At 45.6% G+C, this 68,963-nt stretch overlaps 1 protein-coding gene across 1 annotated transcript; it reads left to right on the top strand.

Annotated features, from left to right (window-relative positions):
* Positions 1-8,866: 8,866 nt before the first annotated feature.
* TGM3 (transglutaminase 3) lies at positions 8,867-54,547 on the top strand. The gene is made up of 13 exons (XM_060187482.1): positions 8,867-8,942; positions 22,749-22,916; positions 23,211-23,450; positions 23,950-24,068; positions 25,721-25,849; positions 29,675-29,852; positions 29,955-30,090; positions 41,349-41,452; positions 43,191-43,436; positions 46,607-46,915; positions 49,123-49,280; positions 53,537-53,670; positions 54,021-54,547. The coding sequence occupies exons 1-13, from the start codon at positions 8,936-8,938 to the stop codon at positions 54,166-54,168; spliced, it is 2,076 nt and encodes a 691-aa protein (XP_060043465.1). The 5' UTR covers positions 8,867-8,935; the 3' UTR covers positions 54,169-54,547.
* Positions 54,548-68,963: the final 14,416 nt, after the last annotated feature.

Below are 68,963 nucleotides of genomic sequence, written 5' to 3'. Positions count from 1 at the left end.
TTTGGAGCCCCATGCATGAGTGTCTCTTTGCATAGACTTTATAAAGCTAATTGCCTCACCTAGCCCTTCCCAAACCTTTATATTTCTTCATATATCACATTTATATTCAAATGGATTTATGTCAGATTGTAAAAATAATACAAACTTGTACATATAAGTTTTCAGAACGAAACCACATTGCACCTATGTGATTTTGAATAGACTTTTTAATATATATATCCCACCGCTATAGAAGCTGTTATATGAGGTAGAGAAGAAGAAACATGGCATCTGAAATCCAAAGTTTTAGATTTAAGTCTGGTTTTTGCTTAGACACACGAGCTATCTGATCATTTTCTTTTCCCTATCATAATTATCATGTTAAAAAAAAAAACTGCTTTCATCACATCAAATCGATGGAGTTTACAATCAACAATATTTATACACCTTTCCCATATTTGGGAGCTACTCTTTTTCCTGATCCAGCTTTCTGGTCCTTTTTCCAGCCATGACATCATCTCCCCAGACAATAATTAGGATCCACCTGCATATCAGATTTCAGGCTCAGGGAAAAAAAAAACACTACTATAGTCACAGGCCCTTTGGAATTTAACTAAAATATGCCTATTAGCTATCTACAAAATGGAGGGCCCCCAACTCTTCATCGGCACTATTCCAGCCTTTAGGTCCATGATTGGTCAATAATTTGTTTGGCTTTGTATGTTAACTCTCTTTTCAACCACCAGGTTCCAGATGCTAGCAGAATGCCAACCAGACTTCCCTGGACAGACAACCCCACCAATGTGTCCTGGAGCTCCGCTTCCCCAGAGCCCTTCTCCACTAGGGAAAGAGAAAGACAGGTTGGGAGTATGGATCGACCTGCCAAAGCCCATGTTCAGTGGGGAAGCAATTACAGAAGCCAGACCTTCAACCTTCTGCATCCCACAATGACCATGGGTTCATACTCCCAGAGGGTTAAGGAATGGGAAAGCTATCAGGAGGGGATGGGATACAGAGTTCTGGTGGTGGGAATTGTGTGGAGTTGTACTGCTCTTATCCTATGGTTTAGTCAATGTTTCTTTTTTATAAATAAAAAAATAATAATAACTACAACAATAAAAAAGGCAACAAAAGGGAATAAATAAATATTTACAAAAACAGAAACTAAAATAAATCTGCTTTCTAAAAGCCAGGAAAGAGTCAGAGGAAAGAGTGAATATGAAAACACATTTTGTGATAATTGTACAAATGTTTAACAACATGAATAATATTTGCTGCTACTGATAACACTGAAAACTATTTTCTTAATCTTGCATTTCTAAACCCTTAGGCCTTTCTGAGATGGATTTCTCAACTGAAAGGAAATGACTGAAGTAGCATGACAGAAAGAGCAAAGTGAGCATCTCAGGGAAGCCATCACTCTAGTTCTAGGTGGTTTGGGCCTCAGTGTTCTCAAGAAGTTGAACAAGATGCCCTCTGTGTGCTCTCCCAAATCTGGTACACAAGCCAGTTGTGACCTCAGGCAGACCCTTCTCCCAAGGTCTTAGTTTCCTCCTCTGTACAAAGAATGGATTGGGCTGGATGGCCTTTCTGGCCCATTTCACTTCTAAGAATTCACACAAATTGGGTGACCTGCCCTCTGTCTGCCCCCTGGTCTCTAGTATGTTCTTAGCCTTATACTCTTAGGCAACCCACCCCTTAGCCTCCTAGGTGTGACACGCCTCAGAGCTCACAGATGGTGGGTTGTGTGTGTTTCTGCTGCACACTCAAACGGTCGACTGACAGCTTGGCAGAGAGTGCCAAGCCTTTCACCAAAAGGCTTCAGACCTTTCAAAACCAGGGCTGCCCACTGACTTGGCTTCCTCATACCCAGGGATTAAGCACTCCCTTGGCCTAGGGTGCTGTGTGCTCTAGATAACTCACCTGCTGTCTTTCCCCAGGACTAATGTCTGCTCTCCACCCCTGACTCCCTTCCAGCCTGAGTGCCTCTCTCTGTGATGTCTCTTTGAGGGAATGCCTCAAGTGCTTCCTCCTCAATAAGTAACTTTGCTCAATCCCCATAATGGGTGTCAATCTTCTGAACTTGATCCAAGAATAGTCTACATCTCTTTTCAGTTCTTATCAGTGCCTCATTATTTCAAGAGTTCTCTTACTCCCTGTCTCTGTTCTTTTTTATTATTATTTATAAAATGGAAGTATTGACATAGGATAAGAGGGATACAATTCCACATAATTCCCACCACAAGAACTCTGTATCCAATTCCCTCCCTTAATAGCTTCCCTATTCTTTATCCCTCTGGAAGTATGGACCCAGGATCATTATGGAGTGCGGAAGGTGGGAGGTCTGGCTTCTCTAATTGCTTCCTCGCTGAACATGGGTGTTGGCAAGTCTGTCCATACTCCCAGCCTGTCTCTCTCTTTCCCTAGTGGGGTAGGGATCTGGGGAGGTGGGGCACCAGGACACCCTGTCTCTCTTCTTGAGGACTGAGCCTCTCTTAGTGCTACCTACCCACCTCAGACAAGCAGACATTAGCTGAATAAAAGTTGCTATCTAGTTTTCCTTTGAGAATTTGCTTCTGGCTTGTTTGTTTGTTTGTTTGGATAGAGGTGGGAAATTTGGACCTAAACACATTAAAGCTGAGGCTTCAGTATTAATTCAGGAAAGACCCTACTCTCCTGTTCAAGACTGAATTGTTAATATATTCACAGTGACCACAATCTCCTGAGGGAAAGATCCAGAAGGCCAAGCTAGAGGATCTTTAAAAGACAGGGCAACGGGAGTCAGGCTGTAGTGCAGCGGGTTAAGCGCAGGTGGCGCAAAGCACAAGGACCGGCATAAGGATCCCAGTTCGAATCCCGGCTCCTCACCTGCAGGGGAGTTGCTTCACAGGTGGTGAAGCAGGTCTGCAGGTGTCTTTCTTTCTCTCCTCCTCTCTGTCTTCCCCTCCTCTCTTCATTTCTCTCTGTCCTATCCAACAACAACAATAATAACTACAACAATAAAACAACAAGGGCAACAAAAGGGAATAAATAAATAAAATAAATATTAAAAAAAAAAAGACAGGGCAACATAGATGAAGTTTCTGCTGTCAGGAAGACCCAAGTTCAGATCCTGATGATGCTACTTGTTAGCTGTGCTACATTGTCAATGTCTTCAGCTCCTGTCAGCCCCTGGTTTCTCATCTATGAGATGAATCTTAATGTATCCTTTATAAGTCTGTTATGAGGTTTAAAACATGACCAATATAAAAGTACTGAGCCTGGCATCAGGAAATGATGGCCAGCCACAGAGACCAGACACGCTCTTCCTAAAGAACCAAATTATCGGGGTCTCCTTAGGTATCTGATGAATGATGGATGGCCTGTTTGGAAGGCTCAGAGCTGGGTGGGGATAGGGCATCTTGTTATTTATGAAGGACTTTTGTGCACTTTTCCTCGTGATTCCACAGAATATGCTAGTGGGCATCCATTCCTTCTGGGGGAAAAACTAGGACTCAGAGAATTGAAACAATGGTTCACCCAAGGTGGTTCTTTCAGTTAGAATGAACCTTTAAGACAAAAACCTAATTTAGCTTGTCTCACTGTAGATACTCTGTCCACTATCTCCAGAATCATCAGGAGAAGGGGAAAGCTTGCTTTGGGCCTTGGTGATGATGAGACTTAGGTAGTGGGAGTAAGGAAAGCATTCCTCCCACGGTGCATTTGTTACACACATGTAGTTGCAGGGATAATGACACCAGGTTCCAGGAAACATAGGCAGTTTTGGTAAACAGAAGAGTTAATGCTGGAATAGTTCTCTAAAATGGAATTAAGATTGGACACACACTGAAGGGCCTTAAACACCAAACTAAGGAAATGGGGCTGCAACAGACCATGGGGAGCTACTGAATGTTTCAGAGGAGGGGAGTGACATGATCCCACCAAGATGGTGAGAGGTCTCCAAGTCATGATGCATTAAGAATGGTTTAAGAAACTGATGTCTAACCTGGAGAAGAGAAGGCTTGTCAGAAGGGAGGAGAGTCTGCCAGATGCAGGGGAGAAGGTGCCCATTACTGGGTGAAGGAAGAAACAAGCTGCTTTCGTGTGGGTTCCATGAGGGGGTTGGGAAGAGGCAGGGAGGACCATTGATTAGAGGCTCTAGGGGGACAAATTTTTAGTGCATATGAGGAAGAACTTTCTGGGACTCTCCTTGTACTTTAGCCCAGTTTGGGGAGACCCCAATGTGTGCCTTAGACACAGAGATACGCTGCAGATGGAGTGCTAATGAATGGGCATAGACGGAGTTCCTATATCCATAAAAGCCTGTGAAGGGGGGGACACACGCAGTCAACAGCATCTCCCCAGCACTGAACATGCAGCAGTACACGGGAGGGCTGCTTCCAGAGGTGTAAATTCCCTATTACGGCATTTCCTAGAGAAAACTATTGGGAAAGGGAATATTAGACTGTGAGAAAACTCTGCACTAGATGATGTCTCCAACAACTGGTTGAAAAATCTTCCTCAATCTTAAAGACCTTAATTAGAGGTGAAAAAAAAAAAAGGACAAATGATCACTTAGCATCTCCTTTAAAAAAAAAAAAAAAAGGGCCCACATTTGCGTGTTCCCTCTTACTAACTGAGCTCCAGAGTGTAGCCAAGCAGGAATTTCATCCCACCTGTAGCCAGGTGGCTCCACCTATGAATGAAAAATCATTTAGCTGACATTGTAACACTGCGTGCAAATTATGGCCCGCCTGCAGGCTGGAGCCTCTGTGGTGCAATCCAGCGGCTCACACTAGGTCAGCTCAGGGCATGCCTGTCAGGTTGTCTGTAAAACAGAGACAGGGTCCTCAGCAGGTGCAGGCCAGCTGGCTGGAGCAGCCAGAGGGGAGGAGAGTTGCCTGCCCCTGATGTTTGAACAGCACTGGTCATCTACACAGTAGCATCATTTCCTCCAATTCCAGGGCTTTGCAACTTACCACTCCCATAGGAGGTGTGTAGGGAGGCTGAATAGCAAGTGGAGGTTCACAGTAGTGAAAGGATCACCCCAACATTTCATAACTGGCAAGCCACAGAGCCTGGCTTTCAGAGGCGTCTTCTGAATTCAGCTCACATCCCCCTGGGAACAAGACCAACAAGCTACCAACCCTTCCCAGGGAGGACTAAGGGGTCAGTGGTCAGGCTCCATATTATGGGTCCTGTTACAAAATCTGCTGTTCTGGGGAATGAGCGGGGTGTTCAAAGAGAATAACCTTAATATTATGGGGCCAGGTGGTGGCACACCTGGCTGAGTGCACACATTACAGTGCATAAGGACCCTAGTTGGAGCCCCAGCCCCCACCTGCAGGGGAAAACTTCACAAGTGGTGAAGCTCTCTCCCCTCTTCATTTTTTACTATCTCTATCCAATAAATAAATAAATATAAAAATTTAAAAAAGAACCCTAATATTAATAGGAACACAGGACTAAGCACTTTCCTGTCACCTAATCCTCACAGCAATTCTACTTGCAGGGTACAGATGAGGACAAAGGGGACACTAGCAGAACCAGAAGCACTCTTTGTTCCTTCCCTTCCCTTCCCTCCCCTCCCCTTCCTCCCCCTCCTCCCCCTCCCCTCCCCTTCCTCCCCCTCTTCCCCCTCCTCACCTCCCCTTCTTCCCCCTCCTCCCCTCCCCTTCCTCCCCCTCCTCCCCTCCCCTTCCTCCCCCTCCTCCCCTCCTCTTCTTCCCCCTCCTCCCCCTCCCCTCCCTCTCCCCCTCCTCTCCCGCCCCCTTCTCCACCTCCTCCTCCTTCTCTTCTTCTTCTTCTTCTTCTTCTTCTTCTTCTTCTTCTTCTTCTTCTTCTTCTTCTTCTTCTTCTTCTTCTTCTCTCTCTCTCTCTCTCTCTCTCTCTCTCTCTCTCTCTCTCAATAGCAATCTCCACTTCCTCTCCCAGGGCAGCCCCGGCTCTCTAGCACCTCTGTGTATAAACTTGTCAGGTCTCTGACAGAAGTGATCAGGGTTCAGTTCTTCTTGGCTGTCAGGCCAACAGCAGCAAGAATAAACAAAGGCTCTCCCCTCTTTTATGTCACACTGGAGAGTCGAGGGAGTGCTTTCACACTGACTGGTCCACTCACTCACTCACTCACAATTCTCCTGTTGCTGGCTTTACCCACTGGGTAGAAGGAGGCCCTGCCCAAAGCCCCCACTTGGACCTCCTGTTTGAGAACGAGAACTCATTGCTCCTTTCTTTTGCTCCCCATCCCTCCTCTCCCCACCACCTTTTATGATAGAGACAGAGGGGCAGAGAAAGAAAAAAGAGACCACAGAACTCAGTCTTCCTTCAGTGCAGTGGAGGCCAAGTACAACCTGGGTTGTGCACCTGGCAAAGCAACACACTATCCAAGTGTGTTGGATCTCACTGGCCCCAAAATTACCCTTTCTGGGAGCCACTCATGTCTAGGAAAGACTGAGCCCCACTTCACTTGCATAATTGACCTTGATGTCAAATGAGCAATCTGTAGGGTCCCTCACATGTGGGTGTGAATCTCACAGCTGAATGGACTCAGATGCACCCATTTCTCCTCCATGAGACGACAGTAGTCCTAGCCTCTGAGCCATGGGACTGGTAAAGACTAGAGCAGGCAATGCCCACCTGCCAGCAGAGAGCACTGAATTGAAGCAGCTGTTATTCCCATCTTTTTTAAATTTTTTAATTTAATTTTTATTTATTATTGGATAGAGACAGAAATTGAGAGGGAAGAGGCAGATAAAGAGATATGTGCAGCCCTGCTTTACCACTCATAAAGCTTCCCCCCTGCAGGTGGGGACCAGGGGTTTAAACCCAGGTCCTTGCTCACTGTAACGTGAGCACTTAGCCCGGTGCACCACCGCCTGGCCCCTGTTATTTCCATCTTTACAGTGACTGATTCACGTATTCAAAAACACATGTGCTCCTGCATGTGTTAGCCCCATTCTAGGTTCTAAGAAGATGTGAATAATGTGCAGCCTGCATCTGCAGAGTGTTCAGTCTAGGATCAAGGACAGACAGAAGAAGCTCCTGTTCCAGTGCAGAGAGACTACGTACAGACGGTAATGGAGGGCTTGAAATATTTCAGATGTCATGAAGCCTCTAGAACAAGGAAAAGATGCTGAGTCCTCTAGCCCAGCCTGCCATGGTCAGCCTCACCTGTATTTGGAGACCTGATCTTGTCATCATGGAGCTAGGTCTTCACTCCCACTGGATACATAGGTGGGCAGGTGGAGGGAGGAGGGGGTACTGAGGAATGTTTGTTCTGTCATGGTTCTTTGAAGCATTACTATGTTATTTTTATAGTCTACAAGTTGATTTCCATTTTATCTATTTTTTTCTATGTGTGTGAAATATACATGCGAATGAAATATTTCCCCATATGACTTATTTTACTATGTGTAATACTCTCTGGATCCACTCTACTCACAGAAAATGGAGGACTTCTTCTATTTTTAGATCCGAGGGTGTGTGTAGACATCCTACTCATCTGTGGATGAGCTCTTCGGTTGTTTCCAGTTTTTGGCCATTGTAAGTAAGAGTCGTGTGTGGTGGGGGAGAGATAACATGCCACTGAACCTTCCCCCAATGCCATGTCAGTGAAGATTTAAACTTGAATCAGGCTCATGGCAAAGCAGGTGTGTCCGAGGTGAGTTATCTTGCCAGTCTCTCTTGTTTCTTAAAGCTCACCTATGAGTGAAGTCATTGAACATTTTTAAAACTCCCTTATCTGTCACAGAGAACTTGATACTCGTAAATATTCACAATAGAATCTTTTGAGGGAAAAAGGTACCTGGGCTGGTGAAATAGCTCACCTGGATAGTAAGCTGCTTCATCATGTGTGCACCCCAGATTTGAGCCTAACCCCCATGGCACTGAAAGAAGTTTTGGTGCTATTCTCTCTCTCTCTGTCTCTCTTCCTTCTCTGTTTCTATTTATCTAGAAAACAAAGGGGGAAAAAAAAGAACAACCCTTCTAAAAATAGCAAGTAAGCAAAAATTGAAAGGAAAAAAAAGCCCATAGGATGCTGACACCCTCCATCCCCTAACCTCTATTTTAACTGATGTGGAAGCTGGGCCTAGAGAAGGTCTGTGACTTACCATCCAGTGAACAAGTGGCAGAACTGGGATGACAACTGTATCATGACTACAAGTTCAATGGATGCCCCCAACACCTCTTTAAAAAAAAAAAAAAACCATCAGGAATCAAATTAACAATTCCAGATGACATCTGAACTTATCCCACATGGTACACATACCTACACTTTTCACTTTTGTCATCTCTTTTGAGTAGTACCACCAGTCGGTGAGCTGGGAATGGTGGGCATCACCCCTGGTCACAGAGGAGGTTCCCAGGGCTCTTTGGTTTGATGACAGTTCAGGGCCCTGCAGCATCAGCACTGATTTCTATCCCCAAATAGCCAACTTCCCTCTCTACCACACTGTGCCCCTTGTCCGTACAGAAAGTGTGTGTGTGTGTGTGTGTGTGTGTGTGTGTGTGTGTGTGTGTGTGTCCCCCATGGGAAAGGACTAAGCAATTTCCTGAGTCTGGGTCCTGCCGAGAAATTTGTCTGACCCCCCCTGCCCCCAGCAGCTTTCTCAGCACTACCTCAGAACAAGATATCTCAAGAAAAGCATGACAGCATTTTGTAAACCCTACAACCCAAGAAGTTGCCCATTTGGGGGAAAAAAAATAACCATGAACATGAACTATCTGTGTTTCCCCCCCTTATCTCCCCTGTCCTCCTCAAGCTGGTCTTGCACAAACAGGGTGACCTTCCATTGGGTGGCAAGTGTGTCGTAAGTGAAACGTTTGCAGGCACGACAGGAATGACCTGGTGCCTCGCCCACCTCATTAGAATTCTAATTGGGGTGTGTAGGAGAGGCTTCTATAAATGGGAAGGCGATCCCCAGCAGCCTGTCTCCCCACGCAGTCCGAGACAGCCGAGAAGAGGCCGAGGAGGTGAACCATGGCCGGTGAGTGTGTGGCACCTTCTCTACCAATTCCTTGATGGAGGCCTGAGCTCCTCCTGGGCCAGCCCGAGAGGCCAGAGTGTAGGCTTAGGGCATCTGCCTTGGGGACTCCCAAGGCTGGATCTTAGTATTTCAGGGTTCTGGTCAGAGGCACTCCTTTCTCTCGTGCCGTCCTGGGTTAGGACACATTTGGAATGCAATCTGAGTAATGGGCAGGCGCTCAGTGCTGCTGGAGGCCACATACCTTCAGAAAGATGGATGAGCCCAGCCGTGTTCAGCCAGCTGGTACCTGCCACCCATGTTTCTCAGTGCAGTTCTGCCCAGCTGTCAGTAACACAGGCAAAGGAAAGCACATCTTAGAGCCACAAGGAAGTGAGAAAGTGACAGTATGTAAGTTGATTTGAAAGCAACCACCAGCAGCCCTGGAATGCTCCTAAGTAAACTGCACCTCCAGAAGCACCAGAAGGCTCTTTGAAGTGACTTGAGGAGCCGAATCCTCCCTCCCTGTCCCTGTCACAAGAGCAGGTGTGCCACTGACAGTCCCGCAGCCTCCCGGGAGGGGGTGAGAGAGAACAGTGAGAGGCCCAGGTTCTCTAGCTCTGTGGTCACTGATGAGGACTGGGGCTCTGGTTAGACAGGCCCCCTGCTCAGCAGCATGCTAATTACTACTTGTCATAGTTCTCACTGCCTGCTGGGTTGACGGCAAAGACGCCAAACCCAAACAAGGCATGAGTCAAACCTGTGAAATACTATGAATGGCGGTTAGCACTGCGGGAAGGTTTGCCAAAGAAATCTCTGAGTGAGATGCAAAAGCCAGTGCTGGGTACTTCAGAAATCAAGACCTAGACAGGATGTCTCAGATATAAGGGCTTCCCTAACCCATGTCTTCCTGCAGATAGGAAGTTTTGCTGTATTGCTAAGAAGAGGGGCTTTGGCTCCTATAGAATACAGCAAGAGAAGATGCCAGCTGGCACCTATTCCCCTCCTCCCCTCCAGGAGACAGCAGCTTAGGAAGGGCTAGGGACTTAGAGGATGTGTTGTACAGAGTGGGTAGCAGAAGCCAGATTAGGTCCCTGAAGCATCTTATCCACTGTGTCTTGATTCCAAAGCAAAGCTGACACATGGACTTCTGTGGTCACTATGATGCAGGAAAGCAGCACTAAGCTGGATTTCTCATTTGCACTCCATAGTCAATGCTTTATACGTTCTCTGACGCACCATCCATCAGTCTCAGACTTCTGATAACAGGAGGAAGGGCTTGAAATAGATGGACTTGCAGACTCTCTTTCCAGGTGAGGAAAGCAGGACAAAGATCACTGCCCCCTGTTCCCCCCCCCCCCGTGTGTGTGTTCAGCTCTTGGAGGTATGTACTCACACCTCTCTGTGGGGTACACAGGCCCTTCAGTTGCCTGGTGGTGAAGAGCCTTGTGTCAGTCGGATCGTGCAATGTGTCTGTGCCTGCCATTCTTGCAGGCACTGAGCATTTAGCTCTGGAGCTCAAAATCTCAATCTGCCAGGGCCGTTCTGAGCCAAGACAGGATGTAAGCAATGGCCAGCTAGGAGAAAATCAGTTTTAGAAAGGGGTTGGGGACAGGTGAGCAGCTTTATCCTTTACATTTGCCATAAAAGCAGCACCTTGCTCAGTTCCCTGCCATGGTCGGGCTGCGCTCAGTGTTTGTTGGATGAGTGGATCCACTCATTTAGATATGGAGGAAAAGGAGCTGTGCTAGGTGCTAGGGGGCCTCAGAGCTGTGGTCTCTGCCTTCTGTGGGCTCACAGTCTGATAGCACTTGATGACTCCCATTCATGGCCAGTGGGCCATTATCAGACCACACTACAAATGCCAACCAAAGAGTCACAGCTTTGCCACAGGGGAAATCGTGGGAAGCAGATGACATTTGGTACTGAGCCTGGCCAGGAAGACTTGTGTGGGTTAAGGCATGTCCTGGGCAGAAGGAACAGGTGCCTAAGTGTGGGCAGGGCAGCAGGCATGGCCCAGGGACTGTTGGGGTCACATGTGCTGTTTTGAGGGGACTCTGTGTCCAGCCCCTAATTGGTCTATGTTGCTGGCATCAGCAGGAGTTCAGTCATTGCAGTGCCTGGTGGAGATGGCTGCTGGCATGTGGGGAGGGAGATGTGCCACAGGAAGGCTGGCTATGCTGTGCATGAGTTGGCATGGCAGAAACCCAGGGAAAACAAGCATTCAGAATATGAACACAGCAGAGGGGGTATAGCTCAGTGGTAGAGCATTTGACTGCAGAATGTGAACACAGACACAGCCCCCCGCCCCCAGGAAGGGAGGCTGTGCTCCAGAGGCAGGGGCCTCGAGGCACAAACCTGAGCTGCAGGCCTCCACCACTGGATGTCGAGCCTTCTTGCCAATGGCTTTGCTGGGCAGAGCACAGGCCTCAGCTTCTGGGACTTCCCTCTCAGACCTCACTCTGTGCTGATCCTGCCAGTCTAGACATCTTTCCTGTGTCGGTGGCAGCTCTCTCTCCTCTGAAAGTGGTTGGTGATTCCTCCCAGGCTTCTTATTCTTCCTCTGCAAATCTTCCAGAAGCATCCAGGGCTCTCGTGGCACTGGGAAAGGCTTCATGTTTTAGTCACTTGGGCTCTGAAAATGCAGGCCTAGCTGCTCTCAGTTCAGAACTGGGCTTGGAATGGGGAGGAACTGCCTCTACCCCACACCCCCTGGGCTCTCTGTTCCTTCTCTCTCAGGTGGGCTTATTGTGACTTCTGCCTCATCAGCACTCAGACCATGTAGCTTATTACATTGGGAACTTGTTTCAAGAGCCTGTTTGCTCCTCACCTTCAGGGCCTGGAGAAAATGCCTGCAAGATGAAGTTTATTTTCCAACTAAGCATGATTTGTCAGTCTGTGTTGTCCCCATCCTCCCACCACACACACACACACACACACACACACACACACACACTGCACACACACTGCACACACACTGCACACACACGGTCCCAAGTCCTCAGATTTGGAGACAACGAAGAGGCCCTTTTCAATTCTGTCTCCACCCTGCTGGGCCTTGCCCACAGATGGAGCAAGGCTGCTCCTCCCCAGGGCCTACGTGCCAGTCCAGGGCACACTCTGTCCAAGAGACACTTTCCATCTTACTCAGGGATGGTAGGGACCAGTGTCAGGGCCCCTGAAATGGGCTGAAAGTGGGCCAGGAATCTTCATTCCTCCCCCACTCTCCTACCTCCCTTAGCCTTCTTTCCTCCTCTGGAAGTCAAGTTCTTAAATCCCTTCCCAGCACTGCCACAGAGCTCAGGTAAGCAGATGAATGTGAAAGAGTTCTGATAAATGAGAAATGATGGATAGGCCTAAACCAGTGGTCCTCAGTTCTGGCTGCTTATACGAAGAGCTCAATACTTTTCAATACCTCTGTCACTCTTCCTTTATCCATGAGGGTACTTTTCTTTTCTCTAAAATTTTTTATTAGTGATTGAATAGTGATTAACAAGATTGTAAGATAACAGGAGTACAATTCCAGTTCCTTCCACCAGAGTTCCATATCCCATCCCCTCCATTGGAAGCTTCCCTATTCTTTATCCCTCTGGGAGTAAGGACCAAAATTTGTTTTTTAAAGTTTTTATATTACACTTTTTATTTTAACAAACATTTACAATTTCCATGGGAAAGAGATGAACAATTTATTTTTAAAATTATTTAATTTTATTTATTATTGGATAGAGACAGGGAGAAATTGAGATGGGTGGAGGAGGTAGAGAGAAAGAGACAGAGAGACACCTGCAGCCCTGCTTCACCACTTGTGAAGCTTTCCCCCTACAGGTGGGGACCAGAACTTGAACCTGGGTCCTTGTGCTCTCTAATATGTGCGCTTAATCAGGTGTGCCACCACCTGGCCCCAGCTTTTATTCTCTTTATTTATTTATTGGATAGAGACAACCAGAAATCAAGAGTAAGGGGTGGTAGAGAGGAAGAGAGACAGAAAAATACCTGCAGCACTGCTTCACCACCTGCAAAGGTGTCCCCCTGCAGGTGGGGACCAGGGGCTTGAGCCCATGTCCTTACACATTGTAACATGTGTGCTCAACCAGTTATGCCACCACCTGACCCTCCCAAATTCTTTACAGGGTGCAGAAGGTAGGTCTGGCTTCCATAATTGCTTCTCTGCTGGACATGGGCGTTGGCAGGTCAATCCATATGGGAGTACTTTTCAAGACATCCTCTGCCCCAGCTGGTTCCTAAACTGAGCCCTGTCTACATACAAACCTATAATAAAGCTTCACTTAGAAATTAGACACAGAGACAAACTATTGTGGTCCTCAGTGCTGGCTGCATATATCAAGAGCTCAAAAGTCTATTTTTATGGTAAAAATATAGACCCATCGTAACAGTGTATGGTAATAAAAATCAGGTGACTGATGGTTTCTCTCTGGCAGTGCTTGGCAGTGTGCATATTTGTGGACCACCATTGACTGCTAGTAACTGAAGGCATAAACAGAGAAACCTGGATTGAGGGGGAGCCACTGTACTACCAAGCTAGCACTGCCCTCCCCTGAGGTTGATTTGACTGGACTAGGACGGGACTAAGGCCAGACTCAACATGCTCTGAACTGGTGAAACAACTCACTTGCATAGTGAGCTGCATTGCCATGTGCACAATCCAAATTTGAATTTGGCCCCTGCTTCTCGGAAGGAAGCTTTAGTGCTGTGGTCTCCTTCTCTCCTCTCTCTGTCTCTCTGTCTCTCACTCTCTCTCTCTCTCTGCCTCTCTCTCTCTGTCTCAATCTAAAAAAGAAAAAGAGAAAGGAAGGGAGGAGGGAGGGAGGAAGGGGGAGGAAAGAAGGATTTAAGAAAGGAAGGAAAGGGCATCTCCAGGCCACTCATGTACGCAAGGATGTGGTCTCAGAGATACTAACCTCTCTTTGGGAATGAAGCGAAGTGGACCACAGAACCCTTCTTCCTTCCTTCTTTCCTTCCTTCCTTCCTTCCTTCCTTCCTTCCTTCCTTCCTTCCTTCCTTCCTTCCTCACACCCTGAGCATATTTGAGGCAAGAAGCAGGCTGTGGGTGGCACTGTCTCTCAGCAGCCTCCGGGAAACAGTTCAAGTCACTGCTACCACCACCGCCACCATCATTATTGGCTTCAGGATGGTGTTGTGGAGTCACCTGCGGTCAAGTCAAACTGACTTCCCCTCTGGCTCGTGTCCCAGCTCTCAGTGTGTGAGATTTATTGAGTAACATCACCTGACCAGACTTCCCAGACCCTTGAGTGCGGAGAGGGAACTGCAGCGTCACAGGTTTGTTTGTGATAATCTCAGGCCGTCACACAGTAAAATGCTTAGCACAGAGCCTGGCACATCTGAGAGGCCCAGTAGAAGCTCTGAAAAAAAAAAAAAAAAACCCTCCCTCCTCTATCCTGTGTTGTTTTTGGCTTTTTATGTGTGGGATCCCAGGGCATTTGTCCTCCCATCCCCCATACTCTGGGGGACCAGGTGCATGTGGGGAAAACATCAAAGTCTTTCAGCTTTCTGGGGCTCCCGTTCAAGAGTCTCACCAACAGGGACTGGGTGGTGGTGCACCTGGTTGAGTGCACATGTTACAATATGCAAAGACCCAGGTTCAAGCCCCCAGCCCCCACCTGTAGGGAGAAAGCTTCATGAGTGGTGAAGCAGTGTTGCAGGTGTCTCTCCTCCTCTCTATCACCCCCTTCCCTCTCGATTTCTGGCTGTCTCTAGCCAATAAATAAATAAATAAAAATAAATAATAATAATAATAATAGTAATAGTCTCACCAACACCTCACTCATGCCAAAGGACAACCCCACCCCTGTCCTGTCTTCCCCACCTCTTGCGTGCCTAGGGATTGTGCTGCTGTGCTGTGCTGTGCTGTGCTGTGCTGTGCTGTGCTGTGCTGTGCTGTGCTGTGCTGTGCTGTGCTGTGCTGTGCTGTGCTGTACAAAGATTAAACATGTCCAAGTGTGGGAAAACATGAGGGAAAAGGCACTGGCTAGAGAGGAGAGCAGGCACCAGCAGGAATGCCCTGTGTTCTTGGAGCCAGCAGTGTTGCCGACCAGAACTCTAGGTGGCCCCTGTGCTCAGAGGGGAAGAAAGGGCCCTGGGAATGACAGCCGCTTGGTGGCCAGGATCTAAGACCTGGCTCTGGGCCGACCTGGACTTCTAATTTCTTCGTGGCCTCAGCATATGGCCTCCCTTTGCTTACCTGTCATATGGGGCTACTGGATTCTGTTACGGGTTTTCAAGCTGCTAGTTATCATCTATGAGCAGGTTACCACATTGGTTTAGTGAATAGTGGCCAGTAAATTTTTTTAAATATTTATTTATTTATTCCCCTTTGTTGCCCTTGTTGTTTTCTTGTTGTTGTAGTTATTATTATTGATGTTGTCATTATTGTTGGATAGGACAGAGGAGAGAGAGGAGGGTAAGACAGAGAGGGAGATAGAAAGATAGACACCTGCAGACCTGTTTCACCACTTGTGAAGCGGCTCCCCTGCAGGTAGGGAGCTGGGGGCTCGAACCGGGATCCTTACACCAACCCTTGCACTTTACACCCTATGTGCATAACCCTCTATGCTACCACCTGACTCCCACCCATAAAATTTTTTTTCCAGTCAAGAAAAAGGAAAAATTGTATCAGTACTTTGGAGACTTGGAGATAGCTCGCCAGGAAGATTACTCACATTACCATTGATGAGGCCTTGGGTTCAAGCCCCTGGCACTACATGGGAGCTCCTCAACTCCTAAGGAAGCTCCATGAATGGTGGAACACACTCGCACACACACACACACACACACACACACACACACACACACACTCGCACACAGACAGACTTTGTGCACAGTAAATGCTAATATTGTTTTGTGAAACTTTGAGCTAGAGATCCAAATATATAAACACTATGTTTCTTTTGTTTTTAACTTATTTTTAGGAGGATTCATGTTTTACAGTCGACAGTAGATACAATAGTTTGTACATGCATAACATTTCTCAGTTATCCACATAACAATTCATCCCCTACTAGGTCCACACCCATCCTGTTTCAAGACCTGTACTCTTCCCCCCCGCCACCACCCCAGAGTCTTTTACTTTGGTGTAATATACCAACTCCACTCCAAGTAAACACTATGCTTCTTTATGGGGGAGATACTTAGCTAGATAATTTTTAGTATTTCATTCACTGTGGAAATCTTTAAGGGTTGAGGGAGGTAGTACAGGGGTCATATATAGGATTTACATGCAAAAGGTCCCAGGCTTAATCCCTGGCATCTCCAGTAGCCAGAACTGAGCATTGCTCTGCTCCAGTCCCGCCCCCCCCAAATCTGTAAAATAAAAGATTTATTTGTCTAGAGAAGGTACATGGGAACAAATTTTGCGGAGGTGGAGGATGAGGCCCACTCAGGTTGGGCCACCAGCCTAGACTCTGTGGTCTGGTCCTGCCGGGAGTAGGAGGGAAAGCCCGGGTTACATTCCTGCATCAAGACATGCCTGTCTGCCCGAGGTGATTCAGTTACAGCACGAGGTAGATAAGGGCTGAGATAACTGGCTCCTATCACTTTCACAGTTTGGAATCTATTCTAATTATTTGTGTGGACCCTCCAGTTCAGGGGAGCCTGGGAAATGCAGTGCCTGTTCACATAAGGGAGTTATATTACCAGGAAACAAAGAGTGAGTGAGTACTAGGACAGCCTCTAACAGTCTCGGCTACATGAGGACTACTGCTGGTACTGGTATTCTCAGGGGGAAGCATCAGAGAAATTTTCTGACACTGGAGTTAAGTAATAACTCGGGGATGTGGCATAGACTATGAGAAGGAGCACTGGAAAGAGAGTCAAGAGATGCCTTCTTCCCAGCCACCCTCAGGCAGATCATCTCTCAGGCCCTCTATGTCTTCATTTAGAGGATAAGGATAAGGGTGGAGCAGTCTCCAAGGTTTCTTTCTTGCCTGATTTAAAAAAAATTTTTATGAATGATTTAATATTCATTTACAAAATTATAAGGTAATGGGGGTATAATTCCATATCTTTCCCACCACCAGAGTTCTGTGTCCCCATTCCCTCCATTGGAAACTGTAGTAGTTCTCCCAAAATCACAGATATGGGTTGACTTATTTCTATATCTATCTATCTATCTACCTATCTATCTATCTATCTATCTATCTTTTTCCCCAGTTTTTCCCTGTGGCTCTCCCTTCTCTTCTTTTCAAAGTCATACACTATTTCTGAGTGTCCTTCTTTCACTCCACCCTCTTCAGGTCCTGATGGAATTGGACTTCAGAATGTTCTGGTCATCTTGCCCTAATATTCACTACTTTGGGAGTATGGACCAAAATTCTTTATGGGGTGCAGAAGGTAGAAGGTCTGGCTTCTGTAATTGCTTCTTCTCTGGCATTGGAAGCTCAATCCTTATCTCCAGCCTATTTCTGTAAGATTTTTATAGTGGGGTAGGGCTCTGGAGTGGTGAGGTTCCAGGACATATTGGTGAGGCCATCTGCCCAGAAGTTCAGGATGAAATCTTAGTAGCATCCACAGCTTGGTAGCTAAAAGGCGATAAGATAAAAAGCAGCACAAAGTGTTTAATGAATAGGAACCATAAAGTAGGAATAGAGAAGATGGGAATAGGATTTTAGGGAGAAAAGAACTAGGAAGTCTATTTTAGGTATGTTCCTAAGTGCCCGTGATAATGGTAATTTTTGCTGGATTGTGATAGCTAACAGGGAGGTGGACTAAGATATTGTCTAAGAAGATGATGTCAGAATTGATAATAGGACTAAAAAGCTTGATTAGGGCAAAGAGTAGCTCCCAAACTTGAAGAAAATACTTAAATACAATTAACTGTTTACCTCATCAATCTGACCCAGGGCATATGTATATATATATAAATTTTTATTTAACTCAGGAGCCTGTATAACATTTGAGTCCATGTGTTCACAACTAGTTCATGGTCACAACTATTAACATTCTAGGCTGTACCCATTTCAAAACCAGTGATCCTTGAGTGGCAGAGTAGGATGACTCAGCCTCCCTTTGGAGAGTGGGGCAGTCCTTTCCATTGCTAGTTCATAGTGAGGGTACAGTCCTGAAGAATCCCACAAGAGAGCTTATACTGATGTTCCTGATGGAAGTGATTAGTGATGGTGGAGAGAGGGGTCTATTAAAGGTCTAGGCCCATTGAATGTATGGGGAGGGGAATCCATGGATCCCCTGACTAGGGTCCCAAGTGATGGGGTGAACTGGCAGTGACCAAAAAGGCCATCAAGTAAGCCAGTCTATTGCCCTTTACCAGCTTTTTTAGTCTTTTCTTTACCTGACAAGCATGGGCTTTCACCCAGTTGTCAAAGCATTGAGTGTTATTTTTGTATCTAAGCAGATATTGTTTATGGGGTCTGGCCTCAAGTTAGGGAGGAAATACACCTAGGATTTTAGTGGGGTCTAAGCTAGCCTTGAGTTTTACAGCATTTATTTGTTTGATGATTCTAATAAAGGTTGTCATAGAGACAATAATTGTCCTTTAGTTGATAAATATTTTTTGTCAGTATATCTCTTGGCCAATTGTATACAGTGTTTTTTTTTTTCTAGGACTGGCAGCATAACATGGCATGGTGGCACTTGTTGCATTGACTCTGCTGTTTTTTAAGGATGCAGGTTGATGAGTTGGTTGTAGGGATGCATCTTTCTTTGTCCAAAGAAGAGCTGCAGGGAGCAGAATATGAGCTAATGCAGAAACAGCACACAAATATCCTTGCAGTTGTTAATTTGAGAAGAGTCTGAGTGGGGTCCCTCCCTAGCTCCTGTCTCCTCCCTTCCAGAAGGCTGGGATTTGTGCTAGGACAAGGGATGTTTTGTAAGGAAACAGAGCTCTAGAGAATACACAGCCAGAGACACAGGATCCTTAGTTGGGGGCCTGGCAGAGCCAATCCTGGGCTTCACCAAGGGTGGCAGACAGGGGAAGGAGAAGTTGCCTCAGATGCTTTTGCAGCAGGTACCCAGACTGCTTTCCCTTGGAGGAGGGAAGGCCTGCTAGGACTGCCTGCTCCTCTTGTATCCGCCCAGAGGAACTGTCCTTTGGGACACATTTTTTCCCATTCAAGTTTGCACTCTCTCCTCTGTCAGAGTACAAACACCAACAGAGACTACAGTGACTGGTATAGGCCCTTTACCATGTGGAGATATTCTAGACAGCAGGTCCTATCAGGGCTTCCCTTCTGGGCACACTGGGACCCACAACAATAGGGAAGTCCCAGTAAGACCCTGGCTGAGATTTCTGGCTCTGCCAGTCACTAGGCATATGACCACACACAAAGTATTTCTCTCTCTCAGCCTCAGTTTCCTGTTCCTATAGGGATTTCACCAGTGGTATAGGCACAGTGCTCTGTGTTCTATTTATGTGTGTCTTTCCCTTTTGGGAGAGAGGGGGGTTTGCACATGCACAAAATCACTGCTCTGGGCCACTATTTTCACTCAGAAAGAGACAAAGACAATCAGCAAAGGAGACACTCCAGCACCGAAGCTTCCTCCATTGCCACGGCATTGCCCAGGAGGAGCTGTGGCTCAAACCTGAGTGGTGTACATGGTGATGCAGGCAGCCCGCCTGGCGATATGCCTCTCTGGCCTCTGCACCCTGATGACAGCAGACCCATACAGAACACTTCTAACAAGTGTGAATCCTGCTTTTCCTCACCCTCCAGCTCAGAGAAGCCTTGTACATCCCACAGGCTCCTGAGTGGGGAACAAGGCTCCTTCATGCCAGCAGGGGTCATGCTTGGTGTCAGGAGAGACAGTGGGGACCATCATCCAGACCTCAGCTAGTGGGTTTACAAAAGGCCTTTCATCCCTTCTACAGTCTAGGAGTTCAGTCTTTCACCATTTTCTCTACATACCAGTTGCTGGTGTGAAATAGAGATGACTTCCCTCCCCCTGCCCTTCCTCCCTTTCATTCAGTAAGTACTTGTTGGTTCCATGTTTGTTTGATTTTTCCCTGAGCTTATGCAAAAATATTAATTTGAATAATTATCAATTGAGTGATAGAGTGAATGAATGAATATGTAATTGAATGGGTCTCTAGTATGACAAACTGGTAGCAAGACCACTTCTGAGCCCCCACCTCACACCCCTCCAAACACAGAGAGAGAGAGAGAGAGAGAGAGAGAGAGAGTTTGACTCATCTTCCCCAGAGAGTTCACATTCACTTGAGCCTCTGACATCTCCTAAGTTGTTTGAGGGCATGGGAGCATATCTCTCCCACCTCTCATTCTCATGCTGTGCCAAGCCAGATCACACACCTGCTTGCTCTCCTGTATCTTGGGTCTGTCCTCCCATTAACTGAAATGCAGGACACCTGCCCTATTTGCACCTGAAAAAATTCTCTGCTTTCATGACCCAGCATTTCCAAATGAGGCTTTTTCTGATTCCTATAATTGAAAACCATGTCTGCCTGCAGCTCCAGATGCCTTGTACTGGGGAGAGATTGGATTCATCCCATTCTGTCCTTCATTCTCACTTGTGCTTGTCTTACCCATTGCTGAATCTCTTTGATTATAAACTAGTTTTCAATAGCCTAGGAGCTGGTACAGTGGTAGAACTCTGGACTTGTAAGGTTGTGGTCTTGAATTCAAACCCTGCCTCCATATATGCCAGAGTGCTGCTTTAATATATGTATGTGTATATATATATACATATATATACATATATATATATATCTTTCCTTATATGTTTTTTCATAAAATAAATATTTAAAAGAGCATAGCCAAGGGTCTGGGCATTGGGACATCCAGTAGAGCACACATGTTGCCTTGCACAAGGACCCAGATTCAAGCCCTCAGTCCCCACTTGGAGGAGGGAAGCTTCACAAGTGGTAAAGCATGTCTGCAAGTGTCTCTCTTCCTATCTTCCCCATCCTCTCAATTTCTCTTTTCTTTTTTTTAAAAAATATTTTATCTATTAATTTATTAATGAAAAAGATAGGAGGAGAGAGAACCAAACATCACTCTGGTACATGTGCTGCCATAGATCGAACTCAGCACCTCATGCTTGAGAGTCTAGTGCCTTAGCCACTGGGCCACCTCCCGGACCACTCAACTCTTTTCTCTATAAAAGCAAAAAAGAAAGGAAAAAAGAGAAGGGAAAAAGGGAAAATGCCCACCATAAATGGTGGATTCATTTTATCTCTAAACCATAGTGATAAAGCTAGTGGCAATAAAAAAAAAAAATCAATTAGTTTAAAAAAATGTTTAAAAGAGCATGGTGAAGTATATGGCTCAGTGATAGAACTCCAGACTTATATATCATTATCTCTGTCATTAAGATGAATCTTTAAAAATCCAACTTTTCTACACATTGAAACCCAAAACATTATACCTAATATAGTGTCCTACAAGTAATAGGTAACTCTTGTATGGTTATTGAGTGTCATATTCATTTATGAACTCAATTTTGAGCTGTAGCCATGATGTCCATTGCACAACATTCATTTCTTACTTATTCATGTAATTCCTTCATTGGTTTATCTAGTTATCCTAATACAGTCCTGTCATGTGCTTAGCATCAGAACATAAACACCAAGAAGTCACATTTTGGTGGAGATGGGCCGAGCACTGGTGTGCCTGGTTAAGTGCTCACGTTACATTTTGGTGGAGAGAGTGACATATATAACAGAGCTATGTGTGACACACACACACACACACACACACACACACTGTAGTCATGGGTTCTTCATCTGCAGAGCAATGGGTGATGGGATGCTTCACAAGCAGAACTCCAAGGCGTAAAGTCCCTCAAAGGGCTTACAAGGGCTCACCCCCAAATCTATCATGGCATCGCTCCCAAACCCTCCTCAGCTGAGTGCCACCTTGAGTGAGATGCTGTGCTAGTGGGAGCATTTAGGTATTTGTCCTCAAGGTTATTCCCAAAGGCCTCTCGGGCTTGTGCCCCCACCAATGAGGTTAGAAAGGCCTCCCACCAGGCCAACAGCTGCCCAGCCTCTAAACCCTAGACAACTACTAAGACACATGCACCCTCTCCACAGCTGAGGCACTGCACACAGTAAGCATGTGACACTGGGTGTTGACATGGTGAGAGACATGTGATGTCTGGGGTAAGCTCAAAGGGACAGGTTAGCAGACCAAACATCAGGGCAAGTGTCAGAGACATAGCCTCCTGTGATTCTGTTTGTGCCCCCATCACTAAATTGTGCTCATAAGCATGAAAGGACATAGCGCTTCACCGTCTTCCTGGCTCTTTGGATGAGTGACACAGCAGCACTGATCATGTGGCCTGTTCTTTACAGGCTGAGTAGCACTTGGCCAAGTGGAAAGACAGGATTAGCATCCTAACCTGGATGTAGGGAGCTTGTTATGCTGGGCTAAGGTCTTTGAGTTTTTGTTTTGTTTTGATTTATTCATTTTCCCCTTTTTTTGCCCTTATTTTTTATTGTTGTTGTAGCTATTATTGATGTTGTCATTGTTAGATAGGACAGAGAGAAATGGAGAGAAGAGGGGAAGACAGAGATGGGGGAGAGAAGGAGAGACACCTGCAGTCCTGCTTCACTGCCTGTGAAGCGACTCCCCTGCAGGTGGGGAGCCGAGGGCTCGAACTGGGATCCTTATGCCGGTCCTTGTGCTTCGCTCCACATGCGCTTGCCCGCTGTGCTACCGCCCGACTCCCCGGTCTTTGAGTTTTTAATGTGATCCCTAGATATGTGGCTTTATCCTGACCAGCCCTTTGGCAACCTACTCCATCTAATACCTTCATCATCCACTTTGCCTCCCAGGACCCCAGGACTTTTAGAAATATTATTATTATTTTTCTGTCTCACAGCTTTACAACCCCAGAATATCAACTGGCAGATGGCCTCTAATCGGCAGGCACATCACACAGACAAGTTCTCCAGCAAGGACCTCATCCTGAGGAGGGGCCAGCCCTTCACCTACTCAATAACCATGAACCAGGACCCTGGAGACAACCTGGTGTTCATAGTCTCCACAGGTACTTGCTTACCACCACCACTCACACACACATACACGCAAGCCCTTGATGCTACACATGGGTGGGTTGGGGGGTCTATTCCAGAGTCCCTGGGATCTGGGCTTGAATTCAACTCTGTCATTAACTTGTACAAGTTTCTGCCTATCTCTGAGCCTGAGAGTCAGTATCTCCAAATCAAGAGGGACCAGCCTGCATGGTCTCTCCCATGGCTTCCAGTGTTAGACTGGAGCAAGAGCCTGATCTCTCCCCAATATCCTTTTCCTGGTCCCCATTGTGCTCCATCTTCATCTGCAGGACCAGAACCCTCGGAGTCAGCCAGGACAATGGCTGTGTTTTCACTCTCCAATGGGTCGAGTAGTAGCGGCTGGAGTGCACAGCTTGTGTCCAACCAGAACAGCACCCTGACCATCTCCATCACATCCCCTGTCAACGCACCTATAGGATGGTACACGCTGAGCCTCCAGCCCTCCCGGGGCAGTGGCTCCACTGTAAAACTTGGGATGTTCATACTGCTCTTTAATCCTTGGTTGCAAGGTAGGCACCACACTCCCAGCACCATCTAAGCAGGTTCCAAGGAAGAGAGAGAGCATGAGTGACTTTCACAGGCACAGGTTTGATCAGGAAAAGGTCATGGACTGTGGAAAGATGTAGACACTAGAGGACAGAGTCATGAGTTTTGAGTTCCAGTTCTGCTACCTAGCTCACTGTGGATGTGTGGTCAGTCCCTCCACTTCTCTGAGCCTGAAACTCCTCACCATTACACGGACAGCCTCCTATTTCCACTGGGACTGTTCAGGGTTATTGTGAGTTTTCCCAAACTGCTTAGCATGGTGTCATTTAAAGAGACAATGATCAAAGGACAGTTCTGCAGCATGGAGATTACTTCCCACCTGAAGGGATAAGTCTCAGGGCTCCCACAATATGAGTTGGAAGCATTACAACCCAAGCCAGCGCTCAGGAGTAGAAAGAGGATGGGTCGCCATAATCCTGTGTGGGATTCTAATCCCTGATATCTGGTTTTTGTGTCAAATAGCTGATGGTGTTTTTATGAGTAACCAAGCAGAGAGAGAAGAGTATGTTCAACAGGATGCTGGTGCCATCTATGTGGGAAGTGCAAACCGAATTAGTATGGTTGGCTGGAATTTTGGACAGGTAAATAAAGGGCAATGTCTGTATTACCCAAGAGACTCGCAGCTGCGCCCAAAGATAGGTGAAAGTTCCCAAATTTGTCCATTTGCTTGCTTTTCTGTTCATTCATTGCACTGGGCCACCACTAGACTGCTCTTCTGTTCACGCAGATGATAATTACTGACCACCTACTATGTTTCAGGCTGGAGACTGCACACTAAAGATTCAGGCGATGGATAAAACAGAATTCCTGTCTGGAGGGGCTAACATTCTAGCGGGCAAAGCAGATGTCTAGATAAATTGATACAAGGAAGTGTTATTAGTGCTATCATACAGAATAAGGCCCAGTACACACACCTGGAACAATATTCTCAGTTATTGATTCCACATAAGAACGTGGTAAAAACTTCCTCGGTGTGTGTACCCGGCCTTCCAGAACATTGCCTCTTGATCCTTTATTATCAAATGTGACCCCCATTTGAACCCCCAGATTTCTCAGGATCACTCAGTCAGAAAACCTTTCTGGGGGGGACCTTCCACATTTTCCCTTTTTCCCAGTAGACAAAGTAATTAGAATGGAGGTTGAAGGTAGCCAAGAGAGGGTGTGAAGATGTATGCTCTGCCCATCTCAACACCCTACCTCTAAGGAGTCAGAGCAAGTCTACTGAGTCTTTCACTTGTTGCATTTTTTGGTCACATTTACTTGGAAGAAAGGCAAAAGAAATAAAAAATACAAGAGCATAGGATGTACCTAGGGGTGGAAGTGAGGCAGCTGCTGGCATGGTCTGGGCAAGTCTGGCATAAGAAAGAACTTGTTTAAAAGAGTTATTTAGTGCTTGCTTTGGCAGCACAGGCATTTAAACCAGAATAATGCAGATAATTAGCATGGCCCCTGAGGATGACTTGCAAACACCTGAGGTATTCCACACACAAAAAAAAATGTGTGTGTGTGTGTGTGTGTGTGTGTGTGTGTGTGTGTGTGTGTGTTTCTTATGAGAGAGGAGCATAGAATGTGAGAAATAAGGTAGACCACTGCTCAGCCCTGGCTGTCATGCAAGGAGGGGACTTCTAATCAGAAACCTGGAAATCTCAAGGGAGCCAGAGAGATACCTTTGGGAGGGAGCAGGGCATTAAAGTAAGCATTAAAGGCAGAAGGAATGGCGTGTGGAAAGATGAGGAGGCAAGAGAGAGCTTGATCTCCATTTGAGAAATAATTATTAAAGACTAGTTTTATTTTATAAAAAGAAAAAAAGAAAGAAAGAAAGAAAAGAAAGGACGGAAAAGGAAGGAAGAAAAAGAAATAAACAGTTTCAATAACCACTTTCAGAGAGAAATTTTTATCTTTATAATTAGTTCCCCAAGAGCATATATAACATATTCATGATCACAGTCAGAGTAGATGGGAACTTTGAGGTGAGCTTGGGAGGATCCCTTTCTTCACAGATGGAGAGATCACAGTCAGGCCAAGTAACTTGCTTCCAAGTCCATGGCAGGGAGGGAGTTCTGTCCACTGTAGCAGCATCAGCACTGGGGAGAGCTAAAAGCTGGTTGGATGGCTGGGTAGCTCTCACTTCCACAGGCCATGGAGTGAAAGAACACAGCCATTCCTGTGGTCTTCTGCAGTGCAGCTCCCATGCCTCTGCACTCATCCTGACATATGCTCCCTTTCTGAACAGTTTGAAGAGGACATTCTCAACATTTGCCTCTCAATCTTGGATAAAAGTCTGAATTTCCGCCGTGACCCAGCCACTGATGTGGCCCGCAGAAACGACCCCAAATACGTTGGTCGGGTTCTGAGTGCAATGGTGAGTGATGGGAGAACCTTGGTCTCCCATGCATCAAACCCTGCAGGGCTTAGGAAGGAGAAGTGTGACTAACTCCACTAAGTTAAAGGGTTTCCCAAGGACAAACAGTGAATGAGTGGCAGAGGGAAAACTGGACCAGGTCTGAATAGCTCCAGTGCTCTTCCCACTGTATGGCAAGGCTTTCTCAGATGATGGGGGAACCTGTCCCTCTGGTGTCCTCCAGGGCCAGGGGGCTGCAAGGCTGTGTGCCTCCTGAGGTCCCTTGCTTTGGTCCATGGTCTCCACAGCATAGAGTTCCCAGTGTTGGGCCTGACAGTGAATGACCCATGCACCATCCAGGTAAGAGAACTAAGTGTAAAGAGTCCAAGTGAATTGCTCACAGAACCCAGCCTGTGGGCAAAAGCAGACCAGGTCTCCAGCAATCCACTCAGGGCCTCTCTTTTTTATAAACCTACTCCCTCCATGTAGAAGACACACACACACACCCTTACACACACATACACATACACATGCACACGCGCACACACACACGACCTTGGAGGAACACATATATACACTCCGTGTGTAGAAAACACCTCCATCAGAAAATGTCCAGGTGTGGAATCAACATACTCAGGGTTATAGCTTTTGCGAAAAGACTGAGAACTCTTTAGTAAAAAGGGGGAAAGATTTATATTGTCTGAAGAGAAAACAGAGTATTAAGACTGAGAGCTCCTAACCTCTCAGAAATAAATCATCACTCAGAAGCATCTTTAACTTTGACTATTGTTAATGGACATTCCTCCCTCTCTTGATTTTTGGGTTGGAGAATCTCCATGCTAATGAGATGGGTCTGTGGATAGAAATCTGAACCACCTGTCAACTGCCTGCTAAATTTCTGAGGTTAATCAGGGAGGGATTCCTGATGGAACAGTCTTTTACCAAGCCTTGGGAAAGGAGTGGGAAGGCACAGGGAATGTGGGGGGGGGGGTACTGGGGAGATTGATGGGAACAAGGGCCACAGAGGAATGAATGAGGTGAGGAGTGGTGTCTGGGCTGAACCTTGAAAACCAAGTGGCCCAGGAGGGGAGGGATTAAAGTCAGGCTGAGGTGAAGAGAGCTGGCTTTCAGAGCACTTTGTGAAGTGAGCCGCCTTCCTCTACGAAGATGGGTGAGGCCAGCTGGCTCCAGCCCTTGCTGACTCACCCTCATCCTCAGGACAAACCACTTTATCTCAGGACCAATTTCCTCAGCTCCACCCCACTGCTGCTCTATGTAGACCTCATGGTTGGGCTGGGCTAGGAGCTAATTATTGCCTGCATGGGGCTTTGAAATGCTCAGCTTTCAACCAGAGATGACCCTACAGATTACCACTTTGGTGGCTGGAGCACTGGTGACTCAGGAACTAGGGAAGGACCACACAATCTTCCATCTTGGAAGAGGCCCGGTCTTGCCTGATTCTGCAATTAGAGCCCAAGCCCTTCTGGAAGAGTGTACAGAGCTCATCCACTGCATGGAGGCAGGAGGTACCATGCAAGGCGGGTAGTCCTGTCCTGGCAAGGAGCCTTCTGTCTACTCCTGCTTTTTGTAGCCCTTAACACTCATCCATCACAAAGAGGGAGGAGGACTCACAGGGAGGAATCAGCGGGTGGTAGAGGTCTGGGAGATCCTGGTCCAGCCTCTCACTATTGGGGTGAATGATGGTCAAAGTCTCATAACCTCTGAAAACTCACCTTCTCAGAGAATCTGAGCACTTAACTGTTTCTAACTTTCCCTAAAGTATTGGAAAGTGAAGAACTGAGGCCCAAAGAAGTGAGACACCCCTCCCCTAATCACCAAGTTTATGGTCCAGCTTTCTCCTTCTTTCTCTCTTTACGATTTATTTATAGAAAAGTTCAGCTCCACACAAAAAAGTAAAAAGAAAAGTATAATGGGGTCAGGTGGTGGCACACCTGGTTGAACACTCATGTGACAGTGAGCAAGGACCCGGGTTCAAGCCTCCAGTTCTCACCAGGTCACAAACAGTGAAGCAGTGTCAGGTGTCTCTGTCTCTCTCCCTCTCTGTCTCCCCATCCCTCTAAATTTCTATCCATCTCAATCCCATAAATAAACAAAAAAATTAAAAATTCCTTCTTAAAAATCAAGTATAGGGAGTCAGGTGATAGCGCAGAGGGTTAAACGCATGTGGCACAAAGCGCAAGGACTGACATAAGGATCCATCCCAGTTCAAGCCCCCGGCTCCCCACCTGCAGGAGAGTCGCTTCACAGGTGGTGAAGCAGGTCTGCAGGTGTCTATCTTTCTCTCCTCCTCTCTGTCTTCCCCTCCTCTCTCTATTTCTCTCTGTCCTATCCAACAATGACAACAACAATAATAACTATAACAATAAAACAACTAGGGCAACAAAAGGGAATAAGTAAATAAATAATTATTTTTTAAAATTAAGTATAATTCATTCTCTATATCCTTCATCAGTTTCAGCAATCACCCTCTCAAAGCCAGTCATGTTACATCTCTCCTCCTCAGATCATTTGATAACTTATAGGCATTATGCCACTTCATCCTTAAGTATTTCAACATGTGTCTCTTAAAGACAATGGAATTCAGGACTCTTGCTCTTTTCACACGATATTGCATTTGTGTAATTCACACAGAAGTCACAACTTAAGTAGAATGGATGGCAGAATGAGTGGGAAGCAGTATTCTGCCTTTATTCTTTCCAAGAAGTTAATTGCTAAAGTGATATTTTAGTGGGATAGGTGGTGGCACACCCAACAGAAAGTACAAACCACCATGTGCAAGGACCCTGGTTTACGCCCCAGACCTCACCTGCAGGGAAGAAGCTTCACAAGTAGTGAAGCAATGCTACAGGTGTCTCTTTCTCCCCATTCTCTCTGTCTATATCAACAAAAAGAGGGGGTAGAATGGCTTCCAGGAGCAAGGCTTAGATATGCTGGCATAGAGTTCCAGTGATAACCCTGGTGACAATTACACTTCTTTTTAATTTTTTTAATTTTTTTATTTTAACCAGAGCAGTGCTCAACTCTGATTTATGTTGATGCCTATGGTTGAACCTATGATCTTGGAGCTTCAGACATGAGAGTCTTTTTTTTTTTTGCCTCCAGGGTTTTTTGCTGGGGCTCAGTGCCTGCACTACGAATCCACTACTCCTGGAGGCCATTTTTTCCATTTTTGTTGCCCTTGTTGTTGTTGTTGTTGTTATTATTGCCATTGATGTTGTTGTTGGATAGGACAGAGAGAAATGGAGAGAGGAGGGGAAGACAGAGAGGGGGAGAGAAAGATAGACACCTACAGACCTGCTTCACCACCTGTGAAGCTACCCCTCTGCAGGTGGGGAGCCAGGGGCTCGAACGGGGATTCTTAGGCTGGTCCTTGTGCTTTGCACCACGTGTGCTTAACCCGCTGCACTATCACCTGACTCCCATGAGAGTCTTTTTTTCATAACAATTATGTTATTTTCCCATTCCTATGGCAATTAGGAAACAATAATAATGATGTAATATTTTAGAAAACCAACATGCCAAAGGAATTTTAAGACGTGGCATGGATCCCCAACATCAGTGATTACCTGTGAGATCTGGAAAGAAAGTTCTAAGGTTGGATCTTTGCCTCTGCCTTGCCACTAATAAACCATGTGATCCTGCTGCCCAAGACTGAGTGTGGCTTAAGGACAACATATGTGATTTACTGAGCAAAGTACTTCTAAATTAAGGAGTTACTCAAGACTCCTAGGGACCACTATTACAACCTAGACACATAGTCACCTAAAAGGACACAGAACATCCACCCAATAAGCTTATTCATTTGGCCTTTGCTTTTCTGCCCAGATCAATGGCAACGATGACAACGGTGTGCTTTATGGAAACTGGAGTGGCAGCTACCCAGGGGGTGTGGACCCAAGGGTCTGGAACGGCAGTGTGGAGATCCTCAAGCAGTGGAGAAGCTCTGGTTTCAAGCCAGTCCGATTTGGCCAGTGCTGGGTCTTTGCTGGAACCCTCAACACAGGTACTGTACCTTTGCCAGGCCACTGAGCAGTGGGTATGGGTGTGTGCCCCAAGGTACTGTCTTTGTGGCAACCAAATCTTCAGACTCTTCCTTGACTTACAGTGCTGCGATCTTTTGGGATTCCCTCCCGAGTGGTTACCAACTTTAACTCTGCTCATGACACAGACCGGAACCTCACTGTGGATATATATTACGACCCTTCAGGAAGGCCTGTGGAAAAAAGCAGTGACAGTGTGTGGTGAGTATCTTATCCTTTCTGAGGACCAAACTGGAGCAACTTCCTACTCTTCCTAGGCCCTGGGACCCACAATTATTTTGAAATAGAAATTGGGAGACAAGATTATGTCAATACAGTATAAAATGGAATTCAATGATGATTGGACATCTCCAAAGACTCCAAACAGCCTTCTACACCAGCTGACAGTCCAGCCTTGCTGTCCAGTGGAGGGTCTGATGCCATGGGTTCCACAACACTGTCCTGAATGTGCAAGAGTCAGTAGACTACATGTCACTTTAGAAGATGATCATTGAGATCAGGAGTGTTAAGGGAGCTCTGGCCACAGACAGCGGCAGCTTAGAAGATAATCACTGAAATGGTTGGTTTTACCAGTGACAAATATACATATATCTCATTTTAGGCAGCCCTTATTTAAGAAAAAGAAAAGCAACATATTTTCTTTTTGGTGTATATGCTTTTCTGTATGTTGGCTAATAGATTTAAAACTAAATATAATATGATATATTCATATATATGTCTTTCTAACCTGTGTTCACATGTATACACACAAATAGGGAAACAGATACCAACAAGAAACAGACTATGTAAAATTTACATTTACACCTATAACTTCATAAAACAGTATATGTACATAGATAGATACATTCCAGTTATTAAAAGTTATGCCAGAGGCTGGGCAGTGGTGCACCCAGTAAAGTACACACACTACCTTGTACCAAGTTCAAGTCCCCAGTCCCCACCAGTATTGGGAAAGTTTCATGAGTAGTGCAGCAATGTTGCTGGAGTCTCCTTCCCCCTCCCTACTCCCTCTCTGACTCCTTATTTCTCTGTGTCTCTATAATAACAAGAAAGAAAAAAAGAAAAAAGAAAAGACCATCAGGAATAGTGGAATCATTGAGCCCTAGCAGTAATTCAGGTGTCAAAAATCAATGAATTAAGGAATGTTATACCAAGGACTAAGAGACAGCTTAGGCACTGGGTAGGATTGTGCCTCATCATGTCTGCAGCCCCGGGCATCACATGGGAGTATCATGGCTCCAATGCTGTGGTGTCTAGCCCTCTCTACTAACTTCTCTCCCTCTCTCTCCATCTCTCTGTCTCTCTATCTGAATGAAAAAGTTACAAGGCCCCAGCTCCAAATGTGCACACACACAAAATTAGAACATATGCCAAGTTATTATCAGGTGGCAACTGAAAGTACTGTCCACTTCTGTGTGAGCACAGAGATGTCTGTGTTTGTGTATAAAGTCTATGTAAAGCACTCCACACACCTGAAAACATATAAGCACACATAAGATATGGCACGCATATATTAATAACCCATTGTTTCCATTAATTTCACTTGTATATGATTTTTTTTCAACCTAAGTATCACTTTATTGAGGAAATGTTGATTTGCAGGATTGTTATTGGCACAGAGAGGTTTAGTTTTACATTTTCTCGAGACAGGCGTCTCTACACCTCACCCTCCACCAAGCTGTCATCCTCTTCTACCTTAGTTCATTTTATTATCTTTATTTATTGGATAGAGACAGCCAGAAATCAAGAGGGAAGGAGGTGATATAACAGGAGAGAGACAGAGAGACACCTGCAGCCCTGCTTCACCACTCATAAAGCTTTCCCCCTGCAGGTTGGGACCAACCTGGGTCCTTGAGCATTGTAATACATGCACTCAGCCAGGTGTGCCACCATCCAGCCCCCATAGTTAATGTTTTTAAAACAATCCAGGCAAATGCACTATTGCATCCCTCCCAGGCCATTTTTTCATTCATTCATTCATTCATTCATTCATGGAGGGAAAGAGAGAAACACCACAGTACCAAAACTGCCCCCAGTGCCAAGATACCCCCATGGCCAAACCTGTATTGCACACATGGCAAGGCAGGCACATTGCCCAGTGAAAAAGTCCCCAGACCCTTCATTCATTCCAGTGGACACCCACACACACCCATGATCATCCACATCCACATCAATGGCTAGGTAGCCTGAAAGCAAGTGTCATGTTATTTCCAAATGTTCAACTTTGAGAGAGAGAGAGAGAGAGAGAGAGAGAGAATTATTCATCATTACTTATTATTTCCAAAATAAGTCAATTCATTTTTTTTCTGAAATACACTAAGTGCGACTAATGGAGCAAAGTCAAAGGAAAATAAAAATGAACCAAAAAAAAAAAAAAAAACTGTTACAAGGAACAAGTCCACATAGCAGGGAAACTGAGGAACAGAAGCTTTCCTCCCCTCTGCAAGAGAATGAGGCTTAGGTAATTCACCCAAGTTCACACGGGCTCTAGAATTTAATCGGAGAGAGAAAGTTTCTCCTGACATGTCTTTCTTGACCTGCTCCTACACAACTTTCTAATGACACTACACTGCCACTTAGAGCTGTGTCCACACTTTCCATGAATCAGTGTCTTTTCTTCTCCCTGGTTTTTATTTTGTTGTTGTATCCCAAACCCCACTGCAACCTGTGGTAATCATTGAGGCAAGGTATTGCTGACTTGGCTTCTTTCGCAAAGGGAGAGGATTGGTCCAACAAGATGATTAAACTGGAGAAAAAAAGTCCCTGTAGGCATAACCTTCTGTGACAGCCCTGCTTGCCAGGACCTGCAGAGAAACCGGAAAGCTTAAGACTCAGTCCCTCTACTGAAGCATGGCTGGTGCTGTTGGGAGGTGGGGGCAGGGGCAGGGGTGGGGTTGGGAGATCATTAGTAGAGGCTGGGGCAGTTATGGTGGTTGCTGTGCCAGGTGAGTGATTCAGACTGTGAGCACTGCAGGGACTCACAGAGGGGGTTGTCAAAGGCAGCTTCCTGGGAGCAGGAAGTGGGGCTCTAAGGTGAATTAGGGAATAGGACTCAGACCTCTTGATTGCTACCACCCTGACAATAGCTCCAAGATTCATCCCAAATACAACCCCCCTGGGCTAGATATGAGCCCATGGCAACTTTCTGGGGTATTTCCATGGTTCTAGTCCTCACTTGAGGGACTCAGGTTACTAAACTGATTTTTGCTGAGGTTTTCATTTCCCCTCACCCTCTCACCCTCACACCAGCCTTTTCTGAACCCTCCTCAGAAAGAAGTAGGACCTACCACACTCCCTCCCAACTGTAAGTGAGGAGCCACCTCTGGGGGGTGTGGAGACAGCAGACAAGAGTCCTGAGTCCCAGTTCCAGCCCTGCTGCCATCTTGCTCCGGGACTGTGAAAGCCGTTCATCTCTATGGCAAGATTCACCATCCAGAAGATAAAGGCCTGGCCTAGTATTAGATCCTTTTCTTAAATCTTACAACTTTTTTTTCTCTGAAACCTCAGTTCACCCCATTTTTTGTATGAGGGTTAACTCTCATGAGGGATGATAGCCTGTCCCTCAATCTGGAATCATTTTCTGCCTGGGGTGAAATTACTAACCTACTATTACAAGGACCAAGTTTGGGCTTAGACAGAAACCTTCCATCTAACTCTTCATATTACAAATGAAAGCATCTAGGATCTTGTCCAGATTTGCCTAAAGTTAAAGCAAAGGATCAAGTGAAGTTCAGCAACTGAAAGTACTTCTTTTTTTTCTTTTTGAAGTTTTTAAAAAATATTTATTTGTTCCCCTTGTTTTATTGAAGTTATCATTGTTGTTGTCATCATTGTTGGATAGCACAGAGAGAAATGGAGAGAGGAGGGGGAGACAGAGAGGGGGAGAGAAAGACACACACCTGCAGACCTGCTTCACCGCCTGTGAAGCGGCTACCCTGCAGGTGGGGATGGGGGCTCAAACCGGGATCCTTACGCGGGTCCTTGCACTTTGCGCCACCTGCACTTAACCCGCTGCACTACCGCCCAACTCCCGAAAGTACTTCTTAATAATAACAGTAACTAATAGTTTGTTGAGCAATGGTTGTGTGCCGTGCCTGGCACCTGCTCTTCAGAAATGATGAGGTAGGCATTATTATAGCCATCCCCACTTTATAGCTGAGGAAACCAAAGCACACACTAATGTACCCAAGGGCATCTAATTAGAAAATGGTGGAGCTGGGATTTGAACCCAGGCAGTTCTTTAAGCTAGAAAGCATTAGGTAGAGTGTTACTATTAATTCTGACTAATGTTTGAGAAATCTGACAACTCTTACCTCAGTCTTTTCTAGAGGGTATATGTACTAGGGCTCAGGTTATGTTGGATGCTGTCCAGCAATCCAGTCAAGTTCATTGGCTTTTCCTGAAAGAGTAAATACTGTCTCAGGGACTTGGTAAAGAGAAGTGACTATGCTAAATCAAATTGTGAACTGCCTAAGCCAGGAGTAGATCACAGTTTTCCTTCAACAGGACTCTCCCAAGTGGAAGAGCATTAATTAGGATGAGAGATCTTAGAGAGAGACCTGTTCCTCATCTAAAGACAAGGCCCAGAAAGAAGAGTGAAGAACAGGCACTCAGAATAAGTGCATGACTGTATTTCAGTACCTTGCCTTTTTTCCTGACCATACCTTGATTTAGCATCTATAAAACAGGGGGTTAGATCAAGGGAACTCAGCAGTTTCTTCCAGATCTTTCTTTTAATCTCATTCATGGCATCTGGTAGGGGTGCATTTCTTCTAAGCTACTCTTTTCACACTGGTGATTTGGTTTAGGAATGAGGCTGTGAAATTTTCATTTTTTGAAAGTCGGGTAGCTCAGTTCAGGATGCTTCTTTTATACAGTTCTCTCCTGGGTGGGGGTGGCAAATACAGGTTTGGCCAAAGTTATATATTTTTTAGTTTTTTTATTATCTTTATTTATTGGATAGAGACATTCAGAAATCGAGAGGGTAGGCGGAGATAGAGAGGGAGAGAGAAAGAGAGACACCTGCAGCCCTGCTTCACCACTTGCAAAGCTTTTCCCCTGCAAGTGGTGACCAGGGGCTCAAACGTGGGCCCTTGCACATTGTAACATGTGCACTCAACCAGGTGTGCCACCATCTGGCCCCACCAAAGTTACCTTTATGTTGACATTTCTTTCTTTCTTTCTTTCTTTCTTTCTTTCTTTCTTTCTTTCTTTCTTTCTTCCTTCCTTCCTTCCTTCCTTCCTTCCTTCCTTCCTTTCTTCCCTTATTTATTCCCTTTTGTTGCTCTTGTTATTTTATCGATGTAGTTATTGTTGCTATTGATGTCATCATTGTTGGATAGGACAGAGAGAAACAGAGAGAGGAGGGGAAGACAGAGAGGGGGAGAGAAAGATAGACCTGCTTCACCACTTGTGAAGCGACTCCCCTGCAGGTGGGGAGCTGGGGGCTTGAACTGGAATCCTTATGCCGGTCCTTGTGCTTTGCACCACCTGCGCTTAACCCGCTGCACTATCACCTGACTCCCTACATTGACATTTCAAGCTTAGTGAAACCTAGTTCATCTGATTCAGTTCTACCTGTTTCTAGAGTCATAGCCCTAACTCCACTTGTAGACTCTATGACAACCTAAGGGAGAAAGCACATTGGAATTGCACAGCTCTGTGATTAAGGAAGTGGACTCAACCAGTCTGGAGAAGAGTTGTGGGTACCAGCTGGTTCCCTGGCTCCTTAGTGCAACCTCTGCATGGCCTCCAGCCTTGAGCCAGGCATGCCTAGAGTGCCTCGCCCAGAACCATGGTAAGGAGCATAGGCTCCTAGAGTAGCCCAGCTGCAGAATAAATCAGTGTAGCAAGACTGCTGTAAGTGCCAAGCCCAGTGCCAACTCCAAGTGCCAGCCTGGGGTGGGGGGTGCATTGGGCACAGGGTGGGGGGGCTTGGCACAGGAACTGCATTAGAGGAGACTGAGCTGCCCAAGAAGATAGGCAACTGTGGAGTGGAAGCCACACAACTGAGTGATGGGCTAGATTCCGAGATGGCACAGCACAGCAGGGGAAAAAAATGTTTTCGGAGATAGTAGTTTCTGAACTGCATTTGGTAGGACAGAGGGGAGTTTATCAGCAGAGTGAATGGAAGTTTGGGGTCACTATTCAGACAGAGTCCCCAGACCACAGCAATTAAATGTGAGCCTAACTCAGTTCCTGCCTTTAAGACTGTGGTTTATAAAGGTCAGAATTGAGTTGGGTAGAGGGGTGGGGAATCACGTCTTTTAACAAATAATGCAGAAAGTAGTTCTGATTCCTACAACTTGTTCTTTCCCAATACTCATGTTCCCCAAACCTTCTAGAACACAGTACGAGGCTGGGAGGTGGAAGATTGTATAGCACAGGGAACCAAAGCTAAACCAGAATTTCCCTATGGGCATTTGAAATGCATGTGCATTCCAAATAAATGAGTAAAGTGCTGGCTTCCCATCTAGGGAGGGAACTGGGACGCATTTATTGTCTGCTCCACCTTAAATTCTCCCCTCATGTAGATAGCATGATGGTTATGCAAACAGACTCTCATGCCTGAGGATCCAACATCCCAGGCTCAGTCTCCTGCACCACCATAAGCCAGAACTGAACAGTGTTCTGGTAAAACAGAAAAAAAATAATAATAATTTTTAAAAATTCTCCCCTCACAAATATGTATTAAAATACAGATACTTTTTTCCTATTTATTTATTTTATACCAGAGCCTTTTGGTTATCTTCCTCTAACATTTATCTCTCTGGGAGTATGGACCAATTCTCTATGGGGTGCATAATGTGGAAGGTCTGGCTTCTGTAATTGCTTCTGCACTTGTAATGGGCATTGGCAGGCCGATTCACACCCCCAGACTAAGCTTTATTTTATGAGCACTTTCCCTATGTCATGAGCTAATCTTCAGAAATAAGGTTGTTTTTCTGTTTGTTTGTTTGTTTGTTTGTTGCTTCTAGGGTTATCTCTCAAGCTCCTATGAATCCACTGCTCCTGCTGGCCATTCCCTGCCCCGCCCCCCCCCCCCCCCCCATTTTACAGGATAGGACAGACAGAAATTTAGAGGGGAGAGGAAGATAGAGAGGGGGAAAGAAAGATACCTGCAGACCTGCATCACTACTTGTGAAGCAAGCCCCCTGCAAGTGGGGAGCCAGGGGCTTGAACCAGGATCGTTGGGCAGGTCCTTGTGCTTCATACTATGTGCACTGAACCTGTTGCGGCACTACCCAACCTCTAGAAGTAAGATTTTTTTAAATATTTATTTTATTTATTTATTCCCTTTTGTTGCCCTTGTTGTTTTATTGTTGTAGTTATTATTGTTGTTGTTGGATAGGACAGAGAGAAATGGAGAGAGGAGGGGAAGACAGAGAGGAGGAGAGAAAGATAGATACCTGCAGACCTGCTTCACCGCCTGTGAAGCGACTCCCCTACAGGTGGGGAGCCGGGGTTTGAACCGGGATCCTTATGCCGGTCCTTGTGCTTTGCGCCACCTGCGCTTAACCCGCTGCGCTACAGCCCGACTCCCTAGAAGTAAGATTTTTAAGCACATCTTATTCTATAGAATATTTGAACCACTATCACTCTATAAGTTACTTATTTCCTATATTATCTATTTCCCTTTTTCCTGCTATACATAACACAGTAATGTACAAACATTCTTGCATATAAATCTTTGACATAGTTATGATTAAACCCATTAGAAAAACTTCTAGAAATGTTATATCCTGGGTTAAAGGAAATACATTTCAAGGGTTTATGACATCTATTGTTGTCACCTTCAAGAAAGATTGTAATGCTATAGCCTTCATTACGGTAGAAAATAAAAGTGTGCTTTCTTCCCACTTATATCTTTAATTTAATTTTAAAAGATTTGTTTATTTATGTATTAGAGAGAGAACAAGAATCAACCAGATCATCACTATGACATATGAGATGCTGGGGTCAAACATAGGACCTCATGCTAGGGAGTCCATTACTTCTCTTGCTGCACCAGCTCCAGGGCCACCGGCTGGTGTATTTTAAATTTCCTGTTAGTTCACCTCTTATGGTATCCAATTCTGCCTTGTCTTAGAGCTACTTTTCATGTCTCCTTTTATTCCCTGGAAGAAGTAGGGTCATGTTACACCTGAAAAGACCTAAGGGGCACTTCTAAATCCTTCTGACAGCTGTATCATCTCACACACACACACACACACACACACACACACCTGCTGGTCCCCGCAGGAAGACTCAGACAGCAGAGTAAATAAAAAAAATCTCTTCCTGACTATAAAACAACAGATAAGAAGAGTCATTTGTAATTTAAGTATCCAGAAGAAAACACTACTAACATTTTGAGATAGATGCTCTTCCATTGTTTTTGCTACTACAAGCAGAGCCTCAGTAAATATCCTCTGTGTCTATGTATGGGCACTCATGATATCATGATAGTCTTATTTTTTTTTCAATATCTTTCTTTTTTATTGTTTATTTATTCCCCTTTGTTGCACTTGTTTTATTGTTGTAGTTATTATTGTTGTTGGACAGGACAGAGAGAAATGGAGAGAGAAGACAGAGAGGAGGAAAGAAAGATAGACACCTGCAGACCTGCTTCACCGCCTGTGAAGCGACTTCCCTGCAGGTGGGGAGCCGGGGGCTCGAACTGGGATCCTTAAGCCGGTCCTTGTGCTTTGCACCACGTGCGCTTAACCCCTGCGCTACCACCCGACTCCCTATCTTTCTTTTTTTAATATTTTATTTATCTATTAATGAGAAAGATAGGAGAGAGAGAAAGAACCAGACATCACTCTGGTACATGTGCTGCTGGGGACTGAACTCGGGACCTCATGCTTGAGAGTCCAGTGCCCTAGCCACTGACCCACCTCCCAGACCATGATAGTCTGAATTTTATAGGAGAATTTCCAAAAAGTAGAACTATTGGCTCAATGGGTATATAATTTTTTAAAGATTTTTTTCATACTCGTTACCAAACTCCACAAGGCTATACCAGTTTAAATTCCCACCAGCGATATGTGCTCACACTTGTTTTTCCATACCTGGAAATGAACTTGAGTGTGGGAAATTACCCTACAGTCTCAGCTTCACTCTGCCAGTATAACAGATGTAATATGGTATCTCTTTGTCATTTAATTTTCTTTTAACGATAGTAAAGTTGAAACTATTTTCATATGTGCAGTGATCTTTTATGTTTCGTATGCAGACTGACTACTCATTGTTCTTTATTGGTGTGTGATTTTCTTTTCCTTTGTGTCTTTTTCTTTTTGATCTGTGAGGGCTTTATAACATTAGAGTAAATCTCTATCTAGGGTATTAGGTTGCATCTATTTTCCCTATTTCATTGATTTGTTCAACCTTTCTTCTCTGTCTTCTTCAGATTGTTTCATTTCTTCTGATCTATATTCTAGTCATTCTAGTTCACTGACTCTCTTCGCATCTATATTCTACTAGTAAGCCTCTCTACTGAATTATTCAATCTCATATTTTTTTCCCATTTCTATCTTGCTATTTTTCTATTTATGTACTAAGAGTTCCTCTCTTTTCATTTGTCATGAAAATATTCTCTTTATTTCATTGAACACAACTACAATAACTCTCTTAAAGTCTTTGGTAATTCCAACATCTGGATAAGTTTAGGGTTACATTGTTAATTGTCTTTTCCCTTGAAGATGTCAGATATTCTTGTTCTTTGAATGTTGAGTAGATTTGAACTGTATCCTGGACATTAAATATGCCTGGACCGTATTATTTCACTTGACGACTCTACCCAACTCTGCCTCATGCGTGGTGGGTAGCAGTTCCACTCAGCTGTCTCTTTCATCTTCAGCTGCACTGCTAGTTTGACTAGTCTGCTTCAAAGGTCACCCAGAGGCTTGGCTAAATTTCACATACATATTTGGGGTGCCTTTGTCTGCTCCTCCTTGTCCAAGAATTTCACCTAACTCTGTAGCCTCCCTTCCCAGGATTTATTTCTTAACTTCTTGAGCCAGAAATATGTGATCTGTCTGTTGCACGGTGTTTTCTACTCTTCACTTTACCTTGTGACCTGTCCTCTGTGCAAAGTCACCAGGAGTAGTGCAGTTCACCTCATGCTGGTCCTTCTCAAGTTTGACTCCCATAAGTAGCTGATTTGGTTTTGGTTGTTTTGTGTTATTTTTTTTTCTCAGTGTATTGTCATCTGGGGAAGGTATCATCTATTATGAATTTACTCCCCCCTGTTGGAATGGAAGCCACAGTTGGTGTTTGTTACTTAAACTTAATATGATTTCCTAGTCAATTGTATCTATCTTCTCCTTTCTATTTTCTGAAGTTTTTACTCATTTAAAACATGTCATCTGTTCTACCTCATGAGTCTTAAGTTTTTCTTTTTAGGTAGAACCTAGACTTATGTTGGATTTATGCCTCCTCTTAGTTGAACTCCAAGCTACTAAAATCATTGTTAGTATAGTTGCAGTGAGGGTGAGGTGGAGGAGGGGATCAGAGGACAGAACCAAGGGATTGGATGAATAAGGGCTTGGGTAGTGGCCATACCTGGTAAAGGAGAGGAACAGTCATTGAGAACAACAGATTGGAGTGGGAAGGATGGCATTAATGAAAAATATTTTAGAACATTTTAGTAAGTTCTTTTGCAATCCAGACTCCAGCCTACATGCTTTGTGACTGCTTTCCCTTTTTATGGGAGACAGGCATAGAAATCGACATTTTGTGGTTAGGTGACGGTGCACCCAGTAGACCCCACATGTTACCATGCACAAGGACCTGGGTTCAAGCCTCTGGTCCCCACCTTCAGGGCAGACTTTGAGAGTAGTGAAGCAGTGTTACAGGGGTCTCTCTCTCTCTCTCTCTCTCTCTCTCTCTCTTCCCCTCTCAATTTCTCTCTATCTCTATTCAAAAAAGAAAGAAAGGAAAATAAAAGGCCACCAGGAATGGTGGAGTCATCATGTAGACACCAAGCCCCAGCGATAACCCTGGTGGTGATAAAAACAAAGAAATAGTCATTTCGGGCTGGGGAGATAGCATAATAGTTATGCGAAAGCCTTTCAAGCCTGAGGCTCTGAGGTCCCAGGTTCAATCTCCTGCACCACCATAAGCCAGAGCTGAGCAGTGCTCTGGTCTCTTCCTCTCTCATGGTATATCTTTCTCTCTGTATCTACTCTTTCTCACTAAAGTAAATTTTAAAAAAATTTTAAAAAAAGAAGGGCAGCATTACCTCTGTGTTGCTTTCTTCTATTAAAAAAAAAAAAAAAAGAAAGAAATAGTCATTTCATAATGCTGTGAGGTATTGAGGATGATGGTGCTTGGCAAAGTTTAGCACCGGACCTGGTACAAAGTAGACCCCGTTGATACCTACAGGGCACTTTGCTGTTTGATAAGAGATGTGGCATTTTGCCACCACCAGCTGTGTCACCCTGGGCAAGCTCTGAAGCCTGTGTTTCTCTCTGCAGGAATTTCCACGTCTGGAATGAAAGCTGGTTTGTGCGGAATGACCTGGGCCCTGCATACAGTGGATGGCAGGTTCTGGACGCCACTCCCCAAGAGAGGAGTCAAGGTAATCCCTGCTGGCCCTGCTGAGTTTGGCTCCAGATCTCAGCCTCTCAGTTCTTTCCATTCAGGGATAAAGACACAGGAAAGGACCCTGAGTCCTCTCTAGGATACCCCAACTTAGAGGAATTACAAACATTCCCAAAGCAGATTTCCTCTCGCAGTTTTTTCTTTGGCTCTTGCTGCTATTTAGTTGGGTGCCTCCCCAGCACCCCCACAACTGCCTGCCCCACTGTGGAGGCCCTGGCAGGTACCAGGAGTCAGGGGAACAGCTTTCTTCTCACATTAATAGTTTTCCTGCACTGCCTCAATTAGACTCACTCCCATCCTATCAGTGCTCTTGGGATGTGGTCTAGATTCCCAGCTCAACACAAGGCTCTCCCCATCATGGAACACAGCACCTCTCCCATCTCCCCGTGGGTCCCTCTGCCAATCCAAACACTCTTGCAAGCAGGGGGTCTTGTGCCTGTCCCTGTGTTCCTACCTCCTCTGGTCTCTCTCCCCTTGATTCCATTAGAGACCCTGATTCACAAGCTCTCCAAAACCTCTCCTCTAACTTCTAGTGCACACTTTGTTACCATTTTAAATGGTCTCTTTCAAACAGGAAAAAATAAATCAATTATAAAGAAATATATCCACATGCTTAAAATTTATAAAAAAACAATTCTAAAAGAAGTTACAATGAAAATTAAAGCTTATCCCTTCCCCAGTACCTGCCCCTCTGCAGAATCAATGTGAATTATTAACTTTGAGGGGTGAGAGTAACCTTCCAGGTTTTTCTAGGCCATTGTTTTTCAAATTTTGCAATCCTATGTGACTATAAAATCAAGTTAGTGGGTTGTGACCACTATTTTAAGAAATAAAGCAGAGTGAGAAAAAAAGAAATAACTTGTCAGGTAGTATCAAACAAAATACTATTATGCATTGTCCTATGATTTCTTTTTGTCTCAATGTCATCTAGGTGCCATAATATAAAATGTGTTTCTTTCTAGAAGTTACAATAGAAAAAAGTTGGACCCACTGTTCCAGGAATATAGAAATGTGCTTTGTGAACATGTATACACATCCTTTTTTATTTCTTTATTTTGTAAACACAAATAGAATAGTTTTTCTTTCTATTCAACTGCATTTTGCTGAGATTTTTAGCCAGGCACTATGCAAATGAATCTATATCTGCACCTACTCTTACTTTGGTATTGTACCCAACTATCTACCTACCTCTCCACAAATTCGTATGTCTATCTGTCTGGCTGTCTGGCTGTCTACCTATGGACCAACCCATGTTAGAGTGCTAGAAGCAGAAGGTGATGGCCAGGGCTTGGGAGCTCAAAGGAAGAAGAGACCCTGTGACTGAGTGTCCAGGGAAGTCTTCTAGGTATAGGAGGTTGGGGATGGCTTAGAAAGAACAGTTTGCAGGGACAGAAAAGAGGCAGCCCTGAACACAAAACAGCAAGGCTCTCCTCTCTAGGAAACAGACTAGGGCAGTATGGCAGCACGAGGTCTGTGCCCACAGAATGCAAGACTGGGTGAGCCTTCACTACAGGTGGAGTCTGGCTGGGGTGCTGTTGCAGAGGTTAATAATACCCTGAGAGGGTCTGTGCCAAGTGCCAAAGGGGAGCTGGGGGCAGACAGGGCAGGGTAGAGACAGGGAGGTGGGTGACTGTGGCTGGCTGAGAGGAGTGGCCTGGGGTGGGCCACTGCAGATGGCTCTGGCGCACTCTCAGCCTCTGCATCCTGTCCACCAGGAGTGTTCCAGTGCGGCCCTGCCTCTGTGAATGCCGTCCGAGAGGGTGATGTGAACCTAGACTTCGATATGCCCTTCATCTTTTCTGAGGTCAACGCTGACCGTGTCACCCGGATCTATGATGCCAGAGATAGCAGCGAGAGGCAGACTTCCGTGGACACTCGAATTATTGGCATTTATATCAGTACCAAAGCAGTGGGCAGCTACTCTCGCATGGATATCACTGAGACGTACAAGTACCCAGAAGGTAGGAGGGGCACTGATGGTGCCAGGCAACCCCAGGGCTTGGTGGTGGAAAGACAGCTTTGAAAGTGGAGAAAGGAAAATTCCTCTTCCCCTGCACCCCACATGCTCAGCCAATTTTGCCTGAATGGCACCTAACCCCCAACTCCCCAGACTGTTTGCAGTGGGGACAGAACTGCCGGGATAGAATGAGGGTACTTCTTCCCGAGCTAGTGCTCTCTGGGTTGGAGAGAACTCAACTGGAGCTGATCTAGGCTGCTGCGTGGGAGAGGGATCAGGAACTTGCCGCACTAACTTCGCAGGAGATACACTCTGGAACTCTCGGAGCCGGAAAGCAATTTCCAAGTGTCTTTAATCAGAAGAGCAGCTGTTTTTATACTCTCCAAGTAGGGTGGAAACAGGATGTGATATAGAGAGGGTGGAGCGAAAAGTGACTGGTGAAAATCAGAGTGTGACAAGGAGAGGATCAGGGTGTGACAAGGAGAGGGGGTGGAGAAGGTGAGAATTCTGCCACTAAACCACCAATGCCCTGGAGGGAGTGTGGTGCTTTATGTAAATGTAAAAGTGATTTATGTAAATAGACCAAAGCTTTGAATGGGATTAAATCTATCCCTATATAGGCATATGGTTAAGCAGAAGCCAGGGGTAGCTGGCATACTATCCAACACAGAACTACCACCAGCAGGATACAAACAGCTGTCAGTCCAGCTTATTTCCAACTGTCTCACAACTGGGTGACAACACTGTCACTAGATACCAGTGAGACTAACATAGGCCCCATTAGGAGGCCCCAGAACCTCAGGAGAATTTTGTCCATCAGCCTATCACCCCAGTCTCTGAGAAACAATCAGGAGGCACGATCTGAATAAAGTAGTGGATGGACAAAGACCTATGGACATGAGGCCAGGCTGTGTATGTGTCAGAGGCCTCTTGGGAAGCCATTCAGTGGCTGCCACACTACCTCTCCCAACCATTCCCACAGTGGAGGTCAGAAGGCCCATCTTAACAGCCAACATACATGTGCCGAGGCTGAGCCCTAGCTCCTGTCCCATACCCAGCTCCAGGGAGGTAATAGAGGCGGCTGCTGTTAGGGCCCCTCCCCTCAGAGAGCCTGCAAGGCCAGGAGGAAAGATAGGGGACAAGAATTCTCAATAATGCTGTGCTATAGAAGCAGGCTTAGGGCACCAGGGAAGGATGAACCTGGGAGAAAGGTGCTCTGGGCCCACCTCTTGCAACGGTGCAACCTCAGGCAGGATTTGCAGGCTCTCTGCTCCCACATTCCTCACCTGTGCCATGAGAATAGCGAAGCCTGTCTTCAGCAGGGTTTCACTGTGTTAATGTACACAAAGTGCCAAGTGCAGAGCCTGGTTCACAAAGGGGACTTGATAGATAGTAGTGGTGACTTTTACCAGCTGGGAGATTTGTCTCGTTGGAACAATGACCTCCCTAGTGGCTGTTCTGAAGCACACTGTTTATGTGGTATGTGGCCTTGGGAGGGTCTTGCTGTGCCACCCTGATTTTGCCTGTTGCGGGTTCTGTCTTTACCATCTAACCTCCTAAGCCATGGAGAGGGGCTGGGCTGTGGCCACACTGGGAGTCCCTGCAGGACACATGTGCAGGCTGCAGACCCAGCATGACAGCAGGGCCATCACATTGTCTGCTGTTGCCTAGTTCTTCCCTAATGATGCCAGCTTGTCTTCGAACGCCCCAGGGAAGACAAGCTCATAAAACGGGTTGCTAAGCATTTGCGCAATAGCAACACCAAAAAGAAAACAGTAGCAGGAAGCTTAGTCTTGAATAAACCCAGCAGGTGACCTATATAGGTATTCTGGCTTTGAACCTCATTGTGCAAATACACCAGCTTGAAGGTCCTGATCACAAAGGCTCACCTCCCTGCATAGACACCAGCCCTGGGTGTGGACTTAGAACTCTGCTAGAACATGGAAAGGCCCCAGCGGGAACCCAGCCCTCCAGGAGCTATCAGCTTGGGTAATCTGGCAGTCTGCCTGCTTTCTGGGGGAGGTGGGTGAAGGGGGTGCTTGGGTGCTATGAGTTTAGACACCCAGGCTTGGTGCCTTCTGGGCCTCTGGTCTCCAGATTAGACCAGCTGATTGGACCTCCCTCCTCCACTGGGGGCCTAAGGACTCTTAACATTATGGGCTTAAAGGAGTTGGCCTAGGAGGGCTCTTCCATTTGTTACATGTAACTTAGGGCTATCTCATGACATGCTTATAACAAATCCTCTAGTGCCTAAGGAAGTTCCCGGGTTGGTTGGGAAGGTGAAAGCCATCAATATGTTCTGAGCACATAAGCTGGTCAGTCTTTTCTATGTCCTACTGTCTATGTTCCTGGAAGGCAGCTTTCTGCTCAGGCTGAGGCAGAGAACCTTATGTGGACGGTGTGGTCAGTGCTGGCCCAGGCACTGGGTGCTGGTTGCTCAGTTCTGAGTGCCCAGGCACTGTGCTGTTGTAGTCCATGCTGGGTTCTCCCAGCATTGTTTGTGCCCTCACAGTCAGCAGCACCCACAGCTGAGTCAGCACCACATGACCTGTCCTCTCATTCAGCCTTTGTGTTTTGGAAGGCTGAAACGTCACCACACTTTAAACTAGCCCTGACTTTGAACCACTTCAGCTATGAGAATTTCTTGTTAACTGAGAGGCAAAAGCATCGCTCTTGGACCTTCCAAGTGTCTGTAGAGATGACAGAGAATAACATGCTAATGTGGTAACAATGTTCCATGAAACTCATCCTAGGTCATGATGTCAATTTGCTTATGAACTCATTCTAACCTTTTTGGTTTTGTTTTTGTTATTTGTTTTTGAATCATCTGCTTGTTCTTCAAGACTCACAAGAAACTCTGTCCAAAAAGGATAAAGGAAGGAAAAAGAAGCCTGCCCTCATTAGCCTTAGCAAAATACCCAGCTGCAGAGAACAGTCTGGAGGTGGGACTCAAGCTGTCCCTGCAGCCCTGGCGGTTGGAGAGGACTGCAGATGCACCCCAAGTGTGGTTCTGGGAGCCTCACATCATGGAGGATGAGCTGGAAAGGGTGGGGCGAGTGCTTAGAGTAGAATCTATTTCAGTCCCACATGGCAGCCTTATCCAGGCAAGCCCCTGGTCTTTGTCCCCAGTGCCACCACATCCCTGAACTGTTTCTCTCTTCCCTTCCCACACAGGCTCCAGCCAAGAAAGAGAAGTGTTTGAAAAGGCTCTGAGCAAACTGAAACCCAGAGGGTCATTCGGGGCAACATCTGCAGGAGATGTGGAATCAGTGGACTTGGAGCCTAGCATCTCAGGAGTGTTTAAGGTCACCGGTGTCCTGGCTGTGGGCAAGGAAGTCAACCTGGCCTTGGTCCTCAAAAACCTGACAGATGATGTGAAGATGGTGACAGTGAACATGACAGCCTGGACCATTGTCTACAATGGGACACTTGTCCACGAAGTGTGGAAGGACTCTGTCAGCATATCCTTGGATCCCAAAGAAGGTAACTCATCCCTGGTTGGATGAGCCACCATGTCCCCACAGTAACTGGTCCTCTTCTCTTGGGGTCAGACAGTTCCCATTGGCATTCCCTCAACTGAGCAAAGAGGGTGCAGCAAATAGCTTCTATGGTTAAGTCAGGGATTATCTTTTAGAGTTGGGAGCTTGCTTTCATGTGGGTACACCTCAAGGTGGTGCCAAGCAAACTCCTTGTATGCCCTGGGGCAGAAAGGAAGGAACCCTTGACAGTTAGTACATATCAAGGGGTCCCTTAGCACTCACCACTAAACACAGGCTCACAGTGATTCCTCCTTACTACTTTTAAAATATGGATCTTGGCATCTGAGCCTTGAAGAAATTACAACTTGCTTCAGAGGTCATGGTAGACGGTGAAGATGGGATCTTGGTCCTGATGCGTGGTCCTGATCTTGGTCCTGATGATCTTGGTTTCTTGATGCTAAACCCTTTGCCACCCATTTTCTAGGTTGCATCACTCCCACGCCTCCCAGATGTCACTCCCCCACCCTAAAATGAATCACTCTTCAGGTCTGACCCTAGAAGGGTTGCAATATAGCAACAATAGGGTTTTGTACCCCTGTTCCATATACCCCTCCAGCTCCCAGGAGGGAGGCAGGGTTTCTTGATTCCTCACAGCAGTGATGGGTTTTCCTGGAAGTTCAGGCTTTTGGGTGGAGCTGTGATGCCTTGTTCCTGGGAAGCACAGCAAGGGATCGAGGGAGTGAGAGAGGACAGAGAGAAGGTGGTACTACAGGATTAGAATGCAGGTGTGCCACATTGGCAAAATCCTACAAGCAGTTCTGCAAAGACTGGAGTTACAAAGCAGATTAACAAGGGTGGGGTGGATATTTGCTTCACTTAAGGAAATAGTGGAAACTGATTAATTATACAGCCTATCCTGAGAGACCTCTGTCTGTAGAGAATTGAGACATTCCTCATGTTATAGGGTAACGCCTCTCCTAGCCATCTGGCAGAAGTAGCAGAAATCTCCCCCAGTTTAGAAGTAACAGCCTGGCTACTACTTACCTCTAATGATCAAGGGAAAAGCTAATTACATAGACCAAAATTAGTCCACATGAAGGAAATGATTCAGAAAAAAAAATTCTGGAAGAGACAGCAGAGTGGGCTAGAAAGACAGGGAGGCAGATGAAGTGGACCCAGATTTCTGAAGTGTTCTCTGGCCTGTGGAGGACTGTGTGACATCCACTCTTCCTGAGCCTGAGTGTTATTCCCTGAGAGAGCTGCTCTGCGTGGCCTGTCACCCCACACAGGGACCAGCCAGGCAGGTCCCTGAAGTGTTGAGAGCAAAGGCGATATTCTCTGGTAATACAGGAGTAGGAGTTTTGGGTGTGGTGGGGGTGTCAGGGGGGTTTGGGGATGGAGATCTCTGAGGGAGCTTCCTAAACTTAAGAGACCCCCTCCTACTTGGTGTTGGGAAGGGAATTGAGGTTTGGGGAAGAGCCAGGAAAAGCAGAGAAGTTGTTTCCACATCAAAAAGAGCTTTCCAGCAACTCAAGCTGGGGGTGACAGTGTGTCTGTCTGAGGAGCAACAAGAGGCACAAGAGGCTCTTCCAGGACAAGTCCAGGGACTCCATGATGTGGGACCCAATGGAAGGAATAGCACTGTGCTCAGCAAGGAGCCAAGGGAGGTTTGGGAAGTGAAGTGGAATGGGACTGGGGGTGGGGAGCGCTTCCAACACCTGGGCGGACTCTGACTGTGGATGACAGGCAAGCAGGAGTGAGGCAGACAGACAGGGGATCAGGACAGAGTCACAACAGAAGCTCAGGCTCTCAGATGACCCAGGAGGCTCCTCAGCACACTTTGGCCCCTCCCAGCTTCCCTTCTTAGTTATTACTGTGTCATCACCATTAGGCAGTCAGTTAGTTCCCCAGCTCCTACCCTTAGCTATCTTCCAGTATGAGGAGGGAGTTTCAGCTCCTATAAGTCCACCATCAAGGTTATCTGCCTGCTCTCCCAGAAAGGAGGCTACCCCACACTGGACCCCCTAGCTAGAGCCTGCAGAGAGTAGGGGGCTGCTTCCCAGAGTCTGGTTCCAAGAGGACTCAGTGGAGCCCTGGGCTACAGATGTGACTGGCCAGTTCACCCTGACATAGCTTGCAATCGCACTGAAGGTTGCAGCAGTTATACCCCCCTCCCACCCCAGCTCACTCTGTGCTACCGGCCTCTTCCAGAAATCCAGCACCCCATGAAGATCTCCTACGCTCAGTACCAGAAGTACCTGAAGGCGGACAACATGATCCGCACCACTGCTGTGTGCCAGGTCACCGATGAGGCTGAGGTGGTGGTGGCCAGGGATGTCATCCTGGACAACCCCACCCTGACCCTGGAGGTAAGGGGGTAGGAACCCACCCAGACCTCAGAGAAGTGCCTTTCCCACAGAGCGGGCTAGGGAGCTCCACTCTGCTGGGCTCTCTCTCTCTCTGCCTAAAGCTGGACAAGCATCCCCATTCAGACCTGGTGTCCTGGCTCCGCTTCCCAGCAGCTCCTTGGAGGAGGCCTGCTGAGGAGCACCTGGTGGGGGAGCTTATTCTGTGAGCATCTGCTATGTACTAGGCTGTGCCCAGCTCTAGACTTAGAGACTCCAGCGGACCCAGAGAGCTGAGTGCCCTTCCCCATACATCAACCAGACCCAGACACAGACACATTTGTGAAGCCAATTGGAAGTAAGCAAGTTCACATGCCTCAGGTCACTAGTTGACCCCAGAGTTACAGAACCACAGCTTGTTAGGAGCGTGATCTCATGCTTCCCACCCTGGTGCTCCACACACAAGAAACTGAGACCCAGAGAGTGGGGAGCCACCAGCCACTGCCAGAGCCAGAGCCAGGGCAAGGCCTCAGACCCTGGGATTCCCAACCCAGAGGCTGCAGCAGCAATGGCATCTCACAGGATGTGGATGCCTCCATGTCTGCCCTCAAGGTTTGATTTCAACTGTGGAACTCGAGGGAGTGAGGGAGATGCCTTCCTTTGCACCAGCTAGGAGTGCCTGTGTGGACTCTGAGCCTAGTTCTCTGGCTTCAGGACTCCAATACTTGGGCTGCACAGCAGGGCAGACAGAGCCAGGCAGCACAGATCTGAAGCAGGAGGGGGAGACAAGCAGACAGACAGCAGAGGACATGGAGTCTTCCCATGGGGTGCACCAACAGCCTCCCTGGTGGAGCTCCTCCCACATCTTCTGTATCCCCCATTTCTCTCCGCTGTTTAGACAGTGATTGTCCTTTTGATCCAATCATGAGGCTGCCAGGTTTCAAGAGGAGCCAGGTAATTGTGGCCACCCTGATCCTTCTCCCCAAGTGTCCTAACCTCAGGCAGAGTGCAAGAGGCCCAGCACTCCTGTGAGTGAGTCCTTTCTGTGCCCTAACCTCTTTCAGCTGTGCTTCAGAATGCAGTTTAGGGATCTCCTGCCTCCAGGGTCAGGGAGACAATGATTGGACAGTCATTTTGGGGAAAGGAGAGGACAGTAGCTCAGACCCTGGGTCCGTCTGTCCCCTTGTATCCAGGTCCCACCACTTATCACCAATGCCATGTGAAAGTCCTTTGCTCTCTGAGAGTCAGTTGCTCCAACTCAGTCATAGAAGAATAAAATACTTCCCTTGCAGGTGTCATTTCTTGTCTCTGCCCCCCCCCCCCCACACACACACACCAAGCCATTCTTAATATCCTCCCTCCAAGTCTGGTCCCCAGTTATACACTCTCAAAGCATTCTGTCCTCAGGTTTCATGGAGTTTGTCCTAATGAAAATCATACCTTTAGGGCCAGTAAGAGAGCTCACTTGCTTTATCATGCAGAAAACCCAAGTTTGAGCCTGGCCTCCATTGCACTGAAAGAAGCTTTGGTACTATGGTATATTTCACTTCATCTCTCTGTCTCCGTCTTTCTCCATGTCTCTGTCTTTCTGTCTGAAAAAGTCAGCCAGGAGCGATGACTCCCAACCCCCACTCCTGGAAAGGGGTGGGAGAGGGGAGCATGCCTTTATCAGTACTGTTGTTGGGTGTGGTATCCTTCCAGACTGTATAGTCCACCAGGAAGCTGCTCCCCTGTTCCGGGCCATCTTTCCTGGAATAATATCTTAGATGGTAATCAGTGTTTGTAAGATAGTAACAGGACTGGAAAAGAGCAGCTTGGCTCTGGACTTGCATTCTTCCATAAGAGTTTTTATTGCCAGCCCATGCTTGTCACCTGCATGCCACACCTTTCCTGCTTCTTGGGGAAATTTCCTAGTCCTTCAGCCATGACAGACAGCTAAGTGCTGACTCCTACTCCAAGGGCTGGGAAGCCAGGCTGCAAGATAGGCACCTGTGTTCTGAAAACATTCTGCATCAAAATGATCCATGTTTAAACAGAGCTCGTCTTCTCCCACTAGACTATCTTGTGTCCTTAGATCTTGTCGTTTATCTTTTATTCTACGCTTTTGTACTTACATCTTTTGGATTTTCATATCAAGTCAGTTTTGTCTTTGAAGAGATTATAATGTCTTTAGAGAGGAAATGAGAATCTATGCAGGCTGGAAATGTGCCATCAAGAACTTCCTGTTTGATCTTTTAATCTTCTGCCTGTTGGGCATCTTTGTATGGATTTCCTCTTTAAAAAAATTCTCTCCGTTACTTCAGTCTTCAGAGAATTGAGACCTTCTTGTCTTAATGGAATGAATCAATGCATAGCTTACTCAAAGCAGAGCATGGTTGTTTAAAACTCATGAGGGTGAACTGTCTGAAAGATACTAATTTGGGTAAAATCCCAGGTATCACTTATTGCAGTAAGCATCAGGAAACTTAGACTATAGACTCAGACCCTCACATTGGAATGTTACTTTCAAAGGGTTATGTCCTTCATATGGATAAATGTGGTTAATGAACCGCAGACAATCAGACACAGATTTCTGGTGCCCCTTAGCCTTGCCCTTGGGTGCCCGTACTAATTTGGGTCAATGAGACAGGATGGTATGCAATAAGAAAGAAAGAAAAAAATAAGCACATGGGAGTCTAAAATTGAATCTCAATGTCAAAAGTAGGACACTATTTCCTTGTGGTATCCCAATGGCATAAAACTATGCTTTAGCCTTCGAAAGATGTCATATCCTTAAATGGGGTCCACAGGAAAACTTGCAGTATAAGCCATGGCCTCTCAAAGCTTTCAGTTCTGTATGAATGGTTGGTAGGCAGTGTAGGGCCCAGTGAGAAAAGTAAAGTCTCTGGGCCCAGGGAGGCCTGGTTATTCTGTCTGTCTGAGCTGTAGCTCGATTACTATGAAAAGCTTGTAGAGAGAATCAGTGGCAAGAAAAAAGAACAATAAGATGAGCAAAAAGCACTCCTCAAAAGGAGAAGCAAAAAAATCTACCAGTCATATAATTTCAGTCCCAATTTCCAAAACATTTCCCTTCAGGATCTCACCTGCTCCCTCCCAGCCCAGGGAAGAGGCAGGAAGGGTGGCTGGGCATTTTCACTAGATGAGGAAGCAGAGGCAGCAAGCGGACCTGTCTGCTAATAACACTGTTTCCTGGAAGCCATGCAGCTTTTGTCTCTGGGAGGAAGAAATGGTCCAGGGTACTTTTCTGTTGAGAACTTAAGTTCTGCAGCCTCTGTCCAAAAACAATGAGGGGTCAGAGCCCTGCCCAGACCATACATGGAACATGCTTTGGAAACCTAGAAGGACAATGACAGAAGGGTGTCACCAGAGGGAAGTGATCTCAGTTGGGGCAACAACCAGTGCTGCGTCCTGTAGATAATGGGGCTCTTAGCAAGCTTGGGCCTCCCAGGAAATAGGCTTCCAAGTTTTAAGGAAGAAATAGGTCCAGTGAGTGGATGGTTCAAAGAGGGTAGTGTTATAAATTTCCGAATGAGGCTGGAGAGGCAGCTCACCAGGTAGAGTGCATGCTTTGCCATGCTTGTAGCCCAGATTCCAGCCCCAGAACCACATGGGCCATGTTACAACACCAGCAGATGTTCCAGTGCTCTGTTCTCTCACTCTCTCTTATCTCTATCTGAATGGGAAAGCAGCCTGGAATGCACAATACACATGAGCGAGGCCCCGCATGGCATGTTCAGAATGCCCCATTTCCCAGCCCTCTGAGCAGCCCCAGGGAGCCAGGATGCCCTGGGAAGCCCTTCCTGGGGAGCCTACAGAAAGGACTCATGCCCCTGCTCATGTCCCACCTGTAGGGGGGATGCTTCATGAGCAGGTCTGCAGGTGTCTACCTTTCTCTCTCCCTCTCTACCTGGACCTCCCCCTCTCAATTTCTCTCTGTCCTATATAACAAAATAGGAGAAGGGGGGGTGGGACAGTGGCCACCAGGAGCAGTGGATTCATAGTGTCAGAACCCAGCTCCCACAGTAACCCTGGTAGCAATCAAACAAATAAATAAATTTGTAAAAAGCTAAAAAAAAATCAGAAGGGACTCATGAACCAGGCAGGGGCCTTAGAGCTTTCAGTCCCTTCTGAGCCTGGTGTCCTCCACTGCAACAGGGGGGGATGCAACTTCCAAGGCCCCCCTGTACCCATGGAGATTACACACACACCCCTGTCAGCAGCCACCCTCCAGCCTGCAGTGCTCCTGAAGAGCAGCCTGACGCCATCTCTCCCTCCTGCAGGTGCTGGACGAGGCCCGAGTGAAGAAGCCCTTGACTGTGCGGATGCTCTTCTCCAACCCTCTGGACGAGCCGGTGAAAGACTGCATCCTCATGGTGGAAGGCAGCGGCCTGCTGCGCGGCAACCTCAAGATCCAGTGAGTCCAGGCCAGGGGCCCCTGGCAGGACAGACAGCTCCTCTAGCCTCAAGAGTGAGCACTCACTCATGAGAACAACCCACTACATTTGGTTGGGAGTGGGGGGACTGGAGTGTCACCAGAGCTGAACCTCAGGAAGTCCAGGTCCCCAGAGCTTAGAGCTGATTCTCAGAGTACAACACATTTGGAGATCTGGGGACATTCCCCACCCCCCAGCCCCATTTCCCACAGCTGAAGGTCCCCAAGGCTGCCAGTAGAGGGAATTGATAGTGACCACGTTCAGCCCCCCACCCAGAGCGAGGTCTGTGACCTCCACTGTCCATCCTCACCTGTGCCCTCCCTCCCCCCAGGGTGCCGTCTCTGCTCCCCAAGGAGCGGTCCCGTGTGCGCTTCGAGATCCTGCCCACCAGGAGCGGCACCAAACAGCTGCTAGCTGACTTCTCCTGCAACAAGTTCCCCGCCATCAAGGCCATGCTGAGCATCGATGTGGCTGAGTGAACGGCCCAGGAGGCCCCAACAGGAACTTGGCTTCACAGAGCAGGCTTGCCTGGGAGTGTGAGCCCCTCACCCATGCTGTCCTGCCTGGGGAACCCACTCTGCCCCCCCCCCCAATGTCTGGACACAGACTTCCAGCCTCCAGCAGCCCCCCCCGCCCCACCCAACCTGGTCACACCTGCACACTTCACCTTCACCTGGGCTGCTGCAGGATGGAGTGACACCCAGCCCAGCACCCCTCTGAGTGCATGCAGGGCAGAAACAGTCTGGACTGGTCCACAGCCTGCTGTTCCTTCAAGCCACCATGGAGGGAGGGGACAGTTCAACATCTACCATGACACTGACCTTCTAGTTCACAAAATAAATGTTCAAAGGAGCACTAGCAGCTCTGATACTGCCGTTTCCACCAGGCCTGAGGAGGTGCAGGTTCTTACAAGCTGTGGGGAGGTGGCATGGGGAGGTTTGTTCTCCAGGCTACAGGTCCAAAGGGGATGGGTTTGTTCTTGTGCGGCTTCAGATACAAAACAAGGACATCACTGGGAGTTAGGGAAACTTTCGAATCTGATGAACAAAACAGACTAGGCTGCCTGGTCATAGTGAACAGAGCCTTCCAGGCTGTCTGTGGGACCCCTGCACACAGCAGGAGCCGATGGTGGCCTCTTCCCTACCAGGGCCACACTTCTCTCCCATCCAGGAGAGAACATGCTGCTGCTGTCTCCATCGCACTGTCTGTCATTCAGAACCTTCCTTGCCCCAGTCTTTACCCCTGGCAGATACACCCAAGTGAACTCCAAAGCATTCTGGTCACTTGTGTTGACTAGTTCAATGAGGGACAGTCAATCTGGACAGAAGCCTCAACCTCACACACAGCTGAACCCCTGCCCTGTTCTCAGCCCGCATTTGCAAAAGAGTCACTGTCCACCCCTGTCCTGAGACTTCAGCCTGCAAGCAGGGAGAGAGATCAGGAGGACAGACCCACCTCTGAGGCTCTATCAGATGCAGGTTGGCCCCTGGTGCCCTGTGTGACACCTCTTTCCCACTAAGGGACACACTGACAGCTGGAGTATAAAACGACACATGGCACCTCTGTAAATATCCTGCTGGCTAGAATTTAGTGATGTGACCACTGTAGACCACTTCCACAAGAGAGGTTGGATAGTGTGGTCGCCAGCTGGGTGGGCTTTTACCCTGATAATGGAGTTTCTTAGACTAAAGAGAAAGGGGGCTGGGCAGTGGCACACCTGGTTAAGCTCACACATTACTGTGTGCAAGGACCCAGGGTCAAGCCACTGCTCCCCACCAGCAGGGGTGGGGTGGGGGAGGCTTCATGAGGGGTAAAGCAGCAAGTACTGCAAGTATCTCCTCCTCACCCCCCCCCAATTTCTCTCAGTTCTATCAAATAAAGAAGGAAGAAGGGGAAAAAAAAAAGAAAAAAAAAGGCCACTATGAGGGGTGGATTCATTGTGCAGGCACCAAACCCCAGAGATAAATAATTAAATAGATAATTTAATTTAATAATTAAATTATTATTAAAATAATTTAAAATAATAAAATAATTTTATTGTCAATAAAATAATTTTTTAGAGAAAGAGAGAGAAAGAGTAAATAAATAAAGATCCAGGCAGTCATCAGTGCTATTACCCCAAGCCACCAAGACATGGGCAGTGTTCTTCCACAAACACAAAAATCCTAGGGAAGAGTGGAGAAGCCAGCAGTCAAGGGAAGCAAAGATGAGGCTGAGCCCCCCACACACACCTACTTCTTCCTCCCAAATGAACCCGTCAGATCAACACTTCCCCCACCAGCTTTGGCTGAGAGAAACCAGAGGTGCTTGCAGTGCATCTTCAGGAACCTCATTCTGATCTCCTTGATGCACTCAGTGCTCCATCCAGACCTGAACCTGCCTCCCAGAGGGCCCTGGGAACTTCAGCTCACTCTTCTAGAAATACCCAGATGGAGCAGAACACTGCTCCTTGAGAATGTGTATAGAGTGGGAAACAGGCAGAGGTTACCTGGAGCCCAGTGTGGTAGGGGCTCAAAGGGAGAATCAGTGGAAGCAATAAATAAATAAATAAATAAATAAATAAATAAATAGCAGCATTTAGGTCCTTGGGAATGTCAAGCTGGTGTTAGAAATATGAGGGGTTTTTTTTCAGAATTTTATTTATTTATTTTTTATTTAAGAAAGGATAAATTAACAAAACCATAGGGTAGGAGGGGTACAACTCCACACAATTCCCACCACCCAATCTCCATATCCTATCCCCTCCCCTGATGGCTTTCCCATTCTCTATCCCTCTGGGAACATGGACCCAGGGTCGTTGTGGGTTGCAGAAGGTGGAAGGTCTGGCTTCTGTAATTGCTTCCCCGCTGAACATGGACGTTGACTCCATACTCCTAGACTGCCTCTCTCTTTCCCTAGTAGGGTGGGTCTCTGGAGAAGCGGAGCTCCAGGACATATTGGTGGGGTCTTCAGTCCAGGGAAGCCTGGCCAGCATCCTGATGGCATCTGGAACCTGGTGGCTGAAAAGAGAGTTAACATACGAAGCCAAACAAATTGTTGAGCAATCATGGGCCCAAAGGTTGGAATAGTGTAGAGGAAGTGTTAGGGGGGTACTCACTGCAAACTCTAGTGTACTTCTGCTTTCAATATTTTGCAATAGTTTATGGATATGTGTGAACATATGCTCTCTGTCACAGAAAACTGGTCTATATCTAGGTTTTGGGACTTTGTTAGAAAGTGAACCACCGGATTTAAATTCCGGAGGCGGAGCTACGAGCAGCAGATCGCTTTCTCTCCTCTCCTTTCCTCTCCTCTCCCGGATCAACTAGGAATACCAAAGGAGACCACCTGGGACCGAAACAAGACAGGACTAGAATGACCACAGGAACCCAGTAAATCACCGGTGAGTACAAACACCTGTGGCTGGTGACAGAGAGGAGAGAGGAGCCTAAGGAGAGATTAAGTGACTGCTAACAGTTCAGCAGTTTATCAGTGGAGACACCACCTCCAGTCTGCTCCACCAACAAAGGGACAGCTTAAAGGAGGAGAGGGCTCCCCAAAGACTCACCAAGGGCAACTCTAAGTCTCCATTGCTACTACCCTCAAAATCTGGAGCAGCAACAGGGAGGGACACCAGGGGACAGAGATCTAACCGGAAAACTCAGGAGAAGACCTATACCTCCGTGGCATAGCTGAGGGGCTGTGAAAGTCTCTTTGCATAACAACTGGATTATCTTTGCCACACCCTGCTTTATCTCTTGGTCAGGAGTCAGTGATTAAGCTAAGAAGCCTATTGATAGTTTAAGAGCCCTCAGGCTCCCATAGCCTTCAGGGAAGGAAAAAAAAAAAAAAAGAAAGAAAGAGGCTTTTAAACCACTGAGCTCCAACTCAAAGATTGAAATAACTGTTAACTTCCACCACTGTGAACCCTTTAATTAACTTACTTAGATACAAGTCAATCCAGGCAATAGTGATAAATAATTTGAAAAGTACTGATAAAGAAACTCATAACATAATATATAAAATGGTTAAAACAACAAGAAAAAATACTGGAGAATCGAACCAGGACAAGAGTCCAGCTAAAAGTCCTCCAGAGGGTGAAGCACAAAATAACGAGTTCAACATCCAAACATTAGCTAAGGAAATAATAACAGGAGTGAGTAAAGAATTTGAAAAAATTGTAATCATAAATGCAGGAACAACAAATGAGAATATGGAAGAAAATACTAATTATCTCATGGTTATTAGAGAGCTGAAAGCTGAAATCACTGAGCTAAGAATGCAACTAGCTGAACAAGCTAAAACAGTATCAGAGCAGGGCAACAAAATAGATGAACTCCAGAAAACAGTAGAGGGCAGAGAGAATAGAATCAATGAGGCTGAAGACAGAATTAGCAAGATTGAGGATGAATTAGAGACAACTAAAAAAGAAGTAAGAGATCTCAAAAAGAGATTAAGAGATGCTGAAAACAACAACAGGGTCCTATGGGATGACTTCAAAAGAAACAATATACGCATTATTGGCATACCAGAGGAAGAAAGAGAAGGAGAGGAAGAAACCATTTTCCAGGCCATAATAGCTGAAAATTTCTCTAGTCTAGACAACACCAAAGACATAAAGATTCAAGAAGCCCAGAGGGTCCCAAACAGAATTAACCCAGACCTAAAGACACCAAGACATATCATACTTAGAATGGAAAGGAATAAGGATAAAGAAAGGATCCTGAAGGCTGCAAGAGAAAAACAAAGAGTCACCTACAAAGGAAAAGCCATAAGATTAGCAGCAGACTTCTCCATACAAACACTACAGGCCAGAAGAGAATGGCAAGATATCTATCGAGTGCTCAATGAGAAAGGCTTTCAACCAAGAATACTATATCCTGCTAGACTGTCATTCAGACTAGATGGAGGCACCAAAACATTCTCAGACAAGCAACAGTTGAAGGAATCAACTATCACCAAGCCTGCCCTGAAAGAAGTTCTGAAAGGTCTCCTATAAACAATCAGACCACCACAAATAGGACATATATCAAAACACTCTAAAACTCTACAAGAATGGCGTTAAAATATCTTCAGTCTTTGATATCAATAAATGTCAATGGCCTGAATTCACCTATTAAAAGACACAGAGTAGGAAGATGGATCAGAAAACACAACCCAACTATATGCTGTCTACAGGAAACCCACCTAACTCAACAAGACAAACACAGACTTAAAGTGAAAGGATGGAGAACTATCATACAAGCCAATGGCCCACAAAAAAGGGCAGGAACAGCTATTCTCATATCTGACATGATAGACTTTAAAATAGATAAGATAAAAAAATATAGGAATGGACACTACTTAATGCTCAGAGGATCAGTCAATCAAGAGGACTTAACAATTATTAACATCTACACACCCAATGAGAAGCCATCTAAATATATCAAACTTCTGCTGAAAGAGCTACAGCAATATATTAACAGTAACACAGTCATAGTAGGGGAATTCAACACCCCACTCTCTCAACTTGACAGATCATCCAGGCAGAAAATCAATAAAGACATAAGGGAGCTAAATGAAGAGATAGATAAACTAGAACTATTGGACATTTTCAGAGTCATTCATCCCAAGAAACTGGAATACACATTTTACTCAAATCCACATGGGTCATTCTCAAGGATAGACCATATGTTAGGCCACAAAGATAGCATCAGCCAATTCAAGAGCATTGAAATCATCCCAAGCATCTTCTCAGACCACAGTGGAATTAAACTAACACTTAACAATCAACAAAAGATTAGTAACAGTGCCAAAATGTGGAAGCTCAACAGTACACTTCTTAACAACTTCTGGGTCAAAGAGGAAATCAAGGAAGAAATCAAAATGTTTCAAGAGTTCAATGAAAATGAAGACACAAGCTATCAAAATATTTGGGACACAGCTAAAGCAGTTCTAAGAGGGAAGTTCATAGCTATACAAGCACACATTAGGAAACAAGAAAAAGCACAAATAAACAGCCTGATTGCACATCTTAAAGACCTAGAAGAAGAACAACAAAGGAATCCTAAAGCTATGAGAAGGTCAGAAATCACTAAAGTTAGGGCAGAAATAAATAACATTGAGAATAGGAAAACCATACAAAAGATCAACAAAAGTAAATGTTGGTTCTTCGAAAGAGTAAACAAAATTGACAAACCTTTAGCCAGACTCACAAAACAAAAAAGGGAGAAGACCCAAATAAATTGGATAGTAAATGAAAGAGGAGATATCACAACAGACACTGCAGAAATTCAACATATCATGCGAGGCTTCTATGAACAACTATATGCCACCAAGCTAGAGAACCTGGAAGAAATGAATGATTTCCTAGATACCTACCAACTTCCAAAACTAAGTAAAGAGGAAGTGGATAACATGAACAGGCCCATCACAGCTAATGAAATTGAAACAGTTATCAAAAATCTTCCCAAAAATAAAAGTCCTGGACCAGATGGTTTTACAAATGAATTCTACAAAACCTTCAAAGAAGAACTAATACCTCTACTTTTAAAAGTCTTCCAGAAGATTGAAGACACTGGAATACTCCCTTCCAGCTTCTATGAAGCCAACATCACCCTGATACCAAAAGCAGACAGGGACACAACCAAAAAAGAAAACTACAGACCAATATCTCTGATAAACATAGATGCCAAAATATTAAACAAAATTCTAGCCAACCGGATACAGCAGTATATAAAAAAGATTGTTCATCATGACCAAGTGGGGTTTATCCCAGGCATGCAAGGTTGGTTTAATATACGTAAATCAATCAATGTGATCCACCACATCAACAAAAGCAAGACCAAAAACCACATGGTCATATCAATAGATGCAGAGAAAGCCTTTGACAAAATACAACATCCCTTTATGATCAAAACACTACAAAAAATGGGAATAGATGGAAAATTCCTGAAGATAGTGGAGTCTATATATAGCAAACCTACAGCCAACGTCATACTCAATGGTTCTTCTTCTTCTAGCGTTTGCCCTTCTTCCATAGCCAGTCAACAGCATCAGGTTGAGCCTGATGTCTGCTTGTTGCTGGCTTTGAAAGTGACTGGGATCCATGTGGATTCAGTCGGCTAGGAAGGATCGTCAATGGTAAAAAACTGGAAGTATTTCCATTCAGATCAGGTACTAGACAGGGATGCCCACTATCACCATTACTATTCAGTATAGTGTTGGAAGTTCTTGCCATAGCAATCAGGCAGGAGCAAGGAATTAAAGGGATACAGACTGGAAGAGAAGAAGTCAAACTCTCCTTATTTGCAGATGACATGATAGTATACATAGAAAAACCTAAAGAATCCAACAAGAAGCTTTTGGAAATCATCAGACAATACAGTAAGGTTTCAGGCTACAAAATTAACTTTCAAAAGTCAGTGGTATTCCTCTATGCAAACACTAAGTTAGAAGAAATTGAAATTCAGAAATCAATTCCTTTACTATAGCAACAAAAACAATAAAATATCTAGGAGTAAATCTAACCAAGGAAGTGAAAGACTTGTATACTGAAAATTATGAGTCACTACTCAAAGAAATTGAAAAAGACACAAAGAAGTGGAAAGATATTCCATGTTCATGGGTTGGAAGAATTAACATCATCAAAATGAATATATTACCCAGAGCCATGTACAAATTTAATGCTATCCCCATCAAGATCCCAAGCACATTTTTTAGGAGAAAAAAAAATGCTACAAATGTTTATCTGGAACCAGAAAAGACCTAGAATTGCCAAAAAAATCTTGAGAAAAAAGAACAAAACCGGAGGCATCACACTCCCAGATCTCAAACTATATTATAGGGCCACTGTCATCAAAACTGCTTGGTATTGGAACATGAATAGACACACTGACCAGTGGAATAGAATTGAGAGCCCAGAAATGAGGCCCCACACCTATGGACATCTAATCTTTGACAAACGTGCCCAGACTATTACATGGGGAAAGCAGAGTCTCTTCAACAAATGGTGTTGGAAACAATGGGTTGAAACATGCAGAAGAATGAAACTGAATCACTATATTTCACCAAATACAAAAGTAAATTCCAAGTGGACCAAGGACTTGGATGTTAGACCACAAACTATCAAATACTTAGAGGAAAATATTGGCAGAACTCTTTTCCACATAAATTTTAAAGACATTTTCAATGAAACGAATCCAATTACAAAGAAGACTAAGGCAAGTTTAAACCTATGGGACTACATCAAATTAAAAAGCTTCTTCACAGAAAAAGAAACCACTACCCAAACCCAGACCCCTCACAGAATGGGAGAAGATCTTTACATGCCATACATCAGATAAGAGTTTAATAACCAACATATATAAAGAGCTTGCCAGACTCAACAACAAGACAACAAATAACCCCATCCAAAAATGGGGGGAGGACTTGGACAGAATATTCACCACAGAAGAGATCCAAAAGGCTGAGAAACACATGAAAAAATCCTCCAAGTCTCTGATTGTTAGAGAAATGCAAATCAAGACAACAATGAGATATCACTTCACTCCTGTGAGAATGTCATACATCAGAAAAGGTAATAGCAGCAAATGCTGGAGAGGGTGTGGGGTCAAAGGAACCCTCCTACACTGCTGGTGGGAATGTCAATTGGTCCAACCTCTGTGGAGAACAGTCTGGAGAACTCTCAGAATGCTAGAAATGGACCTGCCCTATGATCCTGCAATTCCTCTCCTGGGGATAGACCCTAAGGAACCCAACACATCCATCCAAAAAGATCTGTGTACACATATGTTTTTGGCAGCACAATTTGTAATAGCCAAAACCTGGAAACAACCCAGGTGTCCAACAACAGATGAGTGGCTGAGCAAGTTGTGGTATATAGACACAGTGGAATACTACTCTGCTGTAAAAAATGGTGACTTCACTGTTTTCAGCCGATCTTGGATGGACTTTGAAAAAGTCATGTTGAGGGAGTCGGTCTGTAGTACAGCAGGTTAAGCGTAGGTGGCGCAAAGCACAAGGACCGGCATAAGGATCCCGGTTCGAACCCCGGCTCCCCACCTGCAGGGGAGTCGCTTCACAGGCGGTGACGCAGGTCTGCAGGTGTCTATCTTTCTCTCCTCCTCTCTGTCTTCCCCTCCTCTCTCCATTTCTCTCTGTCCTATCCAACAACGACAACAACAATAATAACTACAACAATAAAACAACAAGGGCAACAAAAGGGAATAAATAAATTTAAAAAAGTATTAAAAAAAAAAAAAGAAAAAGTCATGTTGACTGAAAGAAGTCAGAAACAGAAGGATGAATATGGGATGATCTCACTCTCAGGCAGAAGTTGAAAAACAAGATCAGAAAAGAAAACACAAGTAGAACCTGAAATGGAATTGGCGTATTGCACCAAAGTAAAAGACTCTGGGGTGGGTGGGTGGGGAGAATACAGGTCCATGAAGGATGATAAATGACATAGTGGGGGTTGTATTGTTAAATGGGAAACTGGGGAATGTTATGCATGTACAAACTATTGTATTTACTGTTGAATGTAAAACATTAATTCCCCAATAAAGAAATAAATTTTAAAAAATTTAAAAAATTTAAAAATAAAAAGAAAGTGAACCACCTGGGATGGAATTAGAGAATACTATGAAAGGAAAGGTCTCGCCTGAGTAATGAAGCTGAAGGGTTGTCATTCCACACGTGAAGTCTCTGGACACAGTCTGAGCTGAAGCATGTTGAGGTGGCAATTGTTGCGTTGATTAGGTTGTGATCAGCAGATGCAATATTATTTGATATGGATTGGGAGAGGCATGCGGAAAAGTGGGCCCTATCCTAAGGTTCCAGAACTGGGGGAAATATAGGCTCTATAGTGGAGATGTGAGGTTCCTGCTGTCTTAGGGTTCAAAAAGACAATCAATAGTTAATGTTATCATCACATTATTTGGTAATTGGGTTAACTTTGAAAAGTCATTTTGTTAGGGTTTGCTGTATAGTACCCAGTATCTTGTATATAGCTGTGCCATTGGTTGCTTCTGATCTACTTGGTCTAGGCTTTTGAGAGAGTCTGCCTGTCAAATACACAGCCTATATATTAAAAAGACTCAGTCTGTGTTTTTTTTTTTTCCCCTCCAGGGTTATTGCTGGGCTCTGTGCCTGCACCATGAATCCACCGCTCCTGGAGGCCATTTTTCCCCCTTTTTGTTGTCCTAGTTGTTGCAGCCTCGTTGCGGTTATTATTGCCATTGTTGACGTTGTTTTGTTGTTGGATAGGACAGAAAGAAATGGAGAGAGGAGGGAAAGACAGAGAGAGGGGGAGAGAAAGATAGACACCTGCAGACATGCTTTACCGCCTGTGAAGCGACTCCCCTGCAGGTGGGGAGCCGGGGGCTCGAACCGGGATCCTTATGCCAGTCCCTGCGCTTTGCGCCACGTGCGCTTAACCCACTGCCACCGCCCGACCCCCTCAGTCTGTGTTTTAAAAACTTTGAGACATACAATTAATTTTCCCCCTCTCGTATTAACTAGTGATTTATATGACTACACTTTACTGGGAGTGTACATAAACACCATTCCCACCACCAAAAGACTGTGTCCCATCCCACCCAACCACTCCTAACCCCCACTGGCCCAGGAAGCTGCATGTCTACCCCTCACCACAGGGTTTTTACTTTGGTGCCAAATATGAGGTTTTGAGGGGTGATACAGAGAGAAAGAAGAAGTGGGGGCCACGTGGTGGCATACCCAGCTAAGTACACACATTAGCATGTGCAAGTACCTGATTTCAAGCCCCTGCTCCTCACCTGTAAGGGGAAGCTTTGCAAGAGATGAAGCAATGCTGCAGATGTCTTTCTCCCTCTCCCTCCCCCTCCTCTCTCAATTTCTCTTTATCCTTTGCGAGGTAGGGATTGGCTATCAGGAGCAGTGGATTTGGTTTTGTTTGAACAATGGATTTGTAGTGCTGGTACCAAGCCCCAGCGATAACCCTCATAGCAATAAAAATAAATAGATAATAAGGGAGCATAGATAGCATAATGGTTATGCAAAGGAACTCTCATGCCTGAGGTTCCAAAGTTTTAGGTTTAATTTCATGTATCACCATAAGTCAGAACTGAGCAGTACTCTGGAAAAAAAAAAAAAAGAAGAAAAGAGAAAGAAAGAAAGAAAGAAAGAAAGAAAGAAAGAAAGAAGAGAAAAGAAAAGAAAGAGGAGGGAGGAGGTGAGGAGGAGAAAAGAAGGAGAAGGAGGAGGAGAAGAAGAGAACAACAAGAATGAATCAATGAATGAGAAACAGACTTTAGGTCCTTATAAAAGATAAATAAATATGAAAAAAGAAAGAAGTAGAGGCAGGAGTGGGAGGTGAGTCTTCAGATGTCCCATGCATCTCTGCCGTGTGTGTAAATAAAGACTCTGGAGGAAGGAGGTTGTGTGGGGAGAGGCGTGGTACTTCCTCTGAGAAAAGGGGGAGCTGTTGTGAGTTCCCAGACAGAAGTCACCTATGGGCAGCAATGAATGGCCTGGGCTCCTTACAGAGACCACGGCCCCTTCTCAAAAGCAGTGACAGGTCCTAGAAGGCTCTGTGCCAACTGTCAACACTTTGCACTTGATGCTACTAACCAGAAATTTCTTTGTATCAGGGAGTGTTAGGCAGCAAGCCCTCAGGGCTGATAACATTGACTCTGAAGGCAACTCTGAGCAGTCTATGAATTCCTCAAGATCAAAAGCCAGGTCTGCCTCCTTTCTGTACCTTCTATCCAGACAAAGAGTCCTCACCAAGTGCACACATAGAGTCTGATGCAGAAATGAGTGTAAACACTCATTCAGGTTTGAACTTTACCCACAACCCCTTAGGCAAGGGCATGATTCCTGGGAACCCCTTCCATAACATACCTTAAGTGTCAATCTTATTGAGTCCCCTTCTTGGACATTCAAGCAGACAATACAATTCTGTACACAGTTAATCACTGCCTCTTGAGAATGATTATTACTATGTGTCAGGCCCTGAGCCAAACTCTATATGAAGCATTGGCATAATCTTTCCCATAAACCCATGGGACAGATACTGGTGTCCCACACGGTACCACTGAGGGAGCCAAGACTCAGAGGTGTTGAGTCATCTGTGCATGCCCACAGCGATGTGGAGAGACCAGAGTTCATGCCTTTCTGTCCACCCTCAGAGCTAGAGTCACTAGGCAATGAGGTTGAATCCTGCTTGGCTAATTGGCTCCTAGTTTTGTCTGGGATTCAAAGTCAATGTGGTAGCCTGAGAGGATGAATCTGACTGATTTATACCTGTCATGACAATCTTCTCCCCCTTTTGCCTATGTTCTAGGCTTTGGAGGTGAACATACAGCCCAGTTCTGACTAAGGAGATATAAGGGAAGTTTTCTGAAATACCTTTGAGAAGATCCTTCTTCCTGATAAAAATAAGAAACTTCAGGAAGAGGACAAAGATAGAGGAAAAAACAGGGAGAGAGAAGCCCTGCCCCTTACTTCTTTGAGTAGGAGCCTATAATGATGATGTCTGGTGCTGTGGCAGTCATTGTGTAAGCATGAGGCAAAGACCAAATGAATAGGTAAAATGACTCAGAACCCTGACGCTGATAAGATATTTAACCAACCAACCATAGAAGTGTCAATCTCCAGGCCTATTATTCCACATTGTTTAAGATATGTTTAACTGCACATACTGAATTCAGTGTCTTCCTATCTTCTTCACCCCAACATTGAGACTCTTCTATGTGTTGATCATCGCACTAGGAGGCAGGGATACAAGTATGAATGACTTGTACCCTGTCACTAAAGAGTATTGCATTCAGAGAAGGTACAGACCCTTGACTCAGCTACTCCAGATGCCTCTACTCAAACTTCCTACCTCTGTGAGCTCGGCCAGGCTGCTGAATCTCTTTCCCCTAACTTCCCTATCATAAAATAAGGGCAGAGGAGCTGGCAGTGGTGCAGCCATTTGAGTGCCCACATTACCAAGTCCAAGGACCCAGGTTGGAGCCCCCACTCCCCACCTGCAGGGGAGAAGCTTCAAAAGCGGTGAAGCCAGTCTATCTTTCTCTCCCTCTCCTTCTCCCCTACTCCTCTCAATTTTCCTCTGTCATATCTGTTGGTCTAGCTTCGCAGGCGGGAGACAGACAACCAGGGACTCATGGCTGAGTGGTACGCAGATCAGTCTTTATTCATGTGGAACGCAGCACAATCTAAGCCATCTAAAACTAAACCAAACTAAAATCACAATCCTGTCCTTATATATATACTTGCCAAGTAGGGTGTAAACAGGATGTGACGTAGAGAGTGTGGAGCGAAAAGTGACTGGTGAAATCAGGGTGTACTGCGAGAGGGGGCAGAGCAAAAAGACATCATGAACCAGTGGGGATTAAACCAATGCCCTGCAGGCAGGGCGGTGCTTAGTTAACAGTGGTTATGTAAATAGACTACAGTGTTAAGCAGGGGGGATTAAACCAATGAAACAGAAGGGGTTTTTAGAAGCAGAATTAGAAGCATACCAACAATATCTAACAAAACAGAAAGGAAAAAGAAAAAAAATGGCTATTGGGAGCAGTGGATTGCATAGTGCAAGCACTGAGCCCCAGCCATAATACTCATGGCAAAATAAATAAATAAATAAATAAATAAATAAATAAATAAATAAAACTGAGAGTAGCGAGGACTCCTTGTGTATAGTACAAGGTCAAAAACATATTAGCTTCAATAGGTTGTGAAGATGGTCAGAAGACTTTCCCCTGAACCTCTTTCATTGGCACTTTGCCACATCTTCCCATCAAGAGGTAGAATCTATTTTCTATTCCTTGAATATGAGTTGGCCTGTTGACTTCCTTTGATCAATAGAACGAAATTGTGTGAAATAGTCGAAGTCTCTGTCTTTACGTGTTTCTGTCTTTGCTTATGAGTTTCTGTCTTTGCCCACTTAGAAGGCTTCCCAAAACTGCCATGTGAAGAAGGCTGTTTGATTCCCCAAGTCAGTCATGAAGAGGTGTCACTTAATTCTCACTCAAGGAAAAACTTGTTGATCGATAAGGAATGTGATTAGTTAACAGCTTCCAGTTGTCAGAGCCTTCAACTCACCATGCTTTTCAGGGGTAGTTCTGTGTACTTACTGAGCCAGTTGAGTATCCAGAGTCTGATCATCTCTCCACAATGTTGGGTTCCTCCAGTGAGCACTTTTCTGGATCTCTAGAACTCCCTTTTAGAGTGGTTGAGACTTTGTCAGAACAGCATTACAGTCTGTGACTCTCCCTTACCACCACCACCCCTGCTTCTTCTCCTGTAATTAAGGATTACCCCCACCAATAAGCCTCTTAAACCCCTAACCACATCTTATTGTCTATTTCCTGGAAGCTCTGGCTTGCTTATGAAAGCAGGCAGTAAGGTAGAGATTTGGGGTTGACTCAGTCACTACCCAGCTGCAGTGAAACCCTGTCTTCATTTCATATACCGCCCAGGAATGACAATACCTCAGAGATCTTGGGTCCACAGACTCCTTGAGGCCCAATTACATGGTCAACCCCTCCCTATGAAGGTCTGTGCAAGGACCATGAAGAAACCTCTCCCCTGCAAGCCAGCAGGAGCCCCGACTCAGGCTCTGCTCATGCCCCTTCCCTTGGCCTCTAGGATAAGTTGTAGCAAATTTGGCTGGGAAATGTGCTAGGCCTGTTAAGGGAGCAAAGGAACTGCACTCCAAGGAGCAGTAAAACTTTCTCCATTTTGGAAAAGGCTAGTAGATCTATTACCTTTAGATTCCTGATTATTAAACTTTTTTTTTTGCTTTATATCTTAATGCATTTTCGGCCACCAAGTTGCAGATGTTACCATGACACCAACCTGACTTCCCTGGACAGATAACCTCACCAAGGTGTCTTGGAGCCCCGCCTCCCCAGAGCCCTTCTCCACTAGGGAAAGAGAGAGACAGGCTGGGAGTATGAGTCAACTTGCCAATGCTCATGTCCAACAGAGAAGCAATTACAGAAGCCAGACCTTCCACCTTCTGCACCTCATAATGGTCTTGGGTCCATGTTCCCAGAAGGATAAAGAGTAGAAAAGCTTCCAATGGAGGGGATGGGATATGGAACTCTGGTGATGGGAACTGTGTGGAATTATACCCCTTTTATCCTACAGTTTTGTCAATCATTATTAAATCAATTTTAAAGAATAACAAAACAAACAAAAAAAACCCTTTTTTATTGTGAGCCAGCAAGATTGGGGTGCATAAGGAGAACAGACTGGAAGTACTTCATCAAGATGGTGGCACATTCGCCTGATTAGGCAGAGTTTATTAACTTGGGGCCATTATTTT

This window comes from Erinaceus europaeus, chromosome 1 (assembly GCF_950295315.1).
Source record: "Erinaceus europaeus chromosome 1, mEriEur2.1, whole genome shotgun sequence".
NCBI classification, from domain to species: Eukaryota; Metazoa; Chordata; class Mammalia; order Eulipotyphla; family Erinaceidae; genus Erinaceus; species Erinaceus europaeus.
Note: the sequence above shows the minus strand (reverse complement) of the source record. Positions and strands in the feature narration are given on the sequence as shown.

Excerpts from the sequence above, each read along its gene's own strand:
- TGM3 (XM_060187482.1), top strand. Across the intron at positions 23,451-23,949 it reads CTTTAATCCTTGGTTGCAAG|CTGATGGTGTTTTTATGAGT; the intron begins GTAGGCACCACA and ends TGTGTCAAATAG. Across the intron at positions 25,850-29,674 it reads GTCGGGTTCTGAGTGCAATG|ATCAATGGCAACGATGACAA; the intron begins GTGAGTGATGGG and ends TTTTCTGCCCAG.